Raw genomic sequence first — 72089 nt, 5'->3', positions numbered from 1 at the left:
TGGGGCAAGGGATGCTCTGTATTCTTGGTGTTTGAGAGGAGCAACAGTGTGAGGACTTCTAGTGTCCTAGCCACTGATGGCCCTTCTGATGGCACCTGGATTTCTTGGCCACTGTGTGACACAGGATGTTGGACTGGATGGGCCATTGGCATGACCCAACATGGCTTCTCTTATGTTGTTAGACTGGAAAAGGTGATGGCAAACCACCCTATAAAAAAAGTCTGCCAAGAAAATGTCACAATGTGACATTACCCCATAAGTCAGTAATGACTTGGTGCTTGCACAGGGGACTACCTATACCTTCAGTTGCTATATGAATATTTGAAACATAATTGCATGGAGGCAATGCCTTCTTCCTCTTACCCACCTGGAGGTGGGCAACCCTCATTTTCTCTGTGTGTTAATCCTTTGCCTCTTTGTGTGGCACAACTGGAACCCTCTTGTTACCATAGGTGTGGTGGGATGAACCAAAGACCTGGCAAAATGACAGATGAGGATGCCACAGCTGCCCGGGCTCATGATTCCTTGGCAAACATAACGGGTGATCTCTGAGCAGCCAGCCACCTGGCAGCTTCCTTTATCAGCGTAACAGTGACAACTGAAAGTCCAGAGTACTCAGTCAGAGATATAATTGGACTTTGAATCTGTCACCCCTCTTGGCAATGCCAACAAGGAGATACTAGGGCAGGAAAATTGTTGCCAATTAAAGCACCCCCTGGACTTTTAACAACACAGTGCAGAGAAACAAAAGAAGCTGAAACTTTTCAGTGCATTGAGAAGTAGCCTGAGTGCAGTGTTCAGGTTATGGGGGGCTATGATGGGGTAGCCAACTCCAGGTTAGGAAAGACATGGAGGAGCATGGGGAGGGTGGGTTTCATTAAGATCTCCCAACTGTCCCCTTTCCCATAAGGGAAAACTATTTTCCTAATTGATTCTAAAAAAGGGGAGTAGTTTTTTATATTAAACAGGACTTGGAGCCAAAACTGGTGTTTAAAGATAAAGATGGAAGATTTGTAGCAGTGGAAATAACATCAAATGGGGAAAAAACGCTGTTATTGGGACTATATGCACCTAATGGTGCAAAAGATGCTTTTTTTAAAGACATTATACAACAACTAGATGAGTTGACCTACGATCAAATACTCTTAATGGGAGATTTTAACGGAACAGTTGAGAACTCACTGGATAGATCCGGAAGGAAAAAAAATAGTGGGAAAGAAGGGAAATTGCCAAAGTCTTTTTTTGAACTAGTCAAACAGGAAAATTTGGAAGACATATGGAGAAAGTTCAATCCTGAAGTGCGGGATTATACTTTTTTTTCTGCAAGACATCAGACCTTTTCTAGAATTGACATGCTGTGGGGAACCAGAGACTTAGGCCTTACAACAAGGAAGATAGATATTTTGCCTAAAATTGGTGCTGACCATAACCCAATAATGTGGATTACAAAATTGTCCAAAAGACTGAGAAGATGGAGACTGAATGAAGATTTGCTACAGAACAAAGAAACAGTGACTTTCCTAGGAAAAGAAACTAAGGAATTTTTCCAAGTGAATGATAAAGAAGATATTGACTTCCAGACGGTCTGGGATACCTATAAAGCAGTAATGAGAGGGTTGTTGATTACTTTGAACAACAAAGATAAAAGGGAAAAAGAAAAACAATTATTGGACATTCAAAATGAAATAAAGAAAAAAGAAGGAGAACTGAGGAAAAGACCAGGGAAAAAGAAGATTCTAAGGGAAATCGCAATATTGCAAACTCAATTAAGACATTTACTAAATAAAGAAGTGGAATGGAATTTGAAAAGGCTTCAGCAGAAATCGTTTGAAGGAGCAAATAAGACGGGGAAATACTTGGCGTGGCAGCTGAAAAAAAAGAGGGAAAACAAAATAATTAGTAGAATTGTGATAGATGGAAGAGATGTAGTTACTCAAGAGGGAATAAAAAGAGAATTTTTTAAGTATTATGCCAAGCTGTTTAAAGGAGCTGAAGTAAAGAGAAAAAAGATAGATGAATATTTACAGAAAATAAAAATTGAGCCTTTAACTGAAAATATGAGAAAAATTTTGAATGACCCAATCGAAAAAATAGAAATTGAAGCAGCAATTAATGTGATGAAGAATGATAAAGCTCCCGGGCCAGACGGTTATACAGCTAAATATTTTAAAATTTTTAAAGATGAATTAATACCAAAATTACAGAAGCTGATGAATGTAATAAGAGCTAAAGGGAAGATACCAAATACATGGAAGGAAGCTGTTATTTCTTTGATACCTAAAGAAGAAAGAGACGTCACAAATGTGAAAAATTATAGACCAATTTCACTTTTGAATAATGATTACAAAATATTTACAAGAATTCTGGCGGAACGACTTAAGCAATATCTGATAAATTTTATAAAGGAGGACCAAGCTGGTTTTCTTCCCAAAAGACAAATAAGAGACAATATTAGAACTGTTGTAAATATTGTAGAATACTATGAAAGACATCCAGAAAAGGAAGTAGCACTATTCTTTGCGGATGCAGAAAAAGCATTTGATAATTTAAATTGGGACTTTATGTTTGCAGTGATGGAAAAAATGGAGCTTGGAGAAAGTTTTATAAGAATGATAAAGGCAATATATTTTGAACAAAGGGCAAGGTTGTGCATCAATGCAGATCTTACAGACGAAATGAAAATTAGTAAAGGTATTAGACAAGGCTGCCCGCTTTCGCCATTGTTGTTCATAATGACTCTTGAAATTTTACTGATGCAGATCCAAGATGAAAAAGATTTAGAAGGACTACAAATAAAAGGGTATACCTATAAATATAGAGCATTTGCGGACGATATAATGTTTATAAATGAAAATCCCTTACAAGCTACACCATTGTTGTTAACGAGAATACAAGAGTTTGGGGAGTTGGCGGGACTTTATATAAACAAAGAAAAATCAAAAATTTTATGTAAGAATATGCAGAAAAATAGACAACAAGAACTATAAAGACTAACGGGTTGTGAAGTTACCTCTAAGGTAAAATACCTAGGGGTAGAGATAACAATGAAAAATATTGATCTGTTTAGGAACAACTATGAAAAGCTCTGGCGTAAAATAGAAGAAGATATGCTAAAATGGAACAAGCTCAATTTGTCATTGTTGGGCAGAATAGCTGCAGTAAAAATGAATATCTTACCAAGGATTATGTATTTGTTTCAAACCATCCCCATTGTGAAAGATGCTAAGCAATTTGATAAATGGAGAAGAAAAATTTCGGAATTTGTGTGGGCCGGGAGGAAACCTAGAATTAAAATGAAAGTCCTGATAGATGCAAAAGAGAGAGGTGGGTTTCAATTACCAGATTTGAAACTGTATCATGAAGCAATTTGTTTAGTATGGTTGAAAGAATGGATAACGCTATTAAATAAAAAACTTCTAGTGTTAGAAGGCCATGGAAAAAAATTCGGCTGGCATGCCTACTTGTATTATGGGAAAAAGAAGATGGATGGTCTTTTCTCTCACCATTATATAAGGAGTAGCTTACTAAATGTGTGGATAAAGTACAAGAAATATGGCGATGAGAGAAGACCTTTATGGATAGTGCCGGCTGAAGTGATAAAGTTAACGGCCAAAACAGTTAAGGAAAAACAACTATCATACAACCAACTACTAAAAATACAAAGTGGGAAAATAGAACTGAAAACTGCAGAAGAATTGAATTATAAATATGATTGGTTTCAAATGCAACAAATAAAAAGCTTGATGGAGAATGATATCAAAGCTGAAGGAATAAGGAAAGAGCAAACAGAAATGGAAAGAGTTCTGCTTGGAGATAATGAGAAATTAATTTCAAAAGTGTATAAATTACTTTTACAATGGACTACAGAAGATGAAGTAGTAAAATCTCAAATGATAAAATGGGCAATTAATGTAAATAAAGAAATAAAGATGGAATCTTGGGAATATCTGTGGAAAAACTCTATGAAACTCGCAACATGTCATAGTATTAAAGAGAACTGTTTTAAGATGATGTATAGATGGTATATGACTCCAAAAAAATTAGCAAAGATGAACAATAAGATGCCAGATAGGTGTTGGAAATGTAAAAAGCATGAAGGTTCTTTCTACCATATGTGGTGGACGTGTGAAAGAGCTAAAATGTTTTGGCAGATGATTCAACAAGAGATATCTAAGATCCTGGGATATGAATTTAACAAAGAAGCAGAGACTTTTCTGCTGGGATTACAAATGGAAAAATTTCCAAAAGAAGATAGAACTTTAATATGGTACTTGCTCTCAGCTGCTAGGACATTGTATGCACAGTTGTGGAAGCAAGAAAAAATACCAGAAAAATGGGATTGGACTATAAAAGTTATGTCATGGAGTGAAATGGACAAATTAACAAGAAAACTAAGAGACTGTGATTTAGAACTTTTTAATCGGGAGTGGAAGAAATTCAGAAGATATGTAGAAAAAGAGTGGAAAATAAAAGAACATTGGACAATTTTTGATGATTAAGATTTTTAAGACAAGAATATAACTTTCGAAGGGGGGATCTTTTTCTTTATCAATTTTTGTTTTTTCTTGATAGTTAAAGGTACCTTTAATATCTGTTTTTTTCAAAAAAGATAACACTGGCGGGGGTCAAGCATTGGGGGGAGGGGTGGGGGAAAAGTAAGATGTGGGGTAGAATGATGTTTTTTTTCTATGTTAAGCCTTTTATAAGTTGTAGATATAGTTCTACTACCATATGTTACTAATAAAATTGTTTATACCCAGCTAATTGATTCTAATGTGCTGAGCTTCTTTGAAAAGCATAGAAGTGGAACCAGGCGAAAAGCAGCAATCCAACCTTCAAACCCCACTCTTCCCTGGGCACGCCCCAAAAAACATTAAGGATTGCGCAATACACAGGGCTTTTTTTGTAGCAGTAATGCCTTTGCATATTAGGCCACACACCCCTGATGTAGCCAATCCTCCAAGGGCTTACAGGGCTCTTAGTGCAGGGTCTACTGTAAGCTCCAGGTGCATTGGCTACATCACGGGGTGCAGCCTAATATGCAAAGGAGTTCCTGGTACAAAAAAAGCCCTGACAATACATGTTTATTTAAAAAATACATGTCCTCCCTTCTTAAATTTTGAGACATCCAATGAAAGGATCATCCAGAAGGATCGATGAAGGACAATAACCTATGTGCAAAACTGCATTGAAACAAATAGTTCTGTTTAACAGGTGCGTGAAGACCAACAAAGAAGGAGTCAAGAGATGCTCTAACTTATTGGTGATGAATCTGTGTTGCAGGCAGAAAGTCCCGCATTCAGTCTCTCCACCAGTCTCCAACAGCAAAAGGTTTTACATTCCCTGAGATCCCAGAGAGCCACTCTGGGAACAGTCAAGACTGAACTAGAGGGATCCATTTGCTCACTCAGCGTAGAGGGGAGGGGGGAGCCTACTGTATTTTGTATGTTTGAAATTTCCAATCTTCTTGAGTCATGGAGAAAGTCAAAGGTGGAGTATTTTAATAAATATCAGGCACTGTTAAATGGTCAACCAGTTGGGTTCCTTCTCAGCTGTGAAGCTGAGGGTCATTCTTAAGTACGTGCATGCCATCAACTAGCAACCAATTTATGGTGTGCCCAATAAGGGTCTTTCGAGGCAAATGAGGAGTGTAGGTGCTTTGCCATTGTCTTTCTCTGCAGAGTCTTCCTTGGAAGTCCCACATCCAAGAATCAGCGCCCCCCGCCCCCCGGTAGCTTCCATGGTCTGACAAGATTGGGGCTATCCTATGCCATTATCCATCCATCCCAAGAGTACTTCTTAGGGGACCATAACTGACAGGCAGACTTTTATAGGACACAGTGCTCCTTCAGCTTTGTGGATCCCATGCTTATTGCACCCTCCCCAATCCCAATGACACACATTTTTTTTCAATAAAATATGAACATGTGAACGTATGACGCTGTCTTATACTGAATCAGACGCTCGGTCCATCAAAGTCAGTATTGTCTACTCAGACTGGCAGCGGCTCTCCAGGGCCTCAAGCTGAGGTTTTTATGCCTACCTGCCTGAACCCTTTTTAGTTGGATATGCCGGGGATTGAACCTGGGACCTTCTGCTTACCAAACAGATGCTCTTACCACTGAGCCACCATCCCTCCTCAAATAATTAGGACAGCTGTTCATCTCAAGTGGCATTTCAAAGACATTTAATGACAATAGCTTCTGTTGAAGGTTATATCAGACCACAATCCTCCTAGCCTGCATGAGGTTATTTATACTCTTAATTCAAAGCGCAAAAGGCAGTAAGGTGTACAGGGGACCTTCTTTTCAGATGTTAGACCAACTGGTCAGACTCTGATTATTTTAATATCTCTTTGTTCCTTTTACATTTTCTTTTAGCGGTTTGATTACAAGCCCTTTTTTAAAACAAAAAACCTGCTTTTTCCTTTTTTGTAACAACCAATGGCCACAAGCTCGTAAACCGCATCACAATGCTCAAATTGTGTACAATGAGGCCACAAAACATTCTGGTGAAAAGTGCCATCAAATCTCTTATGGTGATCCTTTAATGAGGTTTCAAGGATTACAGTGACCCTTTAATGAGGTTCCCCATCGCCTGCCTTCATGTAGCAGCCCTCGACTTCCTTGGTAGGGCTGCCAGCTCTGGGCAAGGAAATACCTGGAGATTTGGCGAGGGGTGGAGCCTGGGGAGAGGCGAGACCTCAGTGGGGTATAATGTTATAGACTCCGCCCTCCAAAGCAGACATTTTCTCTTGGGGGAGTGCTGTCATCTGGAGAGCAATAGCAGGAGGTATCCAGGTCCCACCTGGAGGTTGGCAACCCTAGCAGTCTCCCATCTGAATATTAACCAGAGCTGACCCTGCTCGGTAGCAGAGATCTGTGGAGAATGGGCTAGCCTGGGCTCATAAGGACCTAACATTTCACATTACTAATAAATTATATATTGATGATTCATTCCCGATACCTCTTAACTGCACGTAATCTCTTCATTTAAAGGTTCAGAACAGGAATAAGAGTTCTTTAAAAATGTTCACAATTAAAAAAAACCCCATCAAATTAAATAGAAGACAAAGAAAGTGGAAATTTATTGGGCACATATTTTGTGCATGTCCTCAGAGCTACTAAAAGTTCACCACATTCAGAACAACGATCACAATAATCAAAATGAGCCCGATGCCGAGCGCAGTGTGGGCTAAGTTCCGGGCCATCCGGGAGTTCCTCTGAGCCTCAGCGGCGTTCCCCATCCGGTTGGCATCTTGGGTCTGAGGAAAAAGGAGAAAGGAAAGATTGAATAAGGGAAAATGTGGTCAAACATCATCTCCAGCATGAGGAAACAGGTAGTTCTGAGCTATGGTAGAACACTGTGTTGACCGACAAAGAATCTTTTTGCCCTGAACTCCATGATACAATCCAGGAAAACATTCAGTAATGAAACAACACTAGATCACGATATAGAGAGGCATATTCCAAGAAGGCCATCTCAGAGGGAAGCCATGTTGGTCTGCAGTTAGGGCGGCCAAGCCAACGGTCCGGGTGTGGGTTCCCCCGCCTGGGAGGTTCCCAACCCACCGGCCCACATTGGGCCGGCAGGGGGAACCTCCCCCAACGTCATTGGTGGAATGACGTCACCTGGACGTGCCCCGCTCAGCACACAGGGTGTGTCCGCCAGGTCCTGCAACGCCTGTGCGAGCATGGTCTCTATGCCAAGCTAGAGAAGTGTGTCTTTGACTTAACACCGGTCGAGTTCCTTGGCAGCATCGACTCTGATGGACGCAAACAAAGTCAAGGCAGTCCTGACCTGGCAGATGCCGCGGAACCGCAAGGACGTTCAACAGTTCTTTGGCTTTTCCAATTATTACCGCCAGTTCATCCCTGCCTATGCCGACGAAACCACACCTCTGACCCACCTCCTTCGGTCCAAAGAGCCATTTCACTGGACTCCAGAGGCAGACTATGTCTTCACCACCCTGAAAACCTGCTTCACCACTGAGCCACTCCTGCATTACCCAGACCCGCAGCTGCCATTCACAGTAGAGACCAACGCCTCCAGCGCGGGCCTCGGCACAGTGCTATCCCAGCGGGAGGACCCCTCCCAGCCACTACAACCCTGTGCTTACTACTCATGGCAGCTGATGCCCGCAGAGCACAACTACACCATCTGGGAGCGGGAACTCCTGGCCATCAAGACCGCCTTCGAGGTTTGGAGGCATCACCTTTAAGGGGCCCACCACCCTGTCCAGGTCCTGACTGACCACCGAAACCTGGAGCATCTACAGACTGCTCGATGCCTCACCCAGCGTCAGATCCGGTAGTCCCTCTTCTTTTCCCGGTTTGACTTCCGGATTACCTACATCCCACAGAACCAGAATCGGAAAGCAGACGCCCTCTCCCAAAAACCAGAGTACGCTGTGCCTCTAGGAGGGGACCCCAACTGGGCTCATACTTGCACCCTCAGTCTTCGCTGCCACCACAACTCACCCGACCTTGGCTGCAGACATCCAGGCCAGCCAGGCCCAAGAACCCTGGGCTCAGCAACGCCTCCTGGAAGTGCAAGATGGCCCAGCCAAGGACCTCTCTACCCACCAAGGTCTCCTGCACCATGGGCGCCTATACATGCCTCCGGGATCCCTCTGGGCTGAAGTGCTCCGCCTGAACCACGACTCCCCTCCTGCGGGGCACTTCGGCCAACACAAGACCCTGCACCTGCTCATGCGGGAGTTCTGGTGGCCTCGGATCCGTGCCAACGTGGCCCATTATGTCAATTTCTGTGAGGTCTGCCGGCAGGCTAAGGATGTACCGGCCAAGCGCCCAGGGCTTTTGCATCCCCTACCCACGTCTGAAGGATCCTGGGACACCGTCTCCCTGGACTATCACCGAGCTCCCCAGGTCCAAGGGGCACATTTGCATCCTGGTGATGGTGGACCTCTTCACCAAGATGGCTCACTTTGTTCCATGTCCCAAGCTGCCCATGTCTCCTGAAACAGCCCAGCTCTACTTCCAGCACGTCTTTCGCCTGCACAGGCTCCCGGCACACTTGATCTCAGACTGAGGCCCCCAGTTCACTTCCCGATTCTGGCAAGCCCTGCACTCCAACTTAGGCATTTGTCTTCAGTGGACCATCCCCAAATGGATGGGCAGACCGAACGCACCAATGGCACACTGGAACAATACCTGCATTGTTACACCAGCTACCAGCAGGATGACTGGGCCGCCTTGCTACCCCTGGCCAAGTTTGCCTACAATAATGCTGTACATGCGTCCATGCAACAGACTCCTTTGCTGCCACCTATGGGTACCATCCTCGCTTCTCCCCTGCAGTCCTGCCCCCTACAGCAGTCCCTGCTGCTGATGCGCACCTGCAGGAACTCCGGGCTCTCCAACAGGCTAAAGAAGCCTACAAGACAGCTGCTGGCCGAAAGTGACAGGTGGGGCCCCCACTGAAGCCTGGGGATCACGTCTGGCTCTCCACCCGTTACCTGTGTCGGCCTGGCCAGTCTCGCAAGCTGGACCCTCGCTTCGCGGGGCCTTACCTGATCACAGACCAAATCAACCCCATTGCTTTCTGGCTACAGCTGCCGGCCACCCTCCACATCTACCCGGTATTCCACCAGTCCCTCCTTGTTCCTGCAACACCACTGGATCCTATCCGACCACCACCTCCAGCGCCGCCTCCTCCTATCCTGGTCGATGACAAGGAGGAATACAAGGTCCACCAGCTCCTGGACTCCCGAATCCACCGCGGGGACCTCCAATACCTTGTGGACTGGGAAGGCTATGACCCCAAGGACAGTTCATGGGAACCCGCAGACAACCTACACGCCCCTGACTCGTGCAGCAGTTCCACATGGCCTAACCTGACCGGCCTGGCCCGTCTGTGGGGGGGGGAGTCCTGCAAGGGGGGAAATAGTGTCATGAGCCCTGACGAGGAGGAGCTGGAAGGGTTAACAGACCTGGAAGAGTTGCCAGCCAGTTCCTCAGCTGAACAAACAGCAGCTGGCCCATCAATCACTCTCCAGGCACCAGTGTCAGCTGCTGACAATTAGTCTCCTCCAAGCTCTCCTCCTCCCATCTCAAGGAAAGAACTTTCAGAGTGAAGACATGAGGCACACCGATGCTTCAGATCTCTCAGCCCTGAGTTCTAGCAGAGTCACCGCCACCCAGGAAGCAGGCTGATTGAGACTCCCATATAGCTCTCACCCAGGACCTGGTAAATGTGGAAGCAACAAGTCTATTCTCTGGCTTGCATCCACGCTCCTTCCTGATTCCTGATCCTGACCTGCTTGATTTCCTTGGCACCCTGACCTTTTGGCTTTTGGACATTGACTTCTGATTCCGGTTTGTGATTCGGCATTGGTGACTTGACTCCTGCTTGACATCCTGGACTTTGACCTTGGACTGACTTTGGACTCCTGCCTGCCTGCACCCTGAGAACGTGACACCTTGTGACGTGGGTGGGGCTGAGAGAACTCTCTCAGAAGCTGCCCTTTCAAGGACAACTCTGTGAGAGCTAAGGCCATTCCAGCGGCTGTAAGTGAAGGAGTGGAGAATCAAAGCCGGTTCTCCCAAATAAGAGTCCGCACACTTAACCACTACGCCAAACTGGCTATTGGTGACTTGGAATCATTTGCAAATTGGAGGAAATGTGACCTAGTAGAGATGCAGACCAAGTGGCAACTGACCCCCACAGCTTGTGACCTTAACCACTACACCAAACTGGGGAGGGACTTCAATGGGGTATAATGCCATAGCATCCACCTTCCAAAATGGTCATTTTCTCAACATGAGCTGCTTCCTACCTCCTGTGTAATCACAGAGTCATAGTGTTGGAATGGGCCTCCAGGGTCATCTAATCTTGCATAATTAGGGTTCCCTCGCCCAGGAGGTTCCCAACTCACCAGCCCACATTGTGCCAGCGTGGAGAACCTCCCCCCACATTGCCAGCGTGATGATGTCACCCAGAAGTGATATCACCACACCGGCGACATCATGTGGCGGCCACTCTAGGCATTTCCGGGGAAACTCTATGGTTTCCCCTGATGCTCTAGCTATTTTGAAGGGGAAACTCTATTGTACAATTGCTGACTGACCTCAAAGCAGTGAATATTTCCCTGGGTGTGTAAGAAAGGGCCACCAAAACTAAGCACTGATGCAACCCTTCCTGCCCATGATCTGTCTAAATGCACAGTCAGCTTTGCTGTCAGATGGCTGTCTAGCCTTTGTTTAAAAGCCTCCCAGCCCCTTCCTGGAGGCTAAATGAATACACAACCACAAGTGGTTATAGCGACCCACAATTACTAAGACTATAATCACAATTCAAATATAGGTGAGACTACACAAATACGTAGAAACATGACACAACTCTCGAAGAGTGCAATGATGAAAGAATGTAGAGCGCCAAAGTACAGAGAATCGATTTGTAAGCTCCTGTTTCGACGAATATTCAAGCAATGGAAAGCACTACTCCATTTTTCTTCAAATAAAATTATCCATGAACCACAATCCATACAGCTTCACAGTTAATCAGTATCAAACAACCTCTTCCATTATAGCACTAAAGTAATCTCACAGCATTTTATCTAAGGACATATAATCTCTTGAGCCAATGGTACCTTGAGCCACATCAGAGCTAAATCCTGTTTCAAGTTAGATCCTCAAGGTCTGAGCTTTGGAAGGTCAAGGTTCTCTTTGTCCGATACAGCAGGGGTCCCTAACAATGTTCCCTCTAAGCTGTGGTGTCTTGTGAGCAAAAATTCTATTTTGTGAGCTACTAACATTAAAGTTATGAGCTACTAGCATTAAAGTTGTGAGCTACTGCATAAATTAATTAGCTCTAGAGCCATTTTTCCTGAGCTGAGACAAAAATCTGTGAGCTGGAAGCTAAAAAATTGTGAGCTAGCTCACACTAACTCAGTTTAGAGGGAACATTGGTCCCTAATCTTATAGAGCTTGTGAGCATTTCAGGAATTTTATAGACAGGGAAGGGACCTTGTCCCAAAGTAGAACACATGAAGCTGCCTTATATTGAATCAGACCCTTGCCCCATCAAAGTCAGTACTGTCTGCTCAGACTGGCAGCTGTTCTTCAGGGTCCCAGGCTGGGATCGTCTCATCATCTTCTACCTGGTCCTTTTAACTGGAGATGCCGAGGATTGAACCAGGGACCTTCTGAATGCCAAGCAGATGCTCTGCCACTGAGCCACAGCCCTTACAATGGAGGTGGCTATTTTTCATTGGTGCTTCTCACAGACAAGGTTTCTCCTTCTCAGCTGTGGGGGAAGGCCAGGATTGACTTTGAGGTTATGGGAAGAAGCAAAGGGGTACCAGTAAGATGGAGCCAATGAGCACTCTGTTGGGGATCAATGCAGTGAAATCCAGGGCTTTTTTTGTAGCAGGAACTCCTTTACATATTAAGCCACACACCTCTGATGTAGCCAATCTTCCAAGAGCTTACAGGGCTCTTAGTACACGGCTACTGTAAGCTCCAAGACGATTGGCTACATCAGGGGTGTGTGGCCTAATATGCAAAGGAGTTCCTGCTACAAAAAAAAGCCCTGAACTCTAATGTCCTGCCTGCTGGAAACTTACATTCACTAGATCAAAGAAATGGTAAAACTATTGTGTGATAGGATGTCCCCAGCAACCCAATTACCAAGAGGACACAAGCTGTGGTGGTCTACATTGCTATTGAGTGGGCCATATTTCCTTCAATTTGCAAATGATTCCACGTCACTCAAATAGCCAAACAGAACACACATTGAAAGTAGACATTCAGTGGCAGAGTCTCTAGCTGGGCTCCAATACAACTCTACCAGCCTTCAACCAGGTTGGGAAATATCTGGAGATTTCAGGGATGGAGCCTGAGCAGGACAGGGTTTGAGGAAGGGGAAGACTTCAGTGGGGTACAATGCCATACAGTCCACCTTTCAACATGGCCACTTTCTTGGGTGAACTGATTTCTGTCCCCTGATGATCAGTTGTAATCCCAGGAGCACGGCCGGCCCTTTCACTAGGCAAACTAGGTGATTGCCTAGGGCACTGGCAGGGTGGGGGCACAAAATTCAGCCCTCCCCCCTCCCCATGCCCTAGACAAATTGCTAGTTTGCCTCTTCCTCAGCCCGCCTGCCCGTTCCCCTCCTCCTTAGCTTACCTCCTCCCCGTCCCTTCTCGTCCCCCGCTCAGCCACCCCACCTCCTTCGCATCGATTCCCTTCGTCCTCCTGCCCGTCCTGCCTGCTCTCCATCCTTTCTTATCCTCTGCTCACCTATCCTGCCTCTTCCTTTCCGATTTGTGGGGCTACTCTTGAAGGTGGCTATGCTTGTGGCCACCACCACCACCTCCCGCCACCAAACGCACAGTTGAAAGGAAAACAAGCAGGGGTGTGGCCAAAGGAAAATTTGCCAACAAGAATTCTGTAAGTCAAAAACATCAAACTCTTCACTCCTAACCCAAAAGAACCTACATTTAGCAGAGGCCAATCTTGCCTCCACAACGAAGAACCAGACATGAAGCAGAACCTGGTTAGAAAAGCTGAGACTTTAATCCAGACTACTGTGCGATGAAATTCTCCATCACCAAAAGCATGAAAGGCCTTCACAAGCCCAACCAGAACATTCAGAGTGGATCCTTGGGGTTCCCCTTCTTTTTGGTCAGATAGTGACAGCTCCCCCATCCCCACCACCTGTAGCTGACCGAGGAAAGACTCACCCGTACGGAGAAAACCAGGGCTGCAATTCCCAGAGGCAGGCAGCAACAGATCAAGGTGAAGATGGAATATCCCAGGTAAGTCGGTTCGTGGGTGGGTTGCACAGGGATGAGCGCTGCGGGTTGGATGACAAGCCCTTGGCCAGGCAACGCACCATAAGGGGCGTAATAAGGCTGGTTCTGAGGTGGTATGGCAGGGTTTGCTGGCCCATATGCAGGTGGCATTTGCTGATTATAGGGCTGCTTTTCAGAGTAGGATGGCGGGTCCTGGACAGAAGGTGCACCTTCTTGGTATTTCGGGTGGTCCATAGCTAAAAGGTCTCCTCTCAGCTCTGCAAGGGGAGTCTCCTCGAAATGTACGTGCTGTCCTCCCTGAGTAGTCCTTTCTCTGCTCGAGTTGCGACTTCAGTACAGTTCTCCCCTACTCCTCGTCTTCTTCCTGTTACTCCCTGCCAAGTGTTCTATTGTCTTCTCCTGGCTGCAGGTTGGTCTTCTTCAATCTGCTCTGCTTCTCTGCCTGCTACCTTCTTATGTAGCCCTGTGGAGACTGGATGGAGCAATCTCCCCGGACCTGCAATAAGGAAGTGGCTGGGAGAGGCATTGTGCCCCCACCCTGCCTCAATCACCCTGAAAGATTGACACAAGGTGTGAGAGTTCTATAAAAAAGGACAAAATTGACCTCCTGCCAGAGAACGGAAGTTCTGCTTTTTGCCTTCTTGCTACGGGATGTCAAATTCATTTGTTAAGAGGGTCCGATCTGGCATAAATATCACTTTGCCAGGCTCGACCATGCATGCCATAAAATATGACATGAGATACTGGAAATAAAAACTTTATAAAGGTGATTTCAGATGCCAAATAGCAATAGCAGGTGAATGACGACAGCAGGCTTGATTGGATTAGGTATTATATGCAGAGGACTGATAGGTGTGGAGATACCAGTGTTGGCATTGAGACAGGAACCTGGGTCTCAAATTGGGCAATGAGGATTCAGTTCAGAAGAATGCAGAGAATAAATGAACAATGTAAGTCTGGCATTAGAAACCACATTAAAAAAAACAGTGGGGGGACATTTTAACTTTCCAGGATATTCAGTTGCTGACCTAAGGATAGCATTTCTCTTACAACGGAATTTCAAAGGGATATTAGAGAGACTGCTGAATTGCAACTGATAATGAAGCTCAAGGCAATGCATCCTCCTGGACTGAACTAAGACCTAGGTTTCCTGTCTCAGTACCAATGACTGCTATTGTCATCTGGCATCTGAAATCACTCCAGTCTCCAAGATACCAATGGACTCACATTCTAGCTGTGTGAAGAAATGCATTTTTTTTTCTTGGAAGGTTTTTAAATGAGCAAAATCTTCACTCTGAGTTTTAAGTTTTTTCCCCTCTCTCTGGGCAGAGAACAGGCAGAAAAGGGGAAAGTCAATTCAGTTGCTTTTCAAACTTACTTACTTCAGCCAATTTTTGTACAAATGCTGATAGGTCTACCTAGAAACAATTGGATGGACCAGTTCTCAAATCAAGGAACAGAGATTTGGAGGAATTAAATACTAAAGAGAATTCAGGAATGAAATTACTGGAAACTTCGGGAAAAGCTTTGCCAACCCAATCTGACATGGTCATTCAGTGGAGGGAGAGATGATAAAGGACAGCAAGCAGGAAGGTGTCTTTAGGTGCTAGGTCCATAGGAGCAAACTAGGGCTGCTAAGCCCTCAGTCCAGGCGGGGATTCCCCTGCCAGGGAGGCTCCCAACCTGCCAGCCCACATTGGGCCGGCGGGGGAAACCTCCCCCTATGTCACTGGTGCGATATCTCATGTGGCCGCTCTAGGCGTTTCTGGGAAAACTCTATGGTTTAAGAGCAGGCAGAGCTCTTAACTGAAGTCTGGATGAGGAGGAGGCCATTGACCATGTGTTTGTTAAGACAGCTGGAAGAAACTTCGAGGTAATGGTCATCCTGTAACTTCCTGAGCTAAAGAGCCTGTCCTATATTCTAACATCTGATAGATAGGGCATGTATAGACAGAGAAATTGTGTTTTATCCATTTCTTTTGAATCCCTTGCTCAATCTGGTGCTGTGCAAAAAGTCTGCTTGTGAACATTTTATTTTTAACAGATATTTCATAACTTTTGGTGCTCATAGTCGTTCTCTGTGCCACATAGACCTCCACCATCTTGAAGTGTTCCCTTTAAGCTGAGTTAGCGTGAGCTAGCTCACAGATTTTTAGCCTCCAGCTCACACGTTTTTGTCTTAGCTTGGGAAAAATGTCCCCAGAGCACAATAATTTATGCAGTAGCTCACAACTTTAATACCAGTAATTCACAAAGTAGGATTTTTGCTCACAAGACTCTGCAGCTTAGAGGGCACATTGATCTTGAATACGCTGTTTTAAAAGGAGTGCCAGGGGGAGGCAGTTAGTTGGCAGGTGGCTATTCCTCTAGAAGGAGCACACAAGGCAATAAACTGTCCCATCATGACCAGGTGCTGGGAAGTGGGAGACCCAGAAGCAAGGCCTCAAGAGTTGGGAGGAAATCTGGGGGCCTTGACCCTCCCAGCAGACAATCCTTACAAAGGTCAAGTGGTGGTTGAGGGACACTGGACAGAGAGAGAAGCCTCTCCAGGTGTTGGGGAAATCTTGTAGGGCAAGGTGGAAAAGGGCTTGCAGGCCAGAGTGTTCTGCCACCGTACCAATCCTCCTCCTCTCACTTTCCTCACAGGTTAAGTGTGGGTGACTGTGACTCTGAGTGGATACTTCCTCAGAGGGCTCTAAAGCCCTGACTTAGTGCACCGTGAGCCTGAGGGACTACACCCTGCAGGCAACCCCTGTGGGTAGGAGAGGACCCCAAAATACCACTGAGTTCCTTAAAACTGACATCATACTTTGAAGACACTTCTGCAGCTTTGGTGTTCTGTCAAGAATACATAGGCATTATTGTTGTCCATCAACTTCTGGGTATCTAGGATTTGGATTCAGACACACACAAGTAGAGGAGTCACGGCCAGCCTTGCTTGCTAATTGTGGCTATTTTTTTTTTCAGGAGAGCTTTCTATTTATTTATTAAATTCAATTTTATTATTAAAATCAAATCATTAGACTCAATTTTTAGACAGGGCTCGTTCATTACTAGAAACGAGCATGCCCAGTCCACCACACCATCCATCATGGAGGTCTATAATTTCCTAAGCACCTGTCTACTGGAAAACTGGCTGCCAACATCTTGCCTTGCCGCTACATTTCTTCCTTTCACAACTCCTGACCAGCAATCAGCTTGCAAAGCTGTTTCATTTCAAGTGATTAATCCCATTGCCTGGTGATAGCAGTGCCATGGACCCAATCCATTTCACCTGCTGTATGCAGTTATATGACATATCTGGAGGCAAAGCCACGGGTTTCCAGCATCATGAGTTGAGTGGTCATGGGCCCCATATTTGGTTCATAGGGACTGTATCACTCCAGTCTTGGCCCATCTACATTGGCTCCCAGTTTGTTTCCATACCCAATTCGAGGAGCTGTGTTTGACCTTTAAAGCCTTATACAATTTGGGAGCAGTACTTTATGGACTACCTACTCCCATGGCTACTGGCTGTGGACTGGGGGTAGGGCTGCCAGATCCACACTGGGAAACTTCTAGAGAACTGAGGAAGGATATAACATTAAACAATATGCTGCATTCAAGCTCATACACACATTACAAATGGGTCATTTCTTAGAAAAAGAGGTGCCGGAACTCATTAACACAACATATTTGCATATGCCACAGACCCCTGACATCACCAGAAGGTGTACTAAATTATATCAGCTCAGCATCTACCTTCAAATGCTTCTTGGATTTTAATTGTCATCATGAAACCTTACTCCCATCGTACTTTTAAAATTACTCTCTCCTATATGGCTACCATGGCAGGATGAAGATTTCCATCTGTCTGCTTTATGTGTTTTGGTTATTTTTCCTTTTTTTGTGTGGGGGGGGAACATTAGAAAGTTTGTTCAGCAAAATTCTCACAGGGGGGTTGAACAATGGAGCCCAGAAGCAAGTATTTGGGGGGAGAGGGGGAAGGTAAGAAAGAGCACAATAAAATTTAAGAGCTTCCAGAGCTCCACTCCTGTGGGCTCCTGCCCAGAATGAGACCTGATTACAAACACTATAATGCTGCTAAATACTCCATAACCATTCCATCCAGTACCTCAACAAGGAGCTTCATCCATCCCCTCAGTCTTTGCCTTCCACCAGTGGTAAAGATTCTTCTGTTTTAGTTGGCATTTCCTCAATGATCCTTCCTGTCCTGCCGGTTGTTTTAAGTTGCCGTTTTGATTTGTCGATGTATCACCAGGTCTCCAGAAGTTTTGAGCCTGTGATCACTTTTGGAATTCTGACACAGAATGGTGAGCATAGCCATAAAATAGCTACCTTAGGAGGCAGAGCCAGCCACAAAATGGCTACCACAGCTTACTTTGGGTCATACAGTGAAGAACCCTGTTCTTTTGTGGCAGCTGCTTCCAAAACAACATTTTTTTAAAAAAACAAATCTATGCAGCCAATCAAATCTCCAAAAACCAATCAGAAGCCTTGCTGAGCAAAAGCCCTGCCTGGCCCCATCCATTTCCTAAAACCACTTGGTGAACACTAAGAAAGGTGTCTGGGCACTGTGGCACCCACATGGATCGTGTTGGGGATCCCGGATGCCATTTTCAGCTGTGTTTTTAATTGGTTTTATTACAAAAACAGCAGAGTCTGAGAGAGCTGACTTTCTGTAAAGTTCAATCAACAGAAGTGAAACAGCAGTCTTCGGATAAGAATCCAGCAAAGTGCTGCAAAAAGCATTAGGATTCGATCGTAATGGTTATAGAGGACGTATTAGAGACTAGGAAATCCTAATATTGGCAAAGTATTATGAGGGCAAGAGAAAGATGCTGACAGAAACCTGCGTTTTTAAAAAAGGGAACTATTTAACTGAGCAAAATATATTAAAGCTTGGAAAAGGTACATTCTGAAAAGAAAGGATTCGAATAAGAGGAGTGATTCAAAAGAGAAAAGAATCCGACAATTTATTCAGAGGTCATTAACATCCCCTGTTTTATTTACTGAAGAGATAAGTTGCTAAACATCCTGAAACCAATATGCTTCTTGTAAAAAAAAAATCTTTATTTTGTTTATATAAATACAGAGCCTCCTGTGATTAAAATATAAGAAATGAGACTCTTGTCTTTTAATGACCTATGACTCCATGTTTACATTAAATAAACTAAAGCTTTTTTTGTCCACATAATCCAACAAAAGGGTGTTCATTTGGCACAATACCGTAGGAAAGGTCAAGCAACAAAAACTGGGATTAAATTCTTGGTGGCAACATTACATACCCAGAGTGAGGGAGCGAAAACAAGGAAGTTAAAGACACATTTTATTTAACCACAAAAAAAAGAGAGGATGCCCGTGACAATTACACTTTGCTTTCTAAAGTAAATATATACAAACAATAGCAATGCTAACGATCCCCATGCCGAGGGCAAAGTGGGCCATGATCTGTGCCTTCCTGGAGTTCCGCTGAGCCTCGATGCTGTTCCCCATTCGGTTGGCATCCCGAGTCTGAGGAGAAAAGAAAGAATGAATAAGGGACCAAACAGCATCTCCAGCATGTGGAAACAGGTGTTTCTGAGCTGCGGTGGACAACTGCATTGGCTGACAAAGAATCTTTTCCCTATGGATTCAAGGATACAGTTCAGGAAACTATTCAGTAATGAAATAATGCTAGATCACAGTTTACATACGCAGACATATTCCAAGAAGGTCATTTTGGAGGGAAGCCATGTCAGGTGAATATAGGGTTGCCAATCCCCAGGTGGGGGCAGGGGATTCCCCCCGTTTGGCAGCCCTGTCCCCACTTCAGGGTCATCAGAAAGCAGGAGTGGGTGGGGGGTGGTGGAAATGTCTGCTGGGCATTCCATTATTCCCTATGGAGACCAATTCCCATACGGCATAATTGGAGAACTGATCTGCGGGTATCTGGGGGGAGCCAGTTTTTTGGGGTAAAAGCACCAAATTTGCAGCATAGCATCCAATGCCTCTCCTCAAAACACCCTCCAAGTTTCAAAATGATTGGACCAGGGGGTCCAATTCTATGAGCCCCAGAAGAAGATGCCCCTATCCTGGTTAGAAAAGCTGAGGTTTCTTTTTTTTTTGTTTTAACAATTTATTAATAACATATGGTTACAATATTTAATTGTCTCTTTTTCTATACTAACCCATATGATATTTCAACCCCCCTCCCACCAATATTTGACTTCCCTGAAGTTATAAATTTAAATTCAATTATAAGGTACCACTAGCCAATCAAAGTTCAATCCTTTTCTTTTCTCATTAATACTAAAAAATTGTCCAATGTCTTTTTACATTCCACTCTTTCTCCATATATCCTTTGAATTTCTTCCACTCCTTTTTGAATATATCTAAATCATAGTCTCTTAAAGTTTTAGTTAATTTGTCCATCTCACTCCACGATAAAACTTTCACAATCCAATCCCATTTCTCTGGTATTTTTCCCTGTTTCCACAGCTGCACATACAAAGTCCTAGCAGCTGAGAGCAAATACCAAATTAAAGTCCTGTCTTCCTTTGGAAATTTTTCTAATTGTAATCCAAGCAAAAAAGTCTCTGCAGTTTTCTTAAAATCATAACCCAAAATTTTGGAGATTTCTTGTTGAATCATCTTCCAAAACTCTTTCGCTTTTTCACAAGTCCACCACATATGAAAGAAAGAACCTTCGTGTTTTCTATAGAAAAGCTGAGGTTTCAATCCAGACTACTATGCCATGAGACTCTCCATGAGATACTGAAAACCAAAAGCATTGAAGGCCTTCACAAGCCCAACCAGAACATTCAGAGTGGACCCTTGCGATTTCCCTCCTTTTGATCAGATGGTGACAGTTCCCCCATCCCCACCTCCTGTAGCTGACCAAGGAAAGACTCACCCGTATGGAGTAAACTAGGGCTGCAATTCCCAGAGGCAGGCAACAAAACAAGGTGAAGATGGAATACCCCTGATAATCCGGTACGATGGAGGGTTGTACAGGGACAACAAAGACAGTGTGGTGCACAGGTTGGACAACAGGCCCTAGGCTGGGCACTGCACCATACGGGGCATAATAAGGCTGGTACTGAGTTGGCATGGCAGGGTTTGCAGGAACATAAGCAGATGGTGGCTGCTGGTCGTAGGGCTCTTTTTCAAAGTACGGTGGTGGGTCCAGGGCAGAAGGTGCACTTTCTTGGTAGTTTGGGTTCTCCATTGTGAAAAGGTCTCCTTCTCAGGTCTCTAAGGGGATTTTCCGTTCTCCAAATGTTCTCACTGTCCTCCCTTTTCTTTGCTTGAGTCGCGACTTCAATACAGTTCTCCTTCTTCCTGTTACTCCCTGCTGAATGCTCTGTCACCTTCTCCTGGCTGCAGGTTGGTCTTCTTCGATCTGCTCTGCTCCTCTGCCTGCTACCTTCTTCTGTAGCTCCCTGGAGATTGGAAGGAGTAACCTGCCTGTGCCTGCAATAAGGAAGAATTGGTAAGTGGCTGGGCAAGGCATCATGCAATGAGTCCCACCAACAAACTGACAAAAGGCATGAGAGTTCTGTGAAGAAGGATGAAATTGCCCTCCTGCCAGAGAACGGAATTTTTGCTTTTTGCATTCTTGCTGTGGGTCACCCTAACCCAGAGGTGTCAAACTCATTTATGATGAAGGCCGGATCTGACATAAATGTCACTTCGTCAGGCCTGGCCGTGTGTGCCATAAATGTCGTTTTGTGCAAAGATGGCCATGATAAAGGATAAAAACAGTAGGGACCTAACAGAAGCAGAAGAGATTAGGAAGAGGTGGCAAGAATACACAGAAGCAGGCCTCGGATTCTGTGGGAGCTCACAGGAGCACAGCTCCTGAACCTTTCTGAGAGTTCCACCTCCTTGTCCATTGAATAGTATGTGCAGCTGCATAACAATCCCTGGATGAGCTCCACCACCTATTTTTCTACAAAATGACCGCTGCACAGAAGAATTATACAAGAAGGATCTCAACGTCCTTGACAACCACAACAGTGAAATCACTGATCTTGAGCCAACCATCCTAGAGTGTGAAGTTAAATGGGCCTTAGAAAGCATTACTAACAACAAAGCGAGCAGAGATGATGGTATCCCAGTTGAGCTATTCAAAGTCCTAAAATGTTGGGTGTCAAGTCTCTGTAAAACCTTGGTCAAGCCTGTACTTAACTTTGGTTCAAGCAAAGAGCCTTCTGGGTAAGGCCTATGCTGCTAGCTAAACCTCTCCCTACCCCCCTTCCTTTCCTTTGTTATGTAGTCTTGCTTTGAAATGGGAATATGTGAAGACATTATCTGTGCCTTCTCGGGCTGGGCATCCGGGGAGGTTGGAGCCAGAGACGCTCAAGGCCAAAGCTGGCCTGAGAATGAAATTGTAACATCAATGTGTGAATGTGCCCTGCATAGTGCCCCTCCCTTAAGAATCCCTTTGAAGTGTACCTTATATGACGGCATTGTACTCTATGATCTTTAGTCTTTCAATTTGAACTTAGCCAAGTATATCCTTATCAATAAACTAGCTACTTTGTTTCAACGATGACTCATTATTGAATTTGGAGACTTGACATTGGGTACCAGAGATATAAACTGTATAAAGGACACCAGCTGGTAGGCTCTGAGTTGGTGTATCCTCACTGCAAGGCCCCACGGGATGGGAGAGGGATGAAAAGAAAACCCATACAAGCAGACAGGAGAGCTAGCAGTACAGCAATGGACAGATGTTCTCAAGCTGCCTGACTGCTGCAGATGCGGCTGTTCCGCCATGCTGAAGCCACAATCGGAGTGGCTCTGCCCACTCATCCCCTCCCCCGAAGCGGTTCGCTGCTCCCTCCCTTGCATTGGTTACTTGTGGGCAGCATAAGAGCCCTGGAAAGGCTGGTTCCAGGCCCCGGGCTTTATGTTTGACATCTCTGCTCTTACCTGTTTCCCACTACATGAGCTTTTATCTTGCTTACACAGAAGCCTGCCATTTGGAAAGACATAACTACTTTCCCTGACACAGATCCAGGTGGGCAGCCGTGTCGGTATGAAGCAATAGAACAAAGTAGGAGTCCAGCAGCATCTTTAAGAGCAGCAAAGTTTTATTCAGAATGTAAACTTTTGTATGCATGCATACTTCTTCAGACAATGGAATGGGGTACAGTGAGTGGAGCTATTACAGCTGGTGGGCAGTGGTTAAGCATGCAAAGTGGTACTAACTTAGAATCCAAAGTGCTTCTTAACCACTGCCCCCTTTTCCAGCTACAAGTAGTTCTGCTCACTGTACCCATTGCATTGTCTGACGAAGTATGCATGCATACGAAAGCTTTAAAAGGTAAAGGTAATCCCCTGTACAAGCACCAGTCATTGCCATTGCTTTCATGTTTTCATGGCAGATTTTTACGTGGTGGTTTGCCATTGCCTTCCCCAGTCATTTACACTTTACCCCCAGCAAGCTGGGTACTCATTTTACTGACTTTGGAAGGATGGAAGGCTGAGTCAACCATGAGCCAGCTATCTGAACCCAGCTTCCACCGGGATTGAACTCAAGTCGCGAGCAAAGAGCTCAGACTGCAGTACTGCAGCTTAAAAGGTAAAGGCAGTCCCCTTTGCACGCACCAGTCATTTCCGACTCTGGGGTGACGTTGCTTTCACAAAGTTTTTATGGCAGACTCTTTTTTACGGTGTGGTTTGCCTTTGCCTTCCCCAGTCATCTACACTTTCCCCCCAGCAAGCTGGGTACTCATTTTACCGACCTCGGAAGGATGGAAGGCTGAGTCAACCTCGAGCCAGCTATCTGAACCCAGCTTTCGCCGGGATCGAACTCAGGTCGTGAGCTTTTTACTGCAGCTTACCACTCTGAGCCACGGGGCTCTCTATATGAAAAGCAGGCGGCAGGAGCTGGGCCAGAGGGTCGCACCCGAAAGAAACCGCCGGGCACAATCCCCACCCCCGATCGGAGAACAAACGCAAACAAAAACTTTTCCTAAGGCACACACATTCCGCAATGCAAAGAAAGTAGAGGGCAATGCAAAAAAGGAAGGCGATGCATGCATGCAAGAATCATTGCCACAGCCTGCAGTTCTACCGCTAGTGAGTAGTGGGCTGCTTGTGAAATGTTCAGAAATTTCGCGAATCGGTTGTGCACTAAGCAGGGACTCCCTACCTCCTTGGCATGCTCACACGCTCAAGATGGAGAACATGCTTCTTCCCACACTTCGGGATGCCACCTCCCTTCTCTCCAGGAAGACTCGCTATCCAGCAGGGGGGGGGGGGCTTCTTCTTTTTCCACGAAGCGGCCGCGCAGCCAGCAAAAGCTATCACGGGAGAAGCGAAACTGAAAACCAGCCCCGCGCCGCATTTAAATCGACTTCCCCAACCCATGCTACCGCTCCGCCCCTTTTCTGTCTTACTGTCTTCTGGGAACTATAGTTCTTGTCCCTCCTTTCGCTCTCACACACACACACAAACACACGCACAACCAAAACAAATGATATAAGAGAAAGCTGAAAATAAAGAGAGGGGTTAGCAGGAACGCGCCGAAACGCAGTTCCGGCTGGCTTGATGTCAGGGGGTGTGGCCTAATATGCAAATATGTTCCTGCTGGGCCTTTTCTAAAAAAAAGTTTTGTGAAACAGTGGTGACATCAGGGGATATGGCCTAATATGCAAATAAGTTCCTACTGGACTTTTTCTACAAAGCCCAGCTGAAAAGTATTCAGGTTCCCTCCCGAATGTGGGAAAATCCGCTTCGCTTACAAATAAAACGCATTCCAAAATGGGCAGCACACAGCGCTATGCAGTGGATTGCATCCCTGCCTGTGTTCTTGGGGTTATAAAAGTGCAATGCGCTTATTGTATGGAGACAGGAGTACTGAATGGCTGGAAGAGCGTAATTACAGATAGTCGCCCTTCCTAACATTCTGTCATGTTCATAAGCGGCTTTTTTTGTAGAAAAAGCCCAGCAGGAACTCAGTTGTATATTAGGCCACACCCCTGGACACCAAGCCAGCCGGAATGCTGTTCCTGTGCGTTCCTGCTCAAAAAAAGCCCTGTTCGTAATAATAAAAGGCTCATGTTATTGCTAGGGGTCCCAACCCTCCCGCTCTAGCGGGGGACCCCAGATTTCCGAGCCTCTTCCCCCGCTCCCCCAAAAAACGGAAGCGGGGGGAGAAGCGGTGTCCTCCTGCTGCTGCTGGCGGCGTCGGGGGCTGCCGGGGAGGCTCGCCGCTCAGTTCAGGTTCCCAGGCATTAGGGCTGATGCCAGGCTCCTCCTCCCCCGACGGCTTCTCTTCCCCCTGAGCCCGGGCTGGAGAGGCGGCAGCAGCAGCAGGAGGCGCTCTTGCTCTGAAGCCTCTGCCCTTCTGGAAGAGGGAAAACAGCGGCGGGGGGCTGAGACTCTTGACCGGCTCGTCCTCTCGGTTGCTGCCCTCCGGGGATGCGGAAAGGCGCATTTTCTTCTTGCAGGGCTACTGCGGGCCCGTCGGATAGCCGCTGTTTCCCCCACTTTTCTCGCCACCCCCTTTCCCCTGCAAACATCTGTCCAGATGCAAGTTAATGCTCGGGGCCGGGAGCTCGCAGGAACAAATGGGGCAACTCACGAGGGGGTCTTTGCAAGCCGCCGCCCCTTCCATTTCCCGGCCCAAAAGAGAAATCCCACTTGCATTCACACCGGGAGGCAGCCGTTCCTTCTCTCCTTTGGGAAAGGCTTTCCAGCAAGAGATCGCCCGCTAAGCGAAAGAAACTCCAAAGTTCCAACCAGGGCGCGAACTAGCAAAAAGAGATTTGCCCGGGCAGGAAGCGCAGGGAAGGAACACCTACTTTTTCCTATGGGCACTTTCGACGTGCGGGCTGTTGGGAGTTGTAGTTCTTCGGGGCTGGAGGAAAAGTGAAAGTGGGCTTTGGGGCGGGTTTTTGAAGCTGCAGCGCCGCTTTAGGGGAAAAGGGCTTGCTGAAAGTTGCCTCGGATCCCACGGACGTTGAGAACTGGTAACGTAAAAGGTTAATACGCAAATTAAGGGCCGTTCCCCCCCCCTCCCCCCTAGCTCCACCCCAGTGTCTCCTGGCTCCACCCCCAAAGTCCCCAGATATTTCTGGGGTTGGACTTGGGAACCCTAGTTATTGCTGTGCAGATGAAGAGATAAAAGACAAAACAATTATCTACAAGACAAATAGATAAGGAGGGGAAGTATTGTTAGTCTGAAGATAAATGTATTCTGGGGTATGTAAAGATGCAATGCGTAATTATTTAATAAAGAATTTTAAAATTAAAAAAGAGAGAATCACCTGGAGTCATGCCATAATAACATCAAAAACAGACTCCTGTGAAACGCTGTATTTCTGATACATTATTAGTGTGCCACATACTTTTCCTGGAGATGCCAGGGATTGAACCTGGGACTTTCTGCATGTCAGGGGGATGCTGTACCACTAAACCACAGCCCCATTGCTCCAATTTATTGGTGATGGATCTGTTTTGCAGGTAGAAAGTCCCATGCGCAGTCTCTGACATCTCTCCACTTAAAAGGGTCTCCAATAGCAAAAGGTTTTACTTTCCAAGATCCTGGAAAGGCACTCTCTGAGCTAGAGGGATCCATTTGGTCACTCAGCATAAGGGAGAGGGGGAGCCTATTGTGTTTTGTATGTTTGAAACTTTCAAGCCTTCTTGAGTCACAAGGAAAGTCAAGAGATAGATATTTTAATCAATACCAGGCACTGTTATATGGTCAACCAGTTGTGTTCCTTCTCAGCTGAGGGCCGTTCTTATGTATGTACATGCCATCAACGAGCAACCAATTTATGGTGAACCCAACAAAGGCTTTTCAAAGCAAATGAAGAGCACAATTGGTTTGCCATTGCCTTCCTCTGCAGAGTCTTCTTTGGATGTTCCCCTTCCAAGAACCAGCCCAGCTTAGTTTCTGTTGTGTCCTAGGTTCAAATGGAGAACTGTTACTTTTGGAGGGAACTGTTACTTTTGGAGGGAAGCTGAACAAGCCAAGCTTGTACTCCACACCAGGGTTCCAGAGAAGGCCTAAGCGTGCCCAATCAGGGGAAGGATTGAAACATAAGTAGCCAATCAACAGCTAGGCTCTGTACCCTGATAGGCCCTATGTACCCTGATAGGTACATAGTTAAGGTCCAATCAGAAGGGGGCAAGAATTGAATAAAGGAGCGGGAGGTTTGAATAGAGCTCAGTCTGTGTTGGTGTTCCTGTAGTAAAGCTTGCTGAAATCCCTCTCCGCCTCTGGTCTCTTACTGCGTCGACCCCAGTACTTTACACTGGCGACGAGGATGGGATGCCAGTAAGAACCAGCAACAGAACCAGGAACACGGAAAGGTGGCTAAATCCAAGCCATCTGGGTCCGCACCTCCGCTCTGCGCACACCCCAGCTCGCAAGCCGCCCAGACACGCTGCCAAGAATGGAGGCTCCAGCCAACCTCCTACAGCCCTTTAGCATCGATCGCCCCGAGCTGTGGGACTCATTGGTCGAAGGCTTCCAGTCATACCTGACCTTCCGGAAGATTACAGAGACTACCATGCAGAGAGCTCTGCTTATCAGTACGTGTGGCACGGAGACCGTGGACTTAGCCAGGGCTCTTCTCCAACCCAGGAAGCTCTCAGAGACGCCGGTGGACGACATCATCAGCGCTCTGGAGAAGTATTTCCAGCCCCAGCCAACCAAGCTCACCCGGCACTGGGACTTCCGACAAAGGACACAGAAGGCAGGCGAAACCACAATGGCGTTCTTGACAAGCCTGTGCCGGGTGGCAAGCCGATGCAGTTTCGCAGACCTCAACGAAGCTCTTCTCGACCAGTTTGTATGGGGCTTGTGGGACGAAAAACTAGTACAGAAACTCCTGTCCCTCTCCGAGTGCGACCTAACAAAGGCAATCGATGTGGCCACCAGCTGGGAGAAGGGCAGATCAGCAGAGCCACGGCTGACAAGACAGGCTGCGGCACACCAGATCAACACTGAACCATCTACAGAGGACTCAGACGAGGACAAAGCTCTACAAACCGGCTATCGTTCAGCAGGAAGGAAGACCACCCATGCCCCACAGGGCATGAGACACAAGACACCACCTGCATGTGCAAGCTGCGGGGGCCAGCACGAGCGAAAGACCTGCCGATTCCGGAATGCCACCTGTCGACTCTGCAACAAGGAAGGCCACATCGCCTGTGCCTGCAGATCCACATCCTGAGCACGCGTCCCGCAAAGATCTGCGCACTCCGAAGGCCAGCCAGACTTCGAGACCGACGCTCTCCACGCCCACCCATACCCGGCACAGTACCTACCCTCGCCAGTCAGGCCCTCCAAAATCCGGGTCAATGTAGGGATCGGGGGGGTGCCCTGCCAAATGGAGGTGGACTCTGGGTCAGCATCATCTATTATAGCGGCAGAGACATTTTTTAAAATCCCCACCAGGCTGAGGCCTCGTCTCAGGGACCCGGGGTTTACCTTAGTGGACTTCCAGAAGAATAAGGTGCCTATCTTGGGAGTGGGCCCGGTCCCAGTCCAATACAAGGGGTTCAAGGGCCAGCTACAAGTGCTAGTGGTCAAGAACCACCTTACAAACCTTTTGGGTCTCGACTGGTTCAAGCCCCTGGGAATAGAGATCAGGGGGGTCAATAAGACTGACGGAGTGGACTTTAACAAGGTTTGCGAAGAGTTCCCGGCCATTTTCGATGGCACCTTGGGCTGCTACACGGGTCCCCCGGTTACACTACACCTCGACCCCACAGTGCGGCCTATTAGGCTTAAAGCGCGGCGAGTTCCATTCGCGCTCAAGCCTAAAATTGAGGAGGAACTGGATAAACTGATTGCACAGGGAATACTAGAGCCTGTCACCCACGCAACCTGGGAAACTCCCATCGTGACTCCAGTCAAGCCCAGTGGGGAAGTGCGGATTTGTGCAGACTATAAGTGCACCCTCAACAAGGCTCTTCAGGCCCACGCATACCCTGTGCCCATCGTCAGCCACGTTTTAGCCACCCTAGCCGGCGCAAAAATTTTTGGCAAGTTGGACTTGGCCCAAGCTTACCAACAACTGCTGGTGGATGAGGCCACGGCCAACGCCCAAACAATTGTGACCCACCGGGGGGCCTTTAGAGTAAAGCTGTTGCAATTTGGCGTGAGTGTGGCTCCGGGGTTGTTCCAGGAACTCATGGACTCTCTTTTAAAAGGACTTCCCGGAGTCACTCCATTCTTCGATGATGTGCTGATCGCGGCAGCCTCGCCTGAAGAATTCGCCACCCGCCTTAGACGAGTCCTACAACGTTTTGAAACAGCCGGCCTCAAGGTCAAACCGGAGAAGTGCCTCCTGGGCATGGATCGGGTGGAATTCCTGGGGTTCTCCATCGATGCCCAGGGGGTCCACCCCTCCGACGCCAAGCTGCGTGCCATCAGAGATGCTCCAGCGCCCACCAACAAGCAAGAACTCCAGGCCTTCCTCGGCCTCCTAAAATTTTATCATGCTTTTCTCCCCCACAAGGCAGCGGTGGCCGAACCCCTGCACCGGCTTCTAGACAAGAACCGACCCTGGGCGTGGGGCCGCCAGCACGCTAAAGCCTTCCAGGATATCAAGGGCCTCCTGATGTCCAACTCCGTCCTTGCCCATTTCGACGAGACCCTACCCTTGGTCCTTGCATGCGACGCATCCCCTTATGGCGTGGGGGCAGTTCTGGGCCACCAACTCCCTGATGGGACCGAAGTCCCTATCGCGTACTACTCGCGGACCCTCTCGTCGGCGGAACGGAACTACGCCCAAATCGACAAAGAAGGGTTGGCAGTCGTGGCCGGCGTCAAAAAATTTCATGATTACATCTACGGCCGGCCCTTTACCCTCTATACGGACCACAAACCCCTCTTGGGCCTCTTTGCATCAGACCGGCAGACCCCTCAGGTGTTGTCCCCACGGGTCCTCCGTTGGTCCATTTTTCTAGCCGGCTACACTTACACCCTAGTGCATCGCCCGGGCAAGGCAATGGGCCATGCTGACGCCCTGAGCCGCTTGCCCTTGCCTGATGTGGATCCCGATCCAGCCCCGGCTCATCAGATCCTACTGATGGACATGCTTTGCTCGCCCGCGACGTTGCTGCCCGCTCCGCTCGTGATCCAGTCCTCTCCCGTGTCTTGGACTGGGTGGGGAGGGGGTGGCCCAAGGGCTCAACTGGGCTGGAATTTACTCCGTTTGCAGCCCGGAAAGACGAACTATCCACCCACAAAGGCTGCCTACTATGGGGCAACAGAGTCGTCATCCCCAAACCCTTGCAAGACCAAGTGCTTAGAGCCCTGCACGAGGCACACCCGGGCATAGTCCGCATGAAGGCTCTCGCACAGAGCTATGTCTGGTGGCCCGGCCTCGATGCAGAAATTGAGGCTTGGGTTAAAAGGTGCCCGACATGCCAGGTGTCAAGGCCTGACCCCCCACGTGGCCCAGTGCAACCATGGGAATCCACCAAAACCCCCTGGTCAAGACTGCATATGGACTTTGCTGGCCCCTTCCATGGGCGGACTCTACTCATACTAGTGGATTCATACTCCAAGTGGTTGGAGGTGGTCCAGGTGCCCTCGCCATCATCGCAGGCGACCATCACGGCTCTGAGGGCCATCTTTGCAACCCACAGGTTGCCGGAGACCATCGTCACCGACAACGGCACAGCATTCATGTCCGCAGTGTTCCAGGACTTCTTAGCCAGGAACCTCATCAGGCACATTCGCTCTGCCCCGTTTCATCCAGCCACCAACGGCCAGGCAGAGCGGATGGTGCGCACGGCAAAGGAGGCCTTGAACCGTCTGGGCCCCTCAGACTGGCCAAAAGACTTGGCGTGTTTCCTAATGGCCTACCGGACCACACCCACCGCCTCCACAGGTCGCAGTCCAGCCGAACTCCTCATGGGCCGCCGCATCACCACCCTGCTGGACAAGCTGCACCCTGACCGAGCCCCAGACAGGCGACCGGCGCCGGAACACCTTAAAGCCCCCAGAGGGTTCTACCCAGGTGAGACAGTGTGGGCACGGAACTATGCCACCACTGGCCCCGCCTGGCTCCCTGGAAAGGTGGACCACGTCACCGGACCGGTCTCCTATGCAGTGACCTTGGAGAGTGGACATCTTCTGAGGTGACACATCGACCAACTCCGTGGTCGCCTGCCTGCCGGGGAGCCAAGATCAGAGGCTCCAGATCCGGACAACGTAAGTCCCCGTGAGCCTGACACAGAACAGGGTTCCGTAGAGCCCGCTTCGGCCCAGCAGGAGGAGACCCCCGACCGCGCAGCTGAACCCAGGTCTCCCGGGGCCACCGTCCCAGATGTCTCCAGCTCTGCAGCCGCGGAACCACCAACCGAGTCGGAACGCCCAGTCCCCTCGGAGCTCCGACACTCGACACGAGACCGCCGCCCTCCGGCATATCTCCAGGACTATGTCACCTGATAGCTGGAACTATGGGGGGAGGGGTGTTGTGTCCTAGGTTCAAATGGAGAACTGTTACTTTTGGAGGGAACTGTTACTTTTGGAGGGAAGCTGAACAAGCCAAGCTTGTACTCCACACCAGGGTTCCAGAGAAGGCCTAAGCGTGCCCAATCAGGGGAAGGATTGAAACATAAGTAGCCAATCAACAGCTAGGCTCATACTGTACCCTGATAGGCCCTTAGGCCTCTGTAAATAGCCAATCCATGTACATAGTTAAGGTCCAATCAGAAGGGGACAAGAATTGTATAAAGGAGCGGGAGGTTTGAATAGAGCTCAGTCTGTGTAGGTGTTCTTGTAGTAAAGCTTGCTGAAATCACTCTCCGCCTCTGGTCTCTTACTGCGTCGACCCCAGTACTTTACAGTTTCTAAGACCTTACAAGATTGGGCTGCTATCCTATGCCATTACCCATCCATTCTGAGGGTCTTTCTTAGGTGACCTTAACAGACAGGCAGACTTCTGTAGGACCAGGACTTTTTTTGAGCAAGAACACGCAGGAACGCAGTCCTGGCTGGCTTGGTGTCAGGGGGTGTGGCCTTATATGCAAAGGAGTTCCTTCTGGGTTTTTTTCTACAAAAAGCCCTATGTGAAACAATGGTGACATCAGGGTTGTGTGGCCTAATATGCAAATAAGTCCCTGCTGGGCTTTTTCTAGAAATAAAGCTCTGTGTAGGACACATTCTTCCTTGAGCTTTGTGGATCCCATGCTTACTGCACCCCACATATCTCAGTAACACACATTTGTTGTGCTTAAATAATTAGGGCAGACAAAAGTTCAAGTGGCATTTCAAAGACATTTAATGACAATAGCTTTTGTTGAAGCCTCTCGCTTATATCAGACAGCAATCCTCGGTTATATCAGAAAGCAAGCCTGCATGAGGTTATTTATACTATTAATTCAAAGTACAAAAATTGATAAGGTATACAGAGGCTTACTTTTCATATAGAAACTTGACCATCAGTCTCTGTTTATTTTATTATTTCTTTGTTCTTTTACATTTCAGATCTTCTAGTGGCTTGATTACAAGTTTTAAAAAAGAAAAGTGGTTTTCCTCTTTCATAACAACCAGTGGTCACAAGTTCATAAACCACATTGCAATGCTCAAATCATGTACTAAAAAGGTAAAGGTAGTCCCCTGTGCAAGCACCATTCGTTTCCGACTCTGGGATGACGTTGCTTTCACAATGTTTTTATGGGGTTGTTTGCCATTGCCTTCCCCAGTCATCTACACTTTCCCCCCAGCATGCTGGGTACTCATTTTACCGACCTGTGAGGCCACAAAACACTCTGGTGAAAACCTTAAGGGGTGTGTGTGTGTGTGTGTGTGTGTGTGTGTGTGTGTTTGTGCTAAAAAGTGCCTACATGTCACAGCCAACTTCTTTTGCTTCTTTTTGGAATGATAATTAAGTTATGAAGTGATAGTTATGCTCTCTATCACCCCTATCTTTTAAGATCACCTAGGCTATTAAACCCATGTTATGTCAATCTACTTAGTTGTGTTATCATATAATCTTAGTTTTATGCTGTTACCGTTATATTTGTCTATGTTGTGCATTTGAAAACTCAATAAAACTCTTTAATTTAAAAAAAAAGTCTTAGCCAACTTATGGCAACCAGGCCTCATTTTGGGCAGGAGCTCACTGGAGCAGAGTTCCAGAAGCTCTAAACTTTGTGTTCTTTCTTTCATACCGCACCCCCCCCCCAAAAAAAAAAAAATACTTCTTTCAGGGCTCCAAAGTGTCTAGTATTTTCCTCCACGAAAATGGGAAAATAATCAAAACATATAAAGCAGACAGATGGAAATTTTCATCATGCCACTATGGCCACATAGGAGAAAGTCATTTAAAAAGTATGACAGGGATAAGGTTTTATTATAACCAAGGCTTTTTTGGTAGCAGGAACTCCTTTGCATATTAGACCACACCCTCTGATGTAGCCAATCCTCCATGAGCTTTCAGGGCTCTTAGTACAGGGCCTACTGTAAGCTCCAGGAGGATTGGCTACATCGGGGGGTGTGGCCTAATATATAAATGAGTTCCTGCGACAAAAAAAGCCCTGATTATGACAATAACTCAAGAAGCATTTTAAGGTAAAAGCTAAGATAATATAATTTAGTACACCTTCCGGTGATGTCCGGGGTGTGTGGCATATGCAAATGAGTTGTGCTAATGAGCTCCGGGACTTCTTTATCCACGAAATGACTCCCTGATGGCAACCCTTCATGGATGTTTCAAGCCAAGAGATGAACAGAGAGGCTTCACCATTATTTGCCTTCATGTAGCAGTTCTCGACTTCCTCACTAGGGTTGCCAGCTCTAGGCAGGGAAATACCTGGAGATTTGGGGTGGAGCCTGGGGAGAGGTGGGGCCTCAGTGGGGTATAATGCCATAGACTCCACCTTCCAAAGCAGCCGTTTTCTTTATTGGGACTGATCTCTGTCATCTGGAAATCAACTGTAACAGTGAGAGATCTCCAGGGCCCACTTGAAGACTGACAACCCTATTGGTGGTCCCCAAGGCTTTTTTTTTTAGCAGGAACACACAGGACTGCAGTTCCAGCTGGCTTGGTGTCAAGGGGTGTGGCCTAATATGCAAATGAGTCCCTGCTTGGCTTTTTTAAGCAAAAAAAGCCCTGTTTGAAACAAAGTTGATGTCAGGGGATGTACCCTATTATGCAAATGAGTTCCTACTGGGCTTTTTTGATAGAAAAAGTATTTGGGTGGTCACCCATCCAAATACTAACCAGAGCTGACTCTGCTTGGCAGCTAAGATCGAAGGAAAGTGGGTTAGCCTGGACTCGAAAGAATCTTACATGTTACACTGCCAATAAATTGTATATTGACACTTCAATCCTGATACCTCCTTAACTGCATGCAGTCTCTTCATTTAGCATCAGTGTAGGCTCACAACTTGAATAAGACTTATTTTTAAAAGTTCACAACTTTTTAAAAAAGCAAACTTTGAATTAAAAAGAAGACAAAGAGGAGGTAATTTAGTGGGCAAGTATTTTGTGTACGTCCTCAGAGCTACTTAGACCCATAGGCCAGCACATTCAGAACCACGATTAAAATAATCAACACAATCCCCACGCCAAGCGCAGAGTGGGCGAAGATCCGCGCCTTCCTGGACTTCCGCTGAGCCTCGGCACCATTCCCCAGGTGGTTGGCATCCCGAGTCTGAGGAGAAAGGAGAAAGGGAACAATGAAGAAGGGACTGGACAACATCTCTGTCATGCGGAAACAGGTGTTTCTGAGCTGTGATGGAATAGTGTGTTGGCCAGCGTAGAATCTTTTTGCCATGAGCTCAGGGATACAGTCTAAAAAAATATTCAATGATAAAATACCTCTAGACAGGCCTCATTTTGGGCAGGAACTCACGGGAACAGAGTTCCCGAACCTCTAAATTTGGCTGTGCTTTTTCTTTCTTAAGCACCTATACACACAAACACACACACACACATATATTTGCTTTTGGCTTCCATTGTTCAAACCCACTGTGAGAATTTTGTTGAACTCTAAGATTTGACAACGTTCTAATATTTTTCCCCACAAAAAATGGGGAAATAACCAAAACATATAAAGCAGACAGATGGAAATCTTCATCATGCCACTGTGGCCACGTAGGAGAAAGTAATTTGAAAAGTATGATGGGAGTAGGGTTTTATTATGACCATAATTCCCTCCGGGTGTCCTGCCCACCCAGGGAAAGTGCACGCGCAATACATCGCCTCTCCTTTCCTGGTGTAGTGAACGCTGCGTGGTCACTGTCTGGCTATGCCTGGCAGATGGTCACTGCAATGGCCTCTCCTACATTACTGCATCCGTGGCAACACCTTCTCACTCGTCCCCCCTGTTTTCACCGAGTTTGCCACGTCATGGTGCGACTGTATGTCCGGCAGTATAACCGGATGGGCAGGCTGGGCTCACCAACCTCGCCAGCCAAGAGAAGGAAAACTCTAACATCAAGCCCGGGCAGACAGAGCTCGTTAATGTATCATCTACCACCTGGAGGACTCACTGCCGGCGTCCCAGCAACCACCGCCTTCCCAAGATTGCCCTGTATGGCGAACTTTCCACCGGCCATCGAAATAGAGGGGCACCAAAGAAGAGGTACAAGGACTCCTTGAAGAAATCCCTTGGTACCTGTTGCATTAACCATCACCAGTGGTCTGACCTAGCCTCAGATTGCAAAGCATGGAGGCACACCATCCACCAGGCTGTCTCTTCCTTTGAGAACGCACGCATAGCTGGTCTTGAGGACAAAAGGAGATTGAGGAAGAATCGTACTGCTACAGCACCAACCCCAAATCAGACTTTTCCCTGCAGCCACTGTGGCCGGACCTGCCTGTCCCGCATTGGTCTTGTCAGCCACCAGCGAGCCTGCAGCAGACGTGGACTACTGCACCTTTCTTAAATCTTCGTTCACGAAGTCAAGCCGAGAGAGAGAGAGAGAATTCAAAAAACATTTTCAGGTAGATGCTGAGCTGATATAATTTAGTCTACCTTCCAGGGATGTCAGGGGTGTGTGGCAGATGCAAATGAGTTATGCAAATGAGCTGTGCTTATGGGCTCTGGCATCTTTTTCCATGAAATGACTCCTGCCACTAGATAGCCATTGACATAGACAGACATATTTCAGAGGAAATCTGTGTTGGTGATCAAATGCATGAAATGGGGTGATACAGAGCAGGATTCTGGGTGACAGGAAGCATGGCTGCTACCAAGATAGGGTTGCCAACCTCCAGGTGGTGGCAGCAGATCTCCCACCATTCCAACTGATCTCCATGTGACAGAGATCAGTCCACCTGGAGAAAACAGCATCTTTGGAAATTGGTCTCTATGGCATTATATCCCAGACTCTGCCCCCAGAATATCCCAATAACTTCCATCCCAGAGCTGACCGCTCTCTACCAAGACATTGCCACTGTATTGATTTCCATAATGTTTATTGGGACAAAATGTTTAAATCTGGGCCCTTATTTCTCTTTGCATTCTCTTGAGACTGCAGGCAGAAGCCAATGAATTGCAGCAGGCTTGGGAACGCACAGCACTGTGGTGCCACATCACATGTTCTCTTGCATTGCATGTCATGGGAGGGAGACAGAATTTTGTTTTATTAAGTTTCAAATACAGGAAAAGGGGCAGGAAAGAATAGTACAAGGGGCTATAGGGAAATTAGGGTGGGAAGGGGAGAGCAAATGTCTCTTGTATACATTTTCTTTCTTATTACAAAATCTCTAATTCTATTAATTCATAATCTGAGTATCATTTACAATTTATGTCTTCCGTTTTGCCTCTTATATCCTTCCATCGCTTTTTAACACTTTCTTTTGGCTTGCAAATACACATTTCTTATAATTGCACCTTATTCAGTACAGTATGTGGTACTAACTCCTTATCCTATATTCTTATATACAAATATACTGCCACTTAATTTCCTCAAATTCCAAACTTATACTACATCCAACCAATCATACAGTGGCTGCCAGGTCTTCTTACTGTCGTGTATATTTCCTTCTCTTAGTTTTATGGAAAACAAGTCCATTTCTGCCATCTCTAAGAGTTTCTGAACAAAGTCCTCCTGTTTAGGTATCTTTTGCATTTCCCACCATTCTGTGTATACTATTCTTGCTGCGGTTACTGAATGAATCTGAAATTTAATGGGAGAGGGAGAGAGAATTGTGGGGCTACTGTAGGCTTCCCAACCCTCCCGCCCTGGTGGGAGACTCCCGAATTTGCAGCCTGCTCCCCCGCTCTCAAAAAATCTGGGAGCGGGGGGGGGGCGGGGAGGGAGAGCGAACAGACCTGTAGGCATCATGTTATTGTAGAGCTTCTGATCCGTTTTTAAAATGTGTCCCTTTAAGGCTGCACAGGAAACAGGAAGGGCTTTATGGGAAAGGGTCAGTAACAGTTTCCATGGAGAACAGCCCCTCCCTTTCTTTTCCTGTGCAGCCTTGCTTTCGTTTTCACAGCAAAGTTCTGCTGGAAGAAGACCAAGTAAGTATTTGTGTGTGAGAGAAAGGGAGGAGGGATTCCCTGGTATGGAGGCCCTCCCCCCACGTTAGAAAGCGTGGGGGGGAGGGAAATGTCTACTAGGCACTCTATTATTCCCTATGGAGAACGACTCCCATAGGGAATAATAGGAAATTGATCCATGGGTATTGGGGGCTCTGGGGGGGGCTATTTTTTGAGGTAGAGGCACCATATTTTTAGTATAGCATCTAGTGCCTCTCCCCAAAATACCCCCCAAGTTTCAAAACGATTGGACCAGAGGGTCCAATTCTATGAGCCCCAAAAGATGGTGCCCCTATCCTTAATTATTTCCTATGGAAGAAAGGCATTTAAAAAGGTGTGCTGTCCCTTTAAATGTAATGGCCAGAACTCCCTTGGAGTTCAATTATGCCTGTCACAGCCTTGTTCCTGGCTCGACCCCCAATGTCTCCTGGCTCCACCCCCAAAGTCCCCAGATTTTTCTTTAATTGGACTTGGCAACCCTAGGCTACTGATTCTCATGGCAGTCTGCCTTTCTGTTTTGCTACCCTTACGGCAAATTAGTTGAGCACATGAAGGTGCCATATATTGAATCAGACATTTAATAATAATAATAATATAATAATATTTTATTTATATCCCGCCCTCCCCGCCGAAGCAGGCTCAGGGCGTTTCATACAGTAAGTTATACAATGGATATTAAAACAACATTAATCTTAAAAACATTCTAATTATAAGTTAAAATCAACATTTCTGGTGCTATTCTATCAGCGAATATGATGGCAAGTCACTTTAAGCAAATCATTCGATCATTCAATTGGCAAAGGCCATCTTAAAAAGGATGGTCTTGCAGGCCCTGCGGAACTGTTCAAGGCTCCGCAGGGCCCGCATTTCTTCCGGGAGCTGGTTCCAAAGGTGTGGCGCTGCAATAGAGAAGGCCCGTGTGCGAGTATTTTGGAGTTTTGCCTCCTTTGGCCTGGGGATAGTCAGCTGGTTCTTCCCCGCTGACCTCAGTGCTCTCTGGGGTTCATATGGGGAGAGACGGTCCCTTAGGTAGACAGGTCCTCGGCCATATAGGGCTTTAAAGGTAATAACCAGCACTTTGGCCCATCAAAGTCAGTATTGTCTTGCTCAGACTGGCAGCAGCTCTCCAGGGCCTCAGGCTGAGGTCAGCCCATCATCTTCTTCCTGGTCCTTTGAAACAGATATGCCGGGGATTGAGCCTGGGACCTTCCGCATATCAAGCAGATGCCTTGCCACTAAGCCACAGCCTCACCTCAGTTTACAATGGAGTTGGCTCCCCCCCCCCCCACCGCCGCCATTGGTGCCTCTCACAGACAAAGGAGATCCCTCCTGAACCTCTTCCAAAGTACCTTCTTCTCCACTGTGGGGGAGGAAGACCAGGACTGGCTCTTAGATTGCAGGAAGAAGCAAATGGGTTCCGATAACATGGAGCCTATGGACACCCTGTTGGTGAGGACCACTGCACAGAACTCTGATGTCCTGCCCACTGCAAATTCCCCTCTGCTGGAATAAAGAAATGGTAAAACTCAGGGCTTTTTTTGTAGAAAAAGCCCAGCAGGAACTCATTTTCATATTAGGCCACACAGGTCATTTCATAGAAAAAGAGATCTGGAGCTCATTAGCACAACTTATTTGCATATGCCACACACCCCTGACATCACCGGAAGGTGTACTAAATTATATCAGCTCAGCATCCACCTTAAAATGCTTCTTGAATTATAATTGTCATATTAAAACCTTACTCCCATTATACTTTTTAAATGACTTTCTCCTATGCGGCCCAAAGTGGCATGATGACGATTTCCATTGGTCTGCTTTATATGTTTTGGTTATTTTCCCTTTTTTTTGTGGGGGAAAAGTTTGTCAAATTTTATAGTTTAGCAAAATTCTCACAGGGGGTTTGAACAATGGAGCCCAGAAGCAAGTATTTAGGGGGGGGGGGGGGAGAAAGAAAGCGCAATAAAATGTAGAGATTCTAGGACTCTGCTCCTGTGAGCTCCCCCCCAAAATGAGGCCTGAGGCCACACCCCCTGATGTCACCATTGTTTCACCTTGGGCTTTTTTTGGTAGAAAAACCCCAGCAGGAACTCATTTGCACATTAGGCCACACCCCTTGATGCCAAGCCAGCCAGAACTGAGTTCCTGTGTGTTCCTGCTCAGAAAAAGCCCTGGTAAAACTGTTGTGTGATAAGATGTCCAAAGCAATGTTCCCTCTAAGCTAAGTTAGTGTGAGCAAGCTTGCAATTTTTTAGCAGTTTTTTAGTTAAGACACATTTTTGTCTTAACTCAGGAAGGATGGCCCCAAAGCAAACTAATTTATGCATCTCGCTCACTCGCAACTTTAATGCCAGTAGCTCACAAAGTAGAATTTTTGCTCACAAGACTTCACAGCTTAGACGGAGTACTGGACCCAAGCAACCCAATAGCCAAGAGGTCACAAACAGATGCGGGCCAGTTGCCACTTGGTCTACATCTGTGTTGGGTAGGGTTGCCAAGTCCAAGTCCAATTTAAGAAATATCTGGGGACTTTGGGGGCGGAGTCAGGAGACTTTGGGGGTGGAGCCAGGAGACATTAGCGGTGGAGCCAGGGACAAGGGTGTGACAAGCATAATGAACTCCAAAGGGAGTTCTGGCCATCACATTTAAAGGGACGGCACACCTTTTCAATGCCTTCCTTCCATAGGAAATAATGAAGGATAGGGGCACCTTCTTTTGGGGCTCATAGAATTGGACCCCCTGGTCCAATCTATTTGAAACTTTGGGGATATTTTGGGGAGAAGCACTAGATGCTGTACTGAAAATTTGGTGTCTCTACCTCAAAAGCAGCCCCCACAGAGCCCCAGATACCCACGGCTCAATTCTCCATGATTTTCTATGGGAATAAATCTCCATAGGGAATAACAGGGTTTCCAGCAGACATTTCCCTCCCTTCCCCCCGCTTTCTGACGACCCTGAAGCAGGGGGAGGGCATCCAAACCGGGGGATCCCCTGCCCCCACCTGGGGATTGGCAACCCTAGTGTTGGGTTATATTTTCTCCCATTTGCAAATGACGCCATCTCAGCAAGAGCCCAACAGAACACACACTCAAAGCAGACATTCAGTTGCAGAGTCTGTGGCTGGGCTCCAACACAACTCTCTCAGTCTTCAAGCAACGGCAGGCCTGAGTTAGCCTCATAGGGTTGCCAGCTCCAGGTTGGAAAATATGTGAAGATTTCAGGAGTGGAGCCTGAGGCAGGCAGGGTTTGGGGAGGGGAGGGGAGGGACTGCAATAGGGTAGAATGCCACAGCATGCCTACTTCCTCAGGGTGAACTGAAAACTGTCTCGAGATCGGTTGTGATCCCAGGAGATCTCACGCTCCTGCCTGGAAGCAGGAAACCCAATAGCTCCGCTTCCGTGATCTCTGTCAAACGGACTGCTTATCATTCTGCAGATTTTTCTTTCCTGAGCCACTTCAGGTTCGTAAAAATTAAAGCCAGCAGACAGGGATCAAAAATTAAAATTCAGACCCCAAAAGACCATCGCAGAAGGCAGATCGTTTGTTCCCAAAGCCACAATGGAAGGGAAAACACAAGCAGGGATGTGGCCGAAGGAAAATTCTGCAGAAGGGAATTCTGTAACTCAAAAACCCAAACTCATCGCTCCTAACCCAAAAGATCCTACGTTGAGCAGTGGCCAATCTCGCTCCTACCACAAAGAACCATACACAAAGCAAAACCTGGTTAGAAAAGCTGAGGTTTCAATCCAGACTGCTGTGTGATGAGATTCTCCACGAGACACTGAAAACCAAAAGCATTAAAGGCCTTCACAAGCCAAACCAGAACATTTAAATTGGGCTCTTGCAATTCCCCTTCTTTTTGGCCAGTCAGTGACAACTCCCCCATCCCCACCTCCTGCAGCTGATCGAGGAAAGACTCACCTGTAGGGAGAAAACCAAGGCTGCAATTCCCAGAGGCAGGCAGCAACAGAGCATGGTGAAGATGGATCCCTGTGAGAATTTTGCTGAACTCCAAGATTTGACAAACTTTCTAATATTTCTTCCCCACAAAAAAAATGGGGAAAGAACCCAAAAAATATAAAGCAGACAGATGGAAATCTTCATCATGCTACTGTGGCCGCACAGGAGAAAGTAGTTTAAAAAGCATGATGGGAGTACAATTTTCTTATGACCATTATAATTCAAGACGCATTTTAAGGTAGATGCTGAGTTGATATAATTGAGTACACCTTCCGGTGATGTCAGGGATGCGTGGCATGTGCAAATGAGTTATGCAAAAGAGTTGTGCTAATGAATTCTGGCACCTCTTTTTTTATGGCATGACCCCTGGTGATCAGACAGGAAAACCAGCTTAGCTCACTCCAGGAGGATGCCTTGAGCTTCATTATCAATTGCAATTCAGCAGTCTCTCATTCTAATCTCACTTTCAAATTCCTTTGTAAGAGAATTGCTACTCTTAGGTTAGCAACTGAATGTTGTAGTTTTCTATCTGTCCATTTATTCTTTGCATCCTCCGGGATGGAACTGAGACCTAGGTTTCCTGTCTCATTACCAACGCTGGACTCTCCATGCCTTCTACTCCTCTACATGCTAACGCCTAATCCAATCATGCCTGTTATCAGGGATGGAATTTTAGCTGCATATTAGGCCACACATCCCTGATGTAGCCAATCCTCCAAGAGCTTACAAGGCTCTTTTTTTGTAAGCTCTTGGAGGATTGGCTACATCAGGGGGGTATGGCCTAATATGCAAAGGAGCTCCTGCTAGAATTTCACCCCAGCCTCCTATTGTCATTCATCTGCTATTGCCATTCAACATCTGAAATCACCTTCATAGCACTTATATCTCTGGTACCTCATGTGACATTTTATGGCATGCATGGCCTGGCCCAACAAAGCAACATTTATGTTTGGGTCAAGCCTCTTAACAAATGAGTTCGGCACCCCTGACATAAAAAGGTAAAGGTAGTCCCCTGTGCAAGCACCGAGTTGTTGCTGACCCATGGGGTGACGTCACATCATGAAGTTTTCTTGGCAGACTTTTTACAGAGTGGTTTGCCATTGCCTTCCCCAGTCATCTACACTTTACCCCCAGCATGCTGGGTACTCATTTTACCGACCTCAGAAGCATGGAAGGCTGAGTCAACCTTGAGCCAGCTACCTGAACATAGACCTCCCCCATCTTGGACATGCTATTTTTAAAGGAGCACCAGGGGAAAGTAGGCATTTAACAAGTGGCTATTCCTTCAGGGGTGCACAAGGCAGTCCCGTTGTGACCCAGTGGAGACATAGAGGGAAGAGCTCAGAATCATGGAAGGGAAGCTGGAGGCCCTGACCCTCACAGCAGGCAAGTTTTACAAAGGTCCTGGAGTGGCGACAGGTTACTGGGGAGAGAGAGAAGCCTCTCCAGCTATTGTGGAGACCTGGGAGGGAACGGTGGGAAAGGGTCTGCAGGCCAGAGTGGGCCTGTTCTGACACAGTACCAATCTTCCTCCTCTCACTTTCCCCACAGGCTGTGGGTGGGTGACTAAATCTCTGAGAGGATAGTTCCTCAGAGGGTTCTGAAGCCCTGAGTTGGTAGTTCTAACCTGAGATCCTACACCCTGCACACTACCCCTGTGGGGTAGGACAGGACCTAAAAATACTGTTGAGTTCCTTAAGTCTGACTCTGGTATCTGAAGACACACCTGAAACTTGGGTTTCTATCAAGAATATGTAGGCATTATTGTTATTTCTTTAGACAGAAAATCCTCTTTACTTGGTTGTTTAGTTGATTTCGAAGGAGAGTAGGAATCAGATGGCCTGCCTTGCTTTCTCTTCTCCATTGTTGCTGGAAAAATCTGAAAAGCTGATTACTCTCAAGATATCCAACCAAGGTTGTAGTTGTTCTATTATCAAAGACTTGTTTGGGCACTAACTGAATGTAAAAATAAACTCAAAGTGTTCCTAATCAAGTAAAAGTCAAAATATTTTGGTTGGAACCAGTTAAAAAAAAGGTTAAGAGCGTGAAAAATAAAAGCTACAGGGCATCTAAACAGTGATGTTATCTCATCACCATCTTGACTCCTCAGTTGCTTTTCAATCTAAATTTAAGCACAATGTTGTTCACCTCAGAATATGTAGGCATTATTGTTAAGAAAACATAAGAACATAAGAGAAGCCATGTTGGATCAGGCTCATCCAGTCCAATACTCTGTCACACAGTGGCAAAAACCCCCACAAAACCACAGGTACCATCAGGAAGTCCACCAATGGGGCCAGGACACTAGAAGCCCTCCCACTGGTGCCCGTCCCCCACAAGCAAAAAGAATACAGAGCATCACTAGTAGCTGCCACCACGCCCTGTGGCAGTGAATTCCATGTGTTAATTACCCTTTGGGTGAAGAAGTACTTCCTTTTACCTGTTCTAACTCGACTGCTCAGCAATTTCTTTTTTTTTTTTGAGGTTTTCAAGATTTATTTATTAAATTCTGAGATGTGATTCACCAATACAGAACAAAAAGGTTTCTTAATAGAGCAATATCTGTGTCACATTGTACAAACAACAATCACCCAGGTGGAGGGTGGATGTGGATTGCTTCCATACATAAAAGGACCTGTATAACAAGCCGGAAAGGTCAAGACCAACTGTGTAAGAACAACACAAAGCGTAGGGCAAAAAAGCGAACAAACAGTAAAGAAAAATAACGAACAAATTGCCTTGCCTTTTCCGTTATAACGTAACAATATGTCAATGATAGAAAGGTACCGTGTTTACGTTTATTTCTTGTAATTTTTTTTCTCAAGCCAGTTATAAAATTTCTCCCATTTTCTACTAGCTTCCTCTTTGGACTCTCCTCTTAATAACCTAGAAAGTATGTCCATTTCGGCAGCTTGGAGAATTTTGTCAATCACCTCATTTATATCCGGGCAGTTCTTTTGTTGCCAAAATTTGGCAAACACTATCCTCGCCGCTGTAATCATATAAACCGTTATAAATTCATCCTCTATACACACTTCTTTTTTCACTAAGGAGAGAAGCATCACCTCGGGTTTAAATTGTATATTCGTACCCAATATTTCTTTTAACATGTCGTAAATCATTATCCAATATTTTTTAGCGATTTTACAGCTCCACCAGATATGAAAAAAGGAGCCTGTAACTGTTCCACACTTCCAACAATCAGCCGAGCTAGATTTGTTAATTTTGGAAATTTGTAGTGGGGTGATATACCATCTGTGGAACATTTTTAAAAAGTTTTCACGAAAGTTAACTGGTTTCATGATCTTATAATTCATTTTACAAAGAGTGAGCCATTGTTCTAGACTTATATTACTTTGAAAATTCTTTGACCATCTAATCATTGTCTCTTTTACAGCTTCGTCCTCCAATTTTATTTGAATCAGATAGTTATATGCCCACTTAATTACTTTAGTTTCTTTTGTCAGTAATAATTTATCGAAATCAAAGTTACTTTTTGTGAAGCCTTTCAGCTTATCCCTGTTATACTTTGCTACTATCTGGTTCATTGTCCACCAGTCAATTTTTATACCCAACAATTCTAATTCCGTCTTAGTTTTCAAATTATTCTTTTCGTCTAAAAGATCCTGATATCTAATCTTCTTAGAGGAGTTCCAGAGGAGAGGCTGGATAGATGCTTCTTCCGGAGACAACCACCTAGGAGTCTTAGTATATATTAATTTTTTAAGCTTTAACCAAACATCCAAAATGGCTTTACGAATTAAGTGATTTTTAAAGTATCTTTGATCCTTACTAATATACCAGAGGTTTGCGTGCCATCCTGCCTGCAGATCAAAGCCCTCTAGAGCCAACACACGCGTATTCTCTAAAGTTATCCATTCCTTCAGCCATAATGTCATACAGGCAAGGTAATACGTTTCCCAATCTGGAAGGGCAAGTCCCCCGTTTTCCCTATAATCCTTTAAAATTTTCCACTTAACCCTAGGCCTCTTGTTTTGCCAAATAAAGGATTTGGTCAGTTGATCTATTTTTACAAAAAAAGCTTTCCTAACAACAAAATTAATCGTTTGGAATAAAAACATAACTTTGGGGAGGATATTCATTTTTATCAGGGCAATCCTTCCCATGAAAGATAAATTTAAATTACTCCAGTTTTTCAAAGAGAGTTCTATCTCTTTTAACAGTGGTACAAAATTATTATCATACAAATTACTGCATTTGTTTGTTATATTTATCCCGAGATATTTAACTTTTTTTTCACAACTAAACCCCATTTTCCTTTCAAATTCTTGAACTTCCTGGGATGACATATTTTTCGTGAGCATTTTAGATTTCTGCTTGTTCACTTTTAATCCTGCGACGAGTCCATATTCCTCTAATTCTTTTAAGATCTCCTCTACTGACTCCATGGAATTTTGGGATATCATAACCATGTCATCCGCATAGGATAATATCTTATACGTTTCCCCTTTCACTCTTAGACCTTGGATATTTTCATTATTCCTTATGCTATTATTCAGAATTTCCAAAGCCAAAATAAACAATAACGGCGAGAGTGGGCACCCTTGTCTCGTACCTTTACAGATATTTACCTCCTCAGTTCTTGTACCGTTAATAATTATTCTAGCTGTCTGCTCGCTATAAATTGCCTGAATATTTCTAGTGAAGTCTTCTCCAACATCCATTACCTTTAACATTTGTATCATGAATTCCCAGTTTAGGTTATCAAATGCTTTTTCAGCATCTATAAATAATAACACCATTTGTTTCTCCCTATGTAGTTCATAATATTCCAATAAATTTGATAAAATTCTGATGTTAGTCCTCATATGCCTCTTGGGGAGGAACCCTGATTGATCTGGGTGAATTATCGTTCTCATTATTTTCTTTAATCTATTGGCCAAAATAGTGGTGTATATCTTGTAATCTACGTTTAATAGTGATATGGGACGGTAGTTTCCAATATCCTCAGAGTTTTCCCTAGTTTTTGGAATTAATACTACATTAGCATGTTTCCATGAATCCGGGATTTTACCTAAAGACCAGACCTCATCTATTAAATTTTTGAAATAAGTTATGATATTTTCCTTAAAAACCATATAGTATTCCGGCGGGAGGCCATCTGGTCCAGCCGCTTTATTGCTTTTTAGTTTAGCCCAAGCCTCTTCTATTTCAAAAATTGAAAACGAGCTGTTTAGTATGTTCTTTTGTTCTTCTGTTAACCTTTGCGGTAATTTTTTACCTAAATAAAGTTTTTGTTTATCTCGATCAACCTCAGTCGCACTATATAAATGTGTATAGAATTCCCATGTTATCTTTTTCATTTCTTCTAACAGCGATCTTCGCTTACCTTCCTTATCCTTCAGAACTCTTATTATTTTTCTTTCCTGTTCTTTCCTAATTCTATATGCAAGCCATTTACCCGGCTTATTTGCTGACTCAAAAAATTGTTGTTTAGCATAATGAACCTTTTTCTCCATCTCTTCCAGGAATAATACGTGAATCCTATGCTGCAAGACTTTTAATTCTAGTTTGATTTCTTGTAGTGTAGGTTTTTCTTTTAATTGTCTCTCCTTCCTTTTTATTGCATCTGTTAACTCTACCAGATTTTTATTATCTTGCCTCCTCTTGTGAGCATTGTAACTTATAACTAAACCCCTCAGATACGCCTTGCTTGTTTCCCAAACAATCCTATGAGATACCTCATTCTGCGTATTGGAATGAAAAAAAAAATTCATCTCTTCCTTGAGATATGTTAAAAATTGTTTGTCTTCCATAAGTTTGGGATTCATTCTCCAACCAGATTTCTTTTTCACCTCCGTCATATACAGCATAATTGGGTTGTGATCAGCTAAAGTATTAGGCAAGATTTCTACTTCATCAATTGATTTCATTAATCCTGCCGTAACCCAAACCATATCAATTCTAGACCATGTACTATGTCTACTAGAAAAAAAAGTAAAGTCTTTTTTGTTCGGGTACAGGGTCCTCCACGCATCTACTAAGGTAAATTCATCTACCATACGATAAAACCGCTCGGGTAGGATGTTACTTCTTGATGCCTTGATTTTGTTATTTCTGGGGCTTCTATCTAGTATCGGGCAGTTTACTGCGTTAAAATCTCCAATAAAACAAATCTTCTCATAATCATAAGAGCCTATTTCCTGATGTAACTCCTTGTAAAATTTCCCCTGAGAGTCATTGGGCGCATAGATATTGACCAATAAAAATTTTTGGTAGTCATTACTAATTTCAATGCCTTGAAATCTCGCGTCAGCCGCCTGAAAAACCAATTTACCTTCTAAATCATCTCTAATATAAGTTACTAATCCTCTTTTTTTCTTCTCTAACTCTGACGTTATAAACGCTTTCCCTAATTTCTTATTACGGAGTAAAAATTCATCTTTCCTTTTCATGTGAGTCTCCTGCAAACAAATTATATCTGCATTTAATTTTTTTAATTGAAGGAATACACGCTTTCTTTTTTTTGGAGAATTTAAACCATTAATATTTACAGATAGTATCTTCATCTGATTTGTCATATTTGTGTCTTAGAGATCTTTAGTCTCCCCCTGAAATTTTTTCTTTTTTTTCTGTAATCTTGTTTCTCTATAGGGTAAGTCCTCTTCTTGCTCAACCTCTCCTTCCTCTTGCTCTTTGGTATAAACTGGGTCTCCTCTCTCTTTAAATTCACTCGGGTTCTCTCTGCTCTGCATAGTTTTAAAATTCCCCCTATTTGAATTCCTTGACCAGTTCCTAGTATGATTTCTTATGAATTCCTCAACTTTCTCCATTGAATCAATCTTATATCTAACACCTGCGTGGGTAAACAATAATCCTTCAGGTATCGCCCATCTATATATTACTCCCTTTTCTTGCAACATCTGTGCTAAGTTCATGTACGATTTCCTCTTGGATCTGACTGCCCAAGGAATTTCTCTCATAACCTTTATCCTGGTCTCTTTAATCATGAGAGGGTGCTCCCGTATCTCTCGCCATATCCGTTCTTTAACATGCTTTCGGACAAACTTGACGTGCACCTCCCTTGGAAGGTCGGGTTTTTTTGCAAATTGAGAGTTGACCCTATAAATATAATCAAACTCTCTTTCTGCATCCTCTTTGTTCATCTTTAAAATTTCGGTCAAAGCTTCCGCCAAAACACTGACTAAATTTTCGTTTTTCTCCTCAGGAATATTCAAACATCTGAGAATATAGTCTGCCTGCCCTAATTCCATTTTTATCAGTTTAGTGTCCTGTTCCTCTTGTTTTAATTCCATTTCAACAACCCTATCTTCTGTTAGTCTAAGTTTGTCCTCTATGGATCTTGTGATTTTAACTACCTCTGCGATGTCTTTTTTTGTTTCTTTAAACTTGTTATCTAGTGCTTCTAGTTTATTTCCCAGTCCCTCCATTTGGTTACTTAACATCCTTTGAGCCTGATTTAGGGCTTCCTGAAAAGACTGCTGGATCTCTTTAATTGCGTCTTGAGAGATCGTTGCACCAACTGACTTGGGCTGTCCAGGGGAGAACTTTGTCTTAGCCTGCTGAGACATTATTGCAGGTTACCTTTACTGATTAATTTTGCTGTTAAATTTCACTCTGATTTTGAATACTTTCTTCCCTCTCCTCTATGGGGCCCCCGACAAGTTAGTAAATCTTAGACAATTCTCCCTGAGACCCTAGCGTTATTTACCTTTCTTTATTTTCCTTTTTCCTTCCTCTCCTGCCGACCTGACAGCCCTCCTTCAGTTACATGAACTAAACACCATACAATAAACAAAATAAAAGATCTCCTAATCTTCTCCGTCAGCTAGAACTTATACCATTCAAAACCCTTTGCTAGATCAAATCAGTCACACTGGCTTCGCTGCAATGCCAAGTTCCTCAGACAGATCAGTCAACTGCTAAGCCTTCCTTCGTGTAGTTAGGTCCTCTTCCTCCGCTTCGCCCCTCTCCTCTCCTCTCAGTTTTTATACTCAGTTTTTAACTCAGTTTTGTACAGGAGCTTGGGGCATAACTCAGACTACTGGGCTACTCAACCTCTTGTTCCTCCTTCGCGGTCGTTTCTCTTCAGAACGCCACGAACTCAGTCTCGTCACTCCACTTACTCCAGTTAGTTCAGTTACTCCCGTATCCTGCCTCTCAGCCGAGGGGCGACCATTACCTCCGACGCCTACGACACTTCCAACTCGCTCCGGTACGGCGGCAGCTCACCGCACCATCAAACAAAAAACAAAACAAAAATGCCTCGCCTCAGTTCTCTCAGCCGGTGGCTGCAACTTCCGCCCCGCCCGGCTAGGGGGGGGGAGCGCGTCTAGCCAACAAAGGAACGGCGAGAAAAGGACAAGAAAAAGAAAGAGCCAAAACAAAATCCTTCTGGAAGGAACAAAGCCCGAAACAGACGTCTTACACCTATAGCTGAAGAAAGAATCAAGCCGACAACACTGGAGAACGCCGTCTTCCACGCTCACCCTCCGCGGGTCCGGTGGCAGGAGCTGGAAACGCCTTAAACGCCTTTCGCCTCTTGGGTAAGGTATGAGGGGTAAATGCCGAAGGAGTCTTGCCGGCTCCCCCTTCCCCTCGCCCCTTCCGCCTGTCCGAACTCCTCAACCGGAGTTTGGACGGACCATTAGGTCCTCTAAGAGGCTGAAGTCGGCTGGTCTCGGACGGAGAAAGCCCGAAGTTCAACCGCGTCGCTCCGCCATCACCGGAAGCCCATCACCGGACTGCTCAGCAATTTCGAGTGCCCACAAGTTCTTGTACTGTGAGAGAGGGAGGAAAGTACTTCTTTCTCTGCCTTTTCCATCCCATGCATAATCTTGTAAATAACATGTCACTTCTGAGTTGTAATTTCTCCAAGCTAAAGAGTCCTAAGGGCTTTAACCTTTCTACATAGAGAAAGTGTTCCAAACCTTTAATCCAGGGGTGTCAAACCCATTTGTTAGGAGGGCCAGATCTGACATAAATGGGACTTTGTGGGGCCGAGCCATGCATGTCCTAAAATGTAATGCCAGATAGCAGAGATATAGACTTTATAGAGCAAGGGTCCCCAACCCCCGGGGCCATGGACTGGTTCCAGTCTGTGACCTGTTAGCAAACAGGCTGTGAGTTGTGTAATTATTTCATTATATATTACAATGTAGTAGTAATAATAAGAACAAGGTGACATTGGATTTATATCCTGCCCTCCACTTCGAATGTCAGAGTCTCAATGCGGCTCACAATCTCCTTTACCTTCCCCCCACACACACACAACGGACACCCTGTGAGGTGGGTGGAACTGAGAGAGCTCTCCCCAGAAGCTGCCCTTTCAAGGACAACTCTGCAAGAGCTATGGCTGACCCAAGGCCATTCCAGCAGCTGCAAGTGGAAGAGTGGGAAATCAAACCCGGTTCTCCCAGATAAGAGTCCGCGCTTAACCACCACACCAAACTAATAGAAATAAAGTGCACAATTGTATCATCCCGAAACCACCATCACCATCACCACCCCCAGTCCATGGAAAAATTGTCTTCCACAAAACTGATCCCTGGTGCCAAAAAGGTTGGGAACCGCTGTATAGAGGACATAGGCCAACACAATTAAATATATAATTTTGAAAATATGCTTAAAACTCTTGCAATATTTTGTTTATTTTGTTTAAAATGGAAAGGGAGGATAGTGGGATTTTGCAATGCAATTTTAAAAATAAAGCATCAAGAAAAAGCACAAAGATCACAGCAGAAACTTCAAAAAATAAAATGCCCTCAGCCTGGGAAAACATAAAATGGCAAGGCATTGCAAGCTTCTCTCCCCTCCCCCCACCCCCAGGTCTACAGAGGTTAGCAATGCCTCTCCAGTGTCATATCCTCCTTTGCAAAAGTTCCTGATTACTTCAAGTTAGAGTACTCAATAAGCACTAGTTCTCACTCCACTGAGAAGAGACAAAACTGGCTCAAGGCATCAATGCTTGGTTTGCAACGACACAACTCCAGGAAGCTTCAGTTGGCCATAGGAACACCAGGAAATTCCTCTCCATTGAAACACATAGACAAAGTTGCAAGGAAAACGTGGAGTTTCTGTTCACCTCTGCTCTGCCCAGAAGCCAGAGTGGGAAATCCGTTCCACATTTTCTTTGCAGCTTTGCTTAGCCTCTGCACAGAGAAGGCAGGAGCTGGGAACATCCTCGCAGCCTTCAGAGCTTCACAGGGTGAGGACAGGAGTGGGGGAGGGGGGAGAAGAGAGCCCCGCGAGCCTGATTGAAGCCCTGGGTGGGCCAGTTTGGCCCGCGGGCTGCATGTTTGACACCCCGCTTTGATCATTCTAGTTGCCCCTTTCTGCACTTTTTCCAATGCTATAATATTTTTTTGAGGTATGACCAGAATCGTACTCAATATTCTAAATGAGGCCACACCATCAATTTATAAAGGGGCATTATGGTACTGGCTGATTTGTTTTCAGTCCCCTTCCTAATAATCCCCGGCATTTTCAGTGAGTTACCTACTATGACTCCAAGATCTCTCTCTGGGTCAGTCTCCGCCAGTTCGGACCACATCAACATGTATTTATAGTTAGGATTTTTTTGCCCCAATGTGCATTACTTTACACTTGTCCATGCTGAACCTCATTTGCCACGTTGATGCCCACTCGCCCAGCCTTGACAGATCCCTTTAGAGTGCCTCATAATCTTCCCTGGCTCTCACCACCCTGAACAATTTAGTGTCATCCACAAACTTAGCAACTACTCCCAACTCCAAATAATTAATGAACAAGTTAAAAAGCATCAGACCCAGCACTGAGCCCTGTGGTACCCCACTGCTTACCACCTTCCATTGTGAAAATTGCCCATTTACACTCACTCTTTCCTATTAATTAGCCAGTTTTTGATCCACAAGAGGACTTGTTCTTTTATCCCATGACTCTTGAACTTACTTAGGAGCCTTTGATGAGGAACTTTATCAAAAACTTTCTGTAAGTCAAGGTCAACATCTATTGGGTCCCCTTGGTCCACATGTTTGTTCACCCTCCTCAAAGAACTCTAACAGGTTAGTGAGACAAGGTCTTCCCTTACAGAACTCATGCTGAGTCTTCCTCAATAACTTTTGTTCATCAATGCACCTACTAATTCTCTTTAATAAGTTTCCACCAACTTACCTGGTATTGACGTCAGACTGACTGGCCTGTGATTTCCCAGATCTCCTCTGGAACCCTTTTTAAAGATGGGGGTGACATTAGCTACCTTCCAGTCCTTAGGAATGGAGACAGATCTTAATGGGAGATTACATGTTTCTGTCAGGAGATCCACAAGTTGTCCTTCAACGTCTGGATATTTTGGGTTTGGAGTCAGATGCACACGGAATGAGGAGTCATGGCCAGCCTTGCTTGCTAACTGTGGCTGTCTCTTTTTTGGGAAGCTTTCTATTTTGTCATTTAATTACTTTCAATTTTATCATTCAATCCAAAAAAATTCATTTTTATCCCACCCATTCCCTGGAAACTGGGAGTGTTCATTTCTTCAGAAATGACTAATAGAAATCGCTAGATCATTACTGCAAAAGTTCCTGATTACTTCAAAGGAAGCGAGGACTTTGGTGCTGGCTTGGAAATCAAAGTCAGCAACTGCCTCAGAATAAATCTCTGGCACCTTCTTGAAGCAGCCAGGAAAAGCCTCTCCAGGTGCTGGAAAAACCCTGGAGAGCAGGTGGAACACAGCCTGCAGGCCAAAGCAGGCTCATTCTGTCACAACTCGCATAAAGCAGATCTGTAAATTCCTAAGCAACTGGCTGCAAGAAAAAACTGGCTGCCAACATCTTGTCCTATAGCTGCATTTCTACTTCTCACAACTCTTGATAAGCAATCATCCTGAAAAGCTTTTTCATTCCCAGTGAGTAATCCCATTCCCTGGTGATATCCAGTGGTGGAATTCTAGCGGGAGCTCCTTTGCATATTAGGCCACACACCCCTGATGTACCCAATCCTCCAAGAGCTTACAAGGCTCTTTTGTGTGAGCTGTTGGAGGATAGGCTACATCAGGGGTGTGTGGCCTAATATGCAATGGAGTTCCTGCTAGAATTCCACCCCTGGTGATATCAGTGCCATGGACCCAATCCATCTCACCTGCTGCTCGCAGGTATATATGGCATATCTGGAGGCAAGCATCCACTGTTTTATTTACTGAAGATACAAGTTGCTAGACGTCCTGAAACCAATACACTTGTATAAATAAAGCTTTATTTTGTTTTATATAAACCTGGAGTCATAGGTGATTAAAATTACAGGAGTCTCACCCTCAGGACCACATAGTCCAACTAAGGGGCCATAGAGTCTGGCACAATGCTGTAGGAAAGGTTAAATAATAAGACTGAAATTAAATTTCTGGTGGCAGTGTTATATACCCAGAGAGAGAGACAGAGAAAACAAGGAAGTTAAATACACACCTTATCTAATCAGAAAAAAAGGGGGAGAGAGTGGTTGTGACAATTACATTTTGATTTCTAAAGTAAATATCTACAAACAAAAACAGTAATCTGAATCAGCACAAATCCCACGCCGAGCGCATACAGGGCTAGCATCCGCGCCATCCTGGAGTTCTGCTTCGCCTCAGCGCTGTTCCCCATCCGGTTGGCGTCCCGAGTCTGAGGAGAAATGACAGAATGGACAAGGGAAATCATGTGACCAAACAACATCTCCGGCATGTGGAAACAGGCATTTCTGAGCTGCAGTGAAACACAGTGGTGTTCCAGGATACAGTCCAGGAAAATATTCAGTAATAAATAATAATAAATACCGTATTTTTCGGACCATAAGACGCACTTTTCCCCCCCCAAAAAAGTGGGGGGGGGGAAGTGTGTGCGTCTTATGGAGCGAAGGTACCTTCCTCCGGGGGGGGGCGATCCGTTGCCTCCGCCTCCGATCCCAGTGCTTCCCCCGTGCCTGCCTGGCTCCAGCTTCTTCCAGCAAGCGCTGGGATCGCTCCACGCTGCCCTCACCGCAAACCCAGCACTTTGCGAGCGCCGGCTGTGGAGAGGGCAGCGTGCTTCCTCCGTGCCTGTCTGCCTGGCTCCAGCTGACGCTTACAGCAAGCGCCAGGATCGCTCCCTCCGCCCTCCGATCCCAGCGCTTGCTTTAAGCATCAGAGCTGGAGCCAGGCAGACAGGCACGGAGAAAGCACGCCGCCCCCTCCACAGCCGGCGCTCGCGAAGCGCTGGGTTTGCGGAGGGGGCGGGTGCTTCCTCCATGCCTGTCTGCCTGGCTTCAGCTCTGATGCTTAAAGCAAGCGCTGGGATCGGACGGCAGAGGGAGCGATCCCAGCGCTTGCTGGAAGAAGCTGGAGCCAGGCAGGCAGGCGCGGGGGAAGCGCCGGGATCGGAGGTGGAGACAGCGGATCGCCCCCCAGGAGGAAGGTGCGTCCTATGGTCCGGAGCGCCTTATGGTCCGAAAAATACGGGTATATCACAGTTGACATAGATGGATGTATTCCAAGAAGGCCATCTCAGAGGGAAGCCATGTTGATCTGCAGTCAACAGCCGAATTTGAGTCCAAGGACACTTCTGGTGAAGGGAACTTTGACTCTGGGAAGCTTCTACCTAGGAAAACTTATTTGGTCTCTAAAGAGCTCCTGGACTTGAACTGAGCAGATGTATTCCAAAATACTCTTAAAGCAGGAGCGGGGTAGAAGGGTCAGCGTTGCCTTCCCTTCACAACCAAAGTTGCTGGTCAACAGGGGCGTAGCCAGGATTTTAAAAGTCAGGGGGCACCCTTTCCCTTCTGCTGAGGGGACTGCCACTTTTCAGAAGCTTTCTTCTGGCAAAAAAAGAAAAAAAGCAGGCTGCACCCCAGAGGGCCCCCCGTGGCTACAGGCCTGCTGCTCGAACCGGAACTAAAGTTCATTCCAGTGGAGAGATTGCTGCTGTATTTATTAAATCCCCCAGGAAACTTAAGTCAACAACCACATTTCAAAAAAGAAAAAAAACCTTGTTTTCCTTTCAGAGGATCGCTCCTCCATCTTTACCGACTGAAGGGTTCCCAGCTTCAAGTTAGAAATACCTAGAGGGGGTTTGTTTGTTTTTTTGGAAACCCTCTGGAAGCTGGCAGCACTAAGCTCCATTCCTCTGATCTCTGTTGGACGGCTTACCATTCTGCAGATCTTCTTTGCCGAGCATCTTTAGGCTTGAAATTTCGGTAGCTCAAAAACCCAAACTCATCACTCCTAACCCAAAAGAACCTACATTTAGCAGAGGCCAATCCCAGTTCCATGACAAAGAACCAGACACAAAGCAGAACCTGGTTAGAAAAGCTGAGGTTTCAATCCAGACTACTGTGAGAGCCAATTTGGTGTAGTATGTAGACTCTTCTGGGAGAACCGGGTTTGATTCCCCACTCCTCCACTTGCACCTGCTGGAATGGCCTTGGGTCGGCCATAGCTCTCATAGGAGTTGTCCTTGAAAGGGCAGCTGCTGTAAGAGCTCTCTCAGCCCCACACACCTCACAGGGTGTCTGTTGTGGGAGGGGAGAAGATATAGGAGATTGGTAGGGTATAAATCTGCAGTCTTCTTCTTCTTCTGTGTGATGAGATTCTCCATGAGATACTGAATACAAAAAGCATTAAAGGCCTTTACAAGCCAAATCAGAACAATCAAACTGGACCTTTGTGATCTCCCTTTTTGGTCAGGTGATCATGGCTCCCCCCATCCCCACCTCCTGTAGCTGACCAAGACTCACCCGTATGGAGTAAACCAGGGCTGCAATTCCCAGAGGGAAGAAACAACAGAGCATCGTAAAGATGGAAAACTCCAGGTGATCTGGTTCAAGGGTAGGTTCTTCGGGGATGACCAAGGTGGTGTGCAGTGGAGGCTGGGTGACAGACCCATAACTGGGCACTTCATTGAACGGGAAATAATAAGGCTGGTACCCAGATGGCATGGCAGGGTTTGCTGGCATATAAGAAGGTGGTGGCTGCTGACTGTAGGGCTGTTTTTCAGAGTAGGGTGGTGGGTTTGAAGCAGAAAGTGCATTTTCTTGGTAGTTCAGGTTGTCCATTGTGAAAAGGCCTTCTCTTCTCCAGTTGTGTCTTCAAGACAGTTCTCCCCTACCCCTTACACCTTCTTCCTGTTACTCCTTGCCCAATGCTCTGTCACCTTCTCCTGGCTGCAGGTTGGTCTTCTTTGATCTGCTCTGATCCTACCACCTTCTTCTGTAGCTCCCTGGAGTCTAGAAGGAGCAACCTGCCTGTGCCTGCAACGAGGAAGAATTGGTAAGTGGCTGGGCAAGGCATCATGAAATGAATCCCACCAAGTCTGACTAAAAGAGTTCTATGAAAAAGGATGAAATTGCCCTCCTACCAGAGAATGGAAGGTCTGCTTTTTGCATCCTTGCCAGACCTCAGATTCAGCAGCTCACAGGAGCACAGCTCCTGAACCTTTCTGACAGCTCCCCCTCTTCCTTCCCACTTACCTTGTCCATTGAATAGTAGGTACAGCTGCATAACAATCCCTGGATTAGGAGAGCAGCCAGCCAGCCACCAGGGGCTTTGCCACACACCCCAGAAGTCCTTGTTAACCCCTGGAGAAGCCCACACCACCCTTTCTCCACTTATGTGATTTTGGGCAGCAGCTGGCTTGCTGGTCTTTTGACTGGGGGTGGGGGTGGGTGGACAGGAGAGCCCCAAGCAAGCGAGGCCTGATTGGGCTGGCTGGATCTCTAGCCAACCCAATCAGGACTCAATGGCCCGGGACTCTCCTTTCTTGCATCGGGTTGCTTTTGACTGGGGAGGGGGACATATATTAATGAGTTATGCTAAAGAGCTCCACTTTGATGTAGTGATTAAGTGTGCGGACTCTTATCTGGGAGAACCGGGTTTGATTCCCCACTGCTCCACTTGCAGCTGCTGGAATGGCCTTGGGTTAGCTATAGCCCTGGCAGAGGTTGTCCTTGAAAGGGCAGCTGCTGTAAGAGCCCTCTCCAGCCCCACCCACCTCACAGGGTGACTGTTGTGTGGGGAGAAGATATCGGAGACTGTAAGCCGCTCTGAGTCTCTGATTCAGAGAGAAGGGTGGGGTAAAAATCTGCAGTCTCCAGGCTTTATGTTTGACACTCCCTGCTCTTCCCTATTTCACACTACATGAGATGTTATGTTGCTTATGACGAAGCCTGCTATTTGGAAAGTCAGAAATACTTTTCCTGACCACAGATACTACTAATTCTCTCTTTAATAAGTTTCCACCAACTTACCTGGTATTGACGTCAGACTGACTGGCCTGTGATTTCCCAGATCTCCTCTGGAACCCTTTTTAAAGATGGGGGTGACATTAGCTACCTTCCAGTCCTCAGGAATGGAGACAGATCTTAATGGGAGATTACATGTTTCTGTCAGGAGATCCACAAGTTGTCCTTCAATGTCTGGATATTTTGGGTTTGGAGTCTTATCTGGGAGAACCGGGTTTGATTCCCCACTCCTCCACTTGCAGCTGCTGGAATGGCCTTGGGTTAGCCATAGCCCTGGCAGAGGTTGTCCTTGAAAGGGCAGCTGCTGTAAGAGCCCTCTCCAGCCCCACCCACCTCACAAGGTGACTGTTGTGTGGGGAGAAGATATCGGAGACTGTAAGCCGCTCTGAGTCTCTGATTCAGAGAGAAGGGTGGGGTAAAAATCTGCAGTCTCCAGGCTTTATGTTTGACACTCCCTGCTCTTCCCTATTTCACACTACATGAGATGTTATGTTGCTTATGACGAAGCCTGCTATTTGGAAAGTCAGAAATACTTTTCCTGACCACAGATATTCTCATTTCCTGTTCCCCCAGCTAAAATAGAGCCATGCTCTCACCCATCGTTTACCACATCCTAATGTACACAATTCACTGAGCATTGGTTTATATCTTGCCCTCCACTCTGAATCTCAGAGCGGCTCACAATCTCCTTTACCTTCCTCCACACACACACACGCCAGACACCCTCTGAGGTGGCTGGGGCTGAGAGAGGCTCTACCAGAAGCTGCCCTTACAAGGACAGCTCTGCGAGAGCTATGGCTGACCCAAGGCCATTCCAGAAGCTGCAAGTGGAGGAGTGGGGAATCAAACCCGGTTCTCTTACATATTTCACACTATGTGAGCTGTTATGTTGCTTATGCAGAAGCCTGCCACTTGGAAATACTTTTCCTGACCACAGATATTATAATTTCCTGTTCCCCCAGCAAAAACAGCCATTATCTCAGCCATCATTTACCACATCCTAATGTGCACAATTCACTGAACATTGTAGAAGATGATGATATTGGTTTTATATCCTGCCCTCCACTCTGAATCTCAAAGACTCAGAGCAATTTACAAGCTCCTTTACCATCCCTGCCCCCCCCCCACCGCAACAAGTTGAGTGGGGCTGAGAGAGCTCCCCCGGAAGCTGCCCTTTCAAGGACAGCTGGCCATTCCAGCAGCTGCAAGTGGAGGAGTGGGGAATCAAACCTTGTTCTTATTTTGTTGTTAAAAGAATAAAAAAAATATTTAAAAAAAACCTCATTCTTGCCCTCCACACTAAATCTCAAAGTGGCTCACAATCTCCTTTACCTCCCCACCCCCCACAGACACCCTGTGAGGTGGATAGGGCAGAGAGAGCTCTCCCAGAAGCTACCCTTTCAAGGACAGCTCTGCGAAAGCTATGGCTGACCCAAGGCCATTCCAGTGGAGGAGTGGGAAATGAAACCTGGTTCTCCCAGATAAGAGTCCGCAAACTGTATAAAGGATAGAAGCTGGTAAGCTCCGAGTTGGTGTAGCTTCACCAAACTGGCTCTTCAGGACAGTAGGAAAGCAGGCATCCACAGTGTTGGAAAAAGGGACTCAGGGGAAAACTCCTGGTTGGCATGCAGAAGGTCACAGGTTCAACCTCCCAGCATCTCCAGTTAAAAGGAACAGCCTGGAGGTGGCATAAAACACGTCAGCTTGAGTCCCTGGAGAGCCGCTGCCAGTCTTAGTAGACAATAATGACTTTGATGGACCATTGCTTAGAAAGGTGGACTCTGTTTCATCACATTCCACCGGGGTCCCTGACCTCCCCAGGCTGCATCCCAAATTCACCCCAGTCTACATCCCAAAATCATCCCCCTCCAGTGGCTGGGGCAGGACCTGGCAACTTTGCACCAGACTGCTGTTTGCAGACCTATCTGGAGGGAAAGCCACTGATCTCCAACATCACGCATAGTGTGGCTGTAAGGCCCATATTTGGATCATAGAGATTGTTATCACTCCAGTCTCGGTCCCTCTACTCTGGCTCCCAGTTTGCTTCCATACCCAGTTCAAGGAGCTGCGTTTCACCTTTAAAAGCCTTTCGAAATTTGGGATCAGTCTACCTTATGGAGCACCTACTCCCACACGAACCTACCCATTTGAGGAAGGGCTGTGGTTCGGTGGAAGAGCCTCTGCTTTGCATGCAAGAGGTCCCAGGTTCAATTCTCACAATCTCCTGGCAGTAGGCGATGTGACAGTGAAAGACACTGCAGAGCTGCTGCTAGTCCAACTAGGCAATACTGACCTTTATAGACCAGTATTCCAACTCAGTACATGGCTTAGATAGGGTTGCCAAGTCTCCCCTGTCCACCAGCAGAGGATGGGGGATAGCATTGCCAAATCTATGTTGGGAAACTCCTGGACTTTATGGGGATGGAGCCTGGGGAAGACAGAAACCTCAGCAGGCCCCAATGCCACAGATTCCACCTTGCAAAGCATCCATTTTATCAAGAGAAAATGGCCGCCATAATGTGGAGATGAGCTGTAATTCCAGGGGGTCCTCAGATCCCACCTGGAGGCTGGTATCCCTAAATGGCTCCTTAGTTGGTGCTCATGTGAATCTATTAGGATCATTCTCTGTGGCCCTGCTTGGAGTACCACCACTTCTTTAGGCTAGATTGAAGGCAACCCAAAAGAAAGCCTTTTCAGTCGTAGCACCAAAATTATGGAACTGCCCCCACAGGGAGCTTCATCCATTCCCTCAGTCTTTGTCTTCCACATGCAGGTGAAGACACTTCTGTTTCAGCTGACATTTCCTCAGTGACCCTTCCTTTCCTATCTGTGGTTTCCTGCCCACCAAATTTTCTGCATAGCATCCAGTGCCTCTCCTCAAAACAGCCCCCAAGTTTCAAAAAGATTGGACCAAGCTCCAATTCTATGAGCCCCCAAAAGAAGGTGCCCCTAATCCTTCATTATTTCCAAATGCTTGTCACATCCTGTTCCTGGCTCCACCCCCAAAGTCCCCAGATATTTCTTGAGTTGGACGGCAACCCCATTGGGGATCATAAGAACATAACAGAAGCCATGTTGAATCAGGCCAATGGCCCATCCAATCCAACACCGCGTCACACAGTGGCCAAAAAAACCAAGGTGCCATCAGGAAGTCCATCAGTGGGCCAGGACACTAGAAGCCCACCCACGGTTGTTCCCCACTCCAAAGCACCAAGAATACAGAGATCCCTGATGCCTTCGTTAGCTGTGTTTTTAATATTGGTTTTATTTTAATTACACCATTTTTAACTGTTAACTGCTTCGGTAGCCCTGTTTAGACATGTCACAAATAAATTTACACGGCCATGTGAGTGTACAAGGTGAGACTCATGCTTAGCTGTTGACTGCAGCTGAATTGAGGCCGTTATCTATTCCCAGACCCCCCACCTGCAAGGACCAATCCTGCACAGGTCCATTTTTTTCCTACTAACGTTTTTAAAAGGTAAAGGTAGTCCCCTGTGCAAGCACCAGTCGCTTCTGACTCTGAGGTGACATCGCATTTTCATGGCAGACTTTTCAAGGGGTGGTTTGCCATTGCTTTCCCAGTCATCTACACTTTCCCCCTGCAAGCTGGGTGCTCATTTTACCAACCTTGGAAAGATGGAAGGATGAGTCAACCTTGAGCCAGCTATCTGAACCCAGCTTCCGATGGGATCGAACTCAGGTCATGAGCAAAGCTTGGACTGCAGTACTGCAGTACCACTCTGCGCTGCAGTGCTGCTAAAGTTTTAGCCCCTACAAAAACCCCTTGGAAATCCATTCTCAGCTTTTAAAAACATTCAAAACAAGTGACACGCATTCAGCAATTCAGGACAGAGCCTGGCCAATGCAGAACAGGTGGAGTTGAGCCAATACTTTCTAGTTTTGCTAAAGACAGATCAAAATCAGTCTAGAGAGGTTAGGATGCCAAAATCCAACCTGGGAGACCAGGATTAAAATTCCCATTCAGTTCTGAAAGATCATCGGTGTCCAGGCCTGGGACAGCCCTGTGAAGGACAAAAATTAAGGCCTGAGAATTTCCTGCCTGGAGATTGGTAATCCCTTCCCATGAGTGTACTCGCTAGAAAAAAGTTAGTCTCAAGACAGACTGGCAAAGAAAGAACAATAGACCTGTGTCTTCTTCCAAGTTTCAGGAAGTCGCTTCTCAGGAGATAAGTGGCTGAGAACTGAAGGCCACACAAGAATGTTAGAAAACGACATAAGGTGCTAACATGGGAAAGGGGCGTAAGAAATTAACATTAGGGGGCTCACTTTCTCTCCTCTGGTTTGAATACAAAAAACTGTGAGCTCTAAATAGTTGAGTTTGATTAACTGGATTTCTTAATATTGGGACAGTTATTAGTATATTCCTACAGTAGAATCAGTCAATAGCATGTATTTTCACTGGATACTCTTCAGTATAATTGTATGACTGCTCCTTGGGTCTCTATTTTATGGATTACTCTTTCTTTTTCTTGCTTTTTTAAAAAAATTGTTTATTATATCCTCACTAAGGCTGCATTATTTGAGGCGATAGATTACAGTGTTCTTTATTGCAAACTAAAAATCTGTTAATAAAAACCTAATTTTTTTAAAAAAAACCATGTCATTAGGCAGGTGCTTGCAATAACAAATAGTAATTAATGGAGCTGGGCTATTAGATTGGGGGCAGAACCATTGAATATTCATTATGTATTTAAGTGCCTGTATTGCTTTTCTCGGGGTCTTCACTGCTTGATTTCTGGGGACTTTTTACTATTGTAACACAAATTTATTTCTCTCCCAACCGCTTTGTCTGGATGTTTGTCATCCACAGGAGTCTGAAAGAGGAGTTTCTAATAAGGCTCCACCCCACCCCGGCGCCTGAACAAGGATGCCCTCCCCCGCACGCGCAACAAGAAGACACACAGCCCCAGCACTCACGGGGGCTCGGAAGCAGCGCCCCCCATCGGAGAACAAATGCAACACACACACACCAAAAAGCCCTTCTCTGAGGCACCACAGCTTATGGTACAAATTGCAAAGAATGCAGGGAGCAATGCAGAAAAAGGAAGGCGATGCATTTAAGAATCATTGCCACAGACTGCAGTCCTCCCATCAGCGGCGCGCTGGGGCCGGCTCGCGAGAGCTGGCTGTTAAATGGACAGAAATGTCGCAAGCTGGTTGCAAACTCGCCAGGAGTTCCCTCCTTCCTTCCCACACACTCACATGAATCTCAGAGCTGGAATGCCTCTCTCCCACACTTCGGGATGCGACCTCTCTTCTCCTCCCCGCAAAGCCCCACCACCTACCCAGGACAGGGGGGCTTTTGCTTTCCCTCCTAAGCAGCCCCGCAACCAGTAAAAAAAACAAACACAATAATCCCACAGTGGAAGAAAGCAAAGAAGCCAGCCCCGCGCCGCGTTTAAATCGACTGCCCTACCATGCTATAACTCCACCCCCTTTCTGTTTTCCTGGCTTCTGGGAATTGTAGTTTTTGTTTTCCTCCCAAGGCGCACCCGCGAATCTGCAGGGATGCCACCAGCTGTTTTATTATTTTACTGTTTTAACTGTTGTAATGGATGTATTTTAAATTCAAAATTCTATGTTAGATTTTATATGTTGTGAGCCGCCCTGAGCCACTTCGGTGGGAAGGGCGGGATATAAATTGAAATAAACTTAAACTTTTTTCCTTCGCGGGTGTGTGCTTGTTGCATCGCACAGCTAGTCAAAGGGCAATATACCCTGGAGGAAAAGCGACTCACCCAGCTGGCAATTCCTATGCAGGCTTCTGACTCTGAGGGAGGAAACGTCCCACAGAAGATAGACAGGCTCACTCCCCATTGGGATAACACTTTGTTGGTCTGAAAGGTACTACTTGACTCCTGCTTTGTTCCCCGTTGAGCTGTAAAAAACTTTTCGTGCAGTGCCCCTGCTGACCGCGAGGTTGTGAATGGTGCTGGAGAGTAACAAAGGGATATAAGAAGCTGAAAAGTATTTGGGTTTCCTCACCCACATTTAATGGCCTGACGGTGTCTGTGTTGTTAACTGGGTTTGCAGGCTAGAAGGCTTGAAAGACTGTTGCTAATGCTAAAGCAAACAGACAAACAAAATCATACAATCTGTTCCCTTAAAATAATAGCATAAATGAACCCTGCTGAATCAGACCAGTGGTCGATGTAGGGTTGCCAAGTCCAATTCAAGAAATATCTGGGGACTTTGGGGGTGGAGCCAAGAGACTTTGGGGGTGGAGCCAGGAGACATTAGGGGTGGAGCCAGGATCAAGGCTGTGACAAGCATAATTGAACTCCAAAGGGAGTTCTGGCCATCACATTTAAAGGGATGGCACACCTTTTCAATTCCTTCCTTCCATAGGAAATAATGGATAGGGGCACCTTCTTTTGGGGCTCATAGAATTGGACCCCCTGGTCCAATCTTTTTGAAACTTGGGGGGGGGGGTATTTTGGGGAGAGGCACTAGATGCTATACTGAAAATCTGGTGCCTCTACCCCAAAAAACAGCCCCCCCCCCCCCCAGAGCCCCAGATATCCGCGGATCAATTCTCCATGATTTTCTATGGGAAATCTCCATAGGAATAATAGAGTTCCCAGCAATTTCCCTCCCCCCGCTTTCAGACGACCGTGAAGTGGGGGGAGGGCCTCCAAACCGGGGGATCCCCTGCCCCCACCTGGGGATTGGCAACCCTAGGTCCATCTAGCCCAACATCCTGTCTTTCTTGTTTGTTTGTTTGTGTAGTATCCTGCCGTCCCCTGATGGGCTCAGGGCAGCGAACAACAGTTAAAACAACATAGTGCTAAAGTAAAATGGCAATAAAATCATTAAAAACATTGCATACAATTCCGTACAGTTCAGAAACATTGCATTCAGTTTCAGTTTCATTCCCATAGTTAGGGTTGCCAATCCCCAGGTGGATTTAGATAGTCCAAGAGTACCACAGTGAAGAGCAAAATCATACAGACACACACAAAAAAAAAACCCTGTGGAACAATAATGAACACCTCTTCCAAAAGCAATGATTTGAACATCAGTTACACCATTTATAAATAGAAATGTCTAAAGTCAATATGCATTACAACAATTCACAATAAAGAATACTAAAAGGTTCAATGTTCCAAGTATGCATGTCAGTTTCCGACTTTAAATACTTTCAAGACAATTTGCCAGCTCCTGCGGGGAAATTAAAGTGCAAGTGCTCCCAATGATTCCGCGTATTGCAATTTCTTACAGTCTTTGTTCTCTTCTCACATTTCAAGTAGCAAAGTTGAAAGCATAAGTTCAAAAAGATGATTTCTTCAGCAGTGGGTATCACAGTGGTCTCTACAGCAACGCTAGGATGTGTTACTGCTTCTGATTGCACCTTCTTCTTGGAGGCGTTTCCCACTTATCAGTTTACATCAAACCACTTCATATAGCACTACACATGGAGAAAGAAACTGACACGCATACTTGGAAGAAGATATTGGATTTATATCCCGCCCTCCACTCCGAAGAGTCTCAGAGCAGCTCACAATCTCCTTTACCTTCCTTCCCCACAACAGACACCCTGTGAGGTGGGTAGGGCTGAGAGGACTCTCACAGCAGCTGCCCTTTCAAGGACAACTCCTGCAAGAGCTAAGGCTGACCCAAGGCCATTCCAGCAGCTGTAAGTGGAGGAGTGGGGAATCAAACCTGGTTCTCCCAGATAAGAGTCCGCGCACTTAACTACTACACCAAACTGGCTCTCAACCTTTTAATATTCTTTATTGTGAATTGTAATAGAAGAAGAAGAAGATATTGGATTTATATCCCGCCCTCCACTTCGAAGAGTCTCAGAGCGGCTCACAATCTCCTTTACCTTCTTCCCCCACAACAGATACCCTGTGAGGTGGATGGGGCTGAGAGGGCTCTCACAGGAGCTGCCCTTTCAAGGACAACTCCTGCCAGAGCTATGACTGACCCAAGGCCATGCTAGCAGGTGCAAGTGGAGGAGTGGGGAATCAAACCCTGGTTCTCCCAGATAAGAGTCCGCATACTTAACCACTACACCAAACTGGCTCTTATTGACTTTAGAAATTTCTGTTTATAAATGGTGTAATTGATGTTATTTATTTATTATTTATTTATTACTTTACATTTATATCCCGCCCTCTCCGCAAGCAGACTCAGGGCGGCTTACAACATCATAAAAACAATCAATTCCATAAAACATATAAAACCATAATTCACTTATCAATTTAAAACTATTTGCGCTGTCTCAGTCCAGTCTGGCGGTATTGGGTTCTGACTCTGATCGCCAGCTTCTGTAGGATGTCCGGTGGCAGCCCAATTTCAGTCAACCAGAAAAGCCTGTCTAAACAGTTCGGTCTTACAGGCCCTGCGGATGTTCAAATCATTGTTTTTGGAATAGTTGTTTGTTATTGTTCCACAGGTTTTTGTGTGTGTATGATTTTAATCCCCAGGTGGAGGCAGGGGATCTTCTGGTTTGGAGGTCCTCAACCCACTTCAGGGTCATCAGAAAGCCGGGGCGGGGAGGGAGATGTCTGCTGGGCACTCCATTGTTCCCTATGGAGACCGATTCCCTTAAGATATAATGGAGAATTGATCTGTGGGTATCTGGGGCTGGGGGGACCTGTTTTTTGAGGTACAGGCACCAGATTTTCAGCATAGCATCTGGTGCCTCTCCTCAAAACCAGGAGAGCCAGTTTGGTGTAGTGGTTAAATGTGCGGACTCTTGTCTGGGAGAACCGGGTTTGATTCCCCACTCCTCCACTTGCAGCTGTTGGAATGGCCTTGGGTCAGCCATAGCTCTGGCAGAGGTTGTCCTTGAAAGGGCAGCTGCTGTGAGAGCCCTCTCCAGCCCCACCCACCTCACAGGGTGTCTGTTGTGGGGGGAGGAAGGGAAAGGAGATTGTGAGCCGCTCTGAGACTCTTTGGAGTGGAGTGCGGGATATAAATCCAATATCATCATCAAAACACCCTCCAGGTTTCAAAAAGATTGGACCAGGGGGTCTAATTCCATGAGCCCCAAAAGAAGGTGCCCCTATCCTTCATTATTTCCAATGGAGGGAAAACATTTAAAAGGTGTGCGGTCCCTTAAATTTGATGAGCAGAACTCCCTTTGGAGTTCAATTATGCTTGTCACAATCTTGCTCCTGGCTCCACCCAAATGTCTCCTGGCTCCACCCCCAAAGCCCCCAGACATTTCTTGAATTGGAGCTGGCAAACGTATACACAGTGGACAACCAGTTCCTCTTGCTGAGGTCCTCCCCTGATGTTGCTTCCTGGCTCTGGTGTTCAGAAATTTACTGCCTCTGAATATGAATGTTCTTGGTCCCATGGTTAGAAGGTAACAATACACTGCTCCTCCAGGAATCGATCTAATCCCCTTGAAAAGCTGCTTATGCTTGTAGTCATTACTGCATCCTCTGCCAGCAAAACTCCACATTTTGATTGGAATGATAATGGGTCTAGAATTCAGATTCCAACCTTCTTTATTGTCATACATCTGGCCAGATGAATTTCCCTCCCAAAAGTTCATTCTTTTGCCCAACTTCCCTTTGTCTTGCCCAAGAACTCTGGACCTTCCTGCCCTAAAATGGCCTCATTCCCTTGGCTTGCTGCCTTCTCTCCCCTAGATCCTTTTGTCAGCCCTGCCCTTCTCTCGTAGCAGAGAAATCCAGCCAATGGCTCTTCAAGGCTCTTTTGCCTGCCCTGCCCTTCTCTGATCTTTGAGGCAGTTCAGCCAATCATTGTTAGCCTTACCACTGCAACCAGGAAATTTTTGAGTGCATCAGTACAGACACTGTGATTTATGTAAATCAGGATAATTTTTCAAAGATTTCAGGTTTTCACGGCTGGTAACATCATTAGGGTTTGTAGAATCTTTTGGGCTCAAGTGCTGTGTTCTACTGGAGAAAGTTTTTCTTCCAGACGTTTCGTTCTCAGCTGCGGAGAACATCCTCGGTGGCGTTGCAGCCGGAGCAGGCGCTCTGACCTTCTTGGCTGACTCAATGCACAGCAGCCAAGAAGGTCAGAGCGCCTGCTCCGGCTGCAACGCCACCAAGGATGTTCTCCGCAGCTGAGAACGAAACGTCTGGAAGAAAAACTTTCTCCAGTAGAACACGGCACTTGAGCCCGAAAGATTCTACAAACCCTAAGGATAATTTTTGTATTTCTAATTAAAGGTTTCTTTAAAATTGGGATAGCTTTAATGAAAAGTTATTCCAAGTCTGATCCTACGTGGATGTTAAATGAAAAGATTTCATACAGTTAGAAATGTTGGGGCTGATGTATAAATGCACAATGAATTAATAATGTTAAAATATAAACCTAACTTAGATTTCTCACCAGGATGCTATGTAGCCATTGTGGTACCCAATTATGTGATGTGACATGGTTTATCAGCTTGCGACCACTGGTTGTTATCAAATAAGAAAACCGTTCTCTTAAAGGCTTGTGATCAAACCACTATAACATTTGTAATGTAAACAGAACAAAGAAAAAATAAAAGTATCAGAGACAGACTGGCTGATCAACCGTTTGAAAAGACAGTCGCTTGAACCCTTTGCTGAAATTTCATACTTTGAATTAATATGGTAAATCACCTTATACAAGCTAGGAAGATTTTGTGATATAACTGATTCAAGAGAAGCTGTCATTATCATTAAACATCTTTGAAATGTCGTCTAAGATGAAATGCTGTCGTGCTCATTTCAACAAAAGCAATGTTTGCCATTGGGATAGGGTGGAGGTATCACTTTCTCCCATGCGAACCTTCACCAGATGCCCAGTCTTCAGAAACCAGGTGGGTTGCCTTAAGTCAAGTCAGACTGTTTACCCATCTAGCTCAATATTTACTATTCTAGTGGGCAAGGGCTCCCTCAGGACCTCAGGGCAAGAAAAGCCCTTCCCGGTATTTGATGTGAGAGGTCCTTTAGAGTGGAGAGGCCAGGAGCTAAACCTGGAACCTTCTGCATGCAAGGCAGATTCATTACCACTGAACTGCAGCTCCTTTTTTGGTAATGTCTTCTCCAGAACAGCCCTTGATGACAGAACTCTTCCTGATTCCTCCAATGCTCTTTTACAGCACAATTCAGAGGGGGGGGGGGGGCGGAAAGCGCTCTGCGAGCGGACTTGCTGCTACATGCGGGCAGAAAGGATTTGTGCCGGTCGTACAACAGGCACTGCCACTGGGGAGGGGTTACGTGGGCGGGGGGCTGCCCCAGCACCACTCTGCCCGAGGGCAGCGGCGCCTGAAGGCTGCACCCGAGCGTGGGTGCAAGTGAGGTGGAGCGCAGCACTCAGGTGGAGGAGGGGGTGGAGTTGGGGGTGTGGCCAGACTTCGGTGGCTTCCTAAGCAGTTTGGCCCATGACACGTCCCCCCCCCGAGAGGCAACGTTACGCCTGCAAAAACAGCAGTGTGTCCCATAGGCACTCATTGAAACCAAAAACAAAGGTTGACTCCTCCACTGGGGAAGCTCATAATTCCCTTAGGGAGCAGCATGATTGCCTCACCAATCCCCTTGCACCTCGGCCTGACGAGCCCCCTTCCCGGTGCCCAATCAAGACCCCCCTCTCCTAGAAATACTTCCGCTCTGCCTCGCACTGTTTGCGCTTAGTGTGGGGTCTTCTCGAGACTTGCAGAAGGAAGATTATACACAGTTGCTGTTAAGCTAACTATATACAAGGTTTATTTACAATACTTATACAGACTGACAAAGTGCTTCGCCAGCACATCCACTATACACACACCACACTTAGCAAAGGCATATTGTACATTTATACAATTCAGTATCCAATCAGCATAGTGCTGAGTCACTAAGCACTACCCCATTACATCATCCTGGCTGATGCAACCTGGAGCAATGGCAGCTTGTTCAGCTGTCATTTAGATCATCTAGCTGTGGCTTGTAGACTAATATACTGACACCCCTCCTCAGGTCTCAGACCATCAGCATTAACATTTCCATTAACACCAGAAACCTGTCAATTTTTGTAAATACATCAGCAACATTTTCAGAAGACAGGGGGTGTAACTCTGACTGGGACTGGCGTGGGCGGCTTGCTCTCGGCATTCCTTTTGCCGCTGGTCCTCTGCCAAGAGCTTCCCAGTCACATAACTCAAGGTGAGCTTATCTGTGTCTTGTGCTTCAAAAGCCATGCGCAGCATAGAAAAATGCTCATGGAGGGAGCTTAGGATAGTATAAACTTTATCCTCCTCAGGAATTACCTTCCCTCTCTGTTCCAGCTCCTGGAAACACACCGACAAGGCATTGAGGTGGTCTCTCACCGACTCCTCCGGCTGCATCCGTTTGTGATACATCTTCCGTGTCAGTGCAATTAGAGAGCCAGCAGTCTGTTGGACGTACACAGCTTTCAGACTTTCTCAGGCTTCCTTGGCCTGCGTCTTCCCCGCTACATGGACTAGCTGATCATCTGCGACACTGAGGTGGCTAGGGCTTTCTGGTCACGGAATTCCTCCGCGTGTGTGGGTGCCCCGAAGGATCTGATATACTCTCCCACAGCCCTTCTCTCTTCAGGTAGTGCTCCATCCACACAGCCCACACATTGTAGTTCACGGGAGTGAGCTTCTCCACCAGCAACGCAGCCGTTGTTTGAGCCATGCTGCTCTGTACCTGGTTATCAGCCTCGCTGTTATCTTCCTCCAAGCTGCTTTTTCCCGCACTGCTGGAGCTTTCCTTTGTCTCCGTCTAAAGACCACCACTGCTCAGGGTGCATTGGCGCAGTGGAAGCATGCTGGGCCCATAACCCTGTTTGCGCTTAGTATGGGGTCTTCTCGAGACTTGCAGAAGGAAGGCTGTACACAGTTGCTGTTAAGCTAACTATATACAAGGTTTATTTACAATATTTATACAGACTGACAAAGTGCTTCGCCAACACATCCACTATACACACACCACACTTAGCACAGGCATATAGTACATTTATACAATTCAGTATCCAATCAGCGTAGTGCTGAGTCACTAAGCACTACCCCATTACATCATCCTGGCTGATGCAACCTGGAGCAATGCCAACTTGTTCAGCTGTCATTTTGATCATCTAGCTGTGGCCTGTAGACTGAAATACTGACACGCACAACTCAGTTGTTAGGGACAGGAAGATCTGCCGGCAAGCTCCCAGCCATACAGCCTTAGAGTGAGGGACAGGCAGGCACATTGGTAATGGGTTTTGCACCACACGGTTGCTTTGACAGTATCTTTGACTTGCGAGGGTTAATTGCTCTTATTTCCAGGTCTCCACAGGTTCCAGGCTCCCAGGGGCTCTGCATGTGAGGACTGTCACCCATGGCTGGGTAAGTTCCACTGTACCCCCCCCCAGTCCTCCCCCTCCTCTCGCTCTCGACCGCTCGGTATGCGAGCGTCTCTGGCACTTGAACCCAGCAGTGAGCTCCAGCAGGGGGCATTTGCTGAGCCTGCTCCCCTGTGCTGCTGCCTGCTCCCTTTCCTTGGTCTGCCCTCTGCTGCATTCCCAACCCCTGGAAGGGGGGGGGGGGTTGTGTGGCAGCTGCCCCAATGCAGGGTGGTGGGTCAGAGACTGTCCCTTTAAGAGAGCGCACAGCTGGAATGCAGCCTGCTCTTCCAGCTGCCGCCCATGCAGGTGCTCTTGATCTCTGTCTCCGTTTTGCAGGTGGGACTCCAACACAGAGGCTTCCGCGTGTGTTGCTCCACCCCCCCCCCCCCCACTCCTTCAGCTGCTTCTGCCTGCTGCTCGGAATGCAGCCCCGCCCACGGCAAGACTGCCCAGCACACTCCAGGGAGACTGTTGCACTCTGTTCCAGAAAAATAAAGTCTGAGCTGTGCCCTCTGTTGTTTCTCCTGCTTGGCATCTGCTGCACGTTCCCAGGGCAACCCTGAGCCTTCCCCACTCCCGCCTCAGCAGCGGGCCAATGGCGTACACCTGGGCAGAATCACCATGGCAACGGGTTCTTGCTCGCTCGTCGGGCCACTGTTTCCCCTCCAAGCAAGGTGTAACGTCTCCCCTTTGGAAGCCAACGAGCGACGCTGTAGATCCGCCTACGCCCAAGCGGCCGGCCGCCATGTATGTCTGGATTGGGCTGTAAATGCCAGTTACAGCTTTGGTGCACTTAGCACAACCTTTTAACAGCTCAGTCAGTTTCTAATGCCTTTGATGTCCATTGGAGTGATCTTATTATGACTCGTTGGCCTTAATAATGGGTTCTATCAGCTTCTTCAGTGAGCTGCCCTGGACATTTTCCAGAGAGAAATGTGGGACATTAATATTTCAAAGAAATTAATGTTTCAGGATCTGTAGTGGTGGGAGGTTGTTATGATTCTCAGTGTGTGTGAAGACACATTGACTGCCCTCAGTTCAGGGTCTCATCAGTTGGAGACACTATCAAGTTAGTTTATTCACAGCCTAAGCCAGCATTTAAAACAGTAAAATCATGCAAAATTAAAATGGAATGACCATAAAATCATACATAAAAAGACATAAAATGCTGTTGTAAAACTACAAATATAACAGAACACGGCAGTTACAGCAAACAGATTGGTAAAGGTGTTTAGCCATTTCCTGACTGAATTATTAGAGTTTTCCTTAGTCTTGTAGCAAACCAGCCAAATTTTGCTAATTTGTATGTAACCTCAGGATTCTTATCATCAAGAAGATTCTTAAGGAGTTGAAGTTTTAACTACTACCAAGGTATCTTGCA

At 46.2% G+C, this 72089-nt stretch overlaps 1 protein-coding gene across 1 annotated transcript; it reads right to left on the bottom strand.

Annotated features, from left to right (window-relative positions):
• Positions 1-14320: 14320 nt before the first annotated feature.
• Positions 14321-62840, bottom strand: LOC132585779 (transmembrane protein 91-like). Its single transcript, XM_060257665.1, has 4 exons — positions 62624-62840; positions 55895-56407; positions 19196-19291; positions 14321-14329 (listed from the first exon to the last, which is right to left on the bottom strand). The coding sequence occupies exons 2-4, from the start codon at positions 56210-56212 to the stop codon at positions 14321-14323; spliced, it is 423 nt and encodes a 140-aa protein (XP_060113648.1). The 5' UTR covers positions 56213-56407; positions 62624-62840.
• Between the last annotated feature and the right edge of the window lie 9249 nt (positions 62841-72089).

The sequence above is a fragment of the Heteronotia binoei genome, chromosome 17 (assembly GCF_032191835.1).
Source record: "Heteronotia binoei isolate CCM8104 ecotype False Entrance Well chromosome 17, APGP_CSIRO_Hbin_v1, whole genome shotgun sequence".
NCBI lineage: Eukaryota > Metazoa > Chordata > Lepidosauria > Squamata > Gekkonidae > Heteronotia > Heteronotia binoei.
Note: the sequence above shows the minus strand (reverse complement) of the source record. Positions and strands in the feature narration are given on the sequence as shown.

Excerpts from the sequence above, each read along its gene's own strand:
- LOC132585779 (XM_060257665.1), bottom strand. The coding sequence starts at position 56,212 with ATGGACAACCTGAACTACCAAGAAAATGCACTTTCTGCTTCAAACCCA. Across the intron at positions 19,292-55,894 it reads CCCTGGTTTACTCCATACGG|ACTCGGGATGCCAACCGAAT; the intron begins GTGAGTCTTGGT and ends TTTTCTCCTCAG.